The sequence below is a fragment of the Leptodactylus fuscus genome, chromosome 7 (assembly GCF_031893055.1).
Source record: "Leptodactylus fuscus isolate aLepFus1 chromosome 7, aLepFus1.hap2, whole genome shotgun sequence".
NCBI lineage: Eukaryota > Metazoa > Chordata > Amphibia > Anura > Leptodactylidae > Leptodactylus > Leptodactylus fuscus.
The window spans coordinates 137,416,709-137,488,797 of NC_134271.1; the positions used below are offsets into that span (position 1 = coordinate 137,416,709).

General features: G+C 44.8%; 1 protein-coding gene and 1 pseudogene across 1 annotated transcript; one reads left to right on the forward strand and one right to left on the reverse strand.

Annotated features, from left to right (window-relative positions):
* Window positions 1-14,817: 14,817 nt before the first annotated feature.
* LOC142214568 (jeltraxin-like) lies at window positions 14,818-18,252 on the forward strand (annotated as a pseudogene).
* Window positions 18,253-38,095: 19,843 nt separating this feature from the next.
* Window positions 38,096-38,977, reverse strand: LOC142214569 (taste receptor type 2 member 4-like). The gene is made up of 2 exons (XM_075283511.1): window positions 38,330-38,977; window positions 38,096-38,170 (listed from the first exon to the last, which is right to left on the reverse strand). The coding sequence occupies exons 1-2, from the start codon at window positions 38,975-38,977 to the stop codon at window positions 38,096-38,098; spliced, it is 723 nt and encodes a 240-aa protein (XP_075139612.1).
* Between the last annotated feature and the right edge of the window lie 33,112 nt (window positions 38,978-72,089).

The following is a 72,089-nucleotide window of genomic DNA, read 5'->3' on the forward strand; positions in this document are numbered from 1 at the left end:
GAATGGAGGCAGCCGGCGTGCAGGGAGTTAAGGCTGTGTGCCTACTGCAATTGATGCCAGTAGTGATAACCAGATGTCAGTATATTTTACAAAATGTCCTATATCATAATAAAGAACTTAAAAAAAAACCCATCAAAGATTATTTTTCGACACATAAAGGCAACAGAAGACCCTGACCTACGGACATACAGTGATATACCCTCAATCCCATTGCAAATTGTGTGTAGAATTGTATAAAGTATCTACCATAGCTTCCTATAGAATATTGCATAATGCATCAAATGATAGAAGTATAATTAAAATATAAAAGATTATAGAATAGATCGTTACAATATAAGATTGTAAAAGGAACCTAAATAATAAAAATTAAAACTAATATTCAATAAAATGAAAAATATACTACAAACCCACATTGACGGAATCAACTCAAGTGTGACACAGAAGTCCTCGGGGGGTAAGGGAGACCTAGTACATGGGTCCTGGCCGCAGTATCTTCCTTGTACTCCTCTGTTTCTCAGGTGAGACTCTCATGCCTAGCTAGTTACACATGGCTTTTTTCAGCTTGTTCCGAACCTTCGGGTTTCCTTTTATTGAGAACACCACTGAAGCAATATGGCAGATGTTAAATATTATCACAGTCACATAATAGCATTCTAAATAATGTCCTTTGAATATAAGTAATATCAAGGAAAAAAGATATAAAGCATTTATGGTCATCAACGTAGTTATGGTCTTAATGGCATTAATATGGGGCTCCAGGGTAGGACTTGTAGACCCCGCAGTAGAGACTTGTATCCTTCTCATATGTTGGTAAAGAGAGACAACGATAGGGCACAACGAGCTGAAGAACAGCGTAAACCACGGAGAGGTTTGCCCATTTTTATTCTCAGCTAATAATGATGGGCTGTGGATGGAGAGACCATTGATGTCATACACACTATATAAGAGAATACCAAGAGAGGAGCTATAATGTGAAGATCTGAGAGACAAAGCAGGGGCAGACCTTAGGCCCGGTTCACATTTGCATTGGGGTTTCCATTCAGAGAGTCCACTTGGGGACCCCCTGAATGGAAACCTATCCACATAAAAAGCAGTTACCTAATAAAACTAGCAGACCCCATAGACTATAATGGAGTCTGCTCGGTTTCCGCACGAAAAATGTAATGCAATTCAGAATGTAATGCAATTCAGAATAAAAAAAGCTGTAAAATGTCTGGAAAATGATAGAACAAAAGACATGGATGGGGTGTAGGAGGAGAAAAAGGATACAGTCATGCCACTTTCGATAACAATAAGAAGAGGTGTGGCAACAGCAACACTACTCTTGGTCTTGGTAGCACCTCCAGTAGCCACAGGATTGTTCCAATTCCTGAGAATGAAGAAGAAATTGTAGAGTACATCACTAACCCAATAATGTCACTGTATCTGTCTCCTTCTATCATGTCCCAAGTTCAATACTGCTGATTCTACTCATCTACATATCCGGATATCATCTCCCGTGGCCTAGTCTGTCATCTCCCATAACAGGAACGACCTTCATTGGTAATAAGACTAAACACATGTCCTATCAGCAGTATCTTCTTTGTACTCCTCTGTTTGTAAATCTTTAGCCCATAAGGAAGAACCTCATACCTACCTGGTTACACATGGTCACTTTCAACTGGTTCCAAACTTTGTGGTTTCCTTTTATTGATATGACTACTGAAGCAATATGGCAAATGTTGAATACTGTTCCAGTAAAATAAAACCATGTTGTATTCCCTTCATTAAGTATGAGCGATATCACGAAAAAAAAATATAAAACATTTAAGATCATCAACAATGTTATAGTTTTAACAGCATTAATATGGGGCTCCAGGGTAGGACTTGAAGATCCCACAGTAGAGACTTGTATCCTTCTCATATGTTGGTAAAGAGAAACAATGATGGGACACGAAGAGAAGAAAAAAAGCATAAACCACAACAATGATACTACAATATAAAAGATTATGGAGATCCAAAGATCGGGATACACAGAATAATTAATTGCTCCATTTACATATATTTGCAACACAGTTGTGTTTTCAGATACAGATGTAGAAGTGTAGAGAGCCACTGGAAAGCTACAGAGAATAGTTCCGAACATAGAAAAAAGCAGGAGCCATGGGAATATCTTGGGGAATCTTCTCTGTATACTGATGTACCATCTTTTGTTGAGGTTTACAATCTTCAGACAGAAGTAAACGCTAAGCCAAGCGGAGAAGAAGAGGGCACAGGACATGGCAGTGGACCATATCAATAAAATAAAAAAGTTATCAAAAATCCAATAACAATTGTTATCCAGAAATAGAATAACATCCTGCATGACTTGAAAAAGTCCAACAACAAGCCTACAAATACTAAGACCACAGAAAAGTTGATCCTTTATGTCAAGACCTTTCTTCTGCGCTAGGTCATGGACGTAGACCATTAATATACCTAAGTGTCCTGGGGCTACAACGAGAAGAGAAGCCACATCCACCACCACCAGACCAATGTACTTAATATTCTGCATTATGACCACGTTACCCTCCAAAAGACTAGTCGAGTGATCAAACGGCTCAAAAAGCCTGTTTTATAATCCCAGCGTCAGGCAGGTCAACAAGTGAAACATAGCACTAATGTATGGAAATTTCCTGTCCAAGCACTGGTAGTCACATAGGTTGAAATCGATATATGAGAAATTTGCGTATGTTTGCAAGTAACTCAACAGAATGTTTCTAGTCACGAATGACATCTATGGAAAGAAAGAATTGTGGCAAGTGGTCTCCAGACTTTAGTATTGATGTCTTATTTCATAGAACAGGTCTTTAATATTTGATTGGAGAGAGTCTGAAACCCAGTACCTCCACCTTGCTACTCGTATAATGTCCAGAATATACGGAAGGACCTACAAGACTTGTCAAGTGTGCAGCAAATTGTATTTTTGTCAAGCCAGAAGCCCAAAGAGATCAAGCTAGAAGTCCAAATTGGAGGTCCAAGGGATATGTGGCAACATAACAAATAGTTATACTGATTTTGTGTCACCTATCCTGGACATCCTTGTGGTGCCTGGCCGTCCACGGGTTTCCTCTTTCTGCCTTTGGCTGACGTTACATGGCGGAGGGCTAGAGGCCGATGATTGGGACTCATCGGTAATATGGTGCTCACCACTCAAGTCATGTCGTTGGATCAAAGACCAAAGAGGACACCAGTGGAAAGCTGGATGCCGTGAGGAAGCCCAGGCGAGGCGAAGTGAGTATAACGCCTTGTTATGTTGCTGCATCTTCCTTGGGCCACCACTTATTATACTCTGGAGCATGAAGAGTGTTTTGTGATTGACAAATCCCAAAGTTTTTGTGGCTCAGTTCATTCCCAAAACGTTTGAAAAATTAGGGCTGAATCTGGTTTGAACCCTACAGTTCTGTTCTACTATGCTAAAGATATGACAGAAAACACTGGTAAGAAAGAGAGCTTTGGTTCCCTTGCCAATTGTATCATGCCTCCCCCTGAAATAAAGTTGGGTGACTCGGGCCTAAGATTGGAAAGACTCCTCAAACACTAGGAGACCGAAAAAGAGATGGCAAAAGGTGAGACCAATCCCCATTTGTTCATTAAAAAAAAACGGAATTTTCGTTTCGAACCCAGCTCGGAGAAAATTGGTTCCACCATCTCTAGTGCTGATTGTGATCACTAGTGATAGTGAAGATTGTTCTCTGAATCCTCTCAAGCATTACTCCTTTCTCTGATATCTTTTTCATTCCTCTTTAACGAAAAAGATATCAGAGCTTCCGTATCCCGGATCTTAGCATAAGAGTTGACTGACAACTGCCCAACTACATATAAAACGTTTTCTTTGTGTTTTCAATAGCATCATAAAGTTGAAGATACCTCCTCTATAACTTTACATGCCTTCCACCTCCATTTTATTAAACTTGAACACAAAAAAGACTGGTTTAGGCCGTGACTGTGTGGCGTGTACCTTTACGCTGATATGAGCTTGCCAGTATAAACAACTCTTAGTTTCCTCGTTCCTCAGAGCAAACATGAATACACATAGACATTGGGGAAGTTTACTTTGAGCGAGGCAACAGCCCAAGGAACACAAAATAATATTTGTCTTCCTGTTCTCAACAACGTCACTAAATTATTAGAGATGAGCGAACACTAAAATGTCCGAGGTTCGAAATCCGATTCGAACAGCTGCACACTATTCGGCTATTCGAACGGATTTCAAACCCCATTATAGTCTATGGGGGGAAATGCTCGTTTCAGGGGTACGCAAAATTCGATAAAATTATACTTACTAGAGATGAGCGAACACTAAAATGTTCGAGGTTCGAAATTCGATTCGAACAGCCGCTCACTGTTCGAGTGTTCGAATGGGTTTCGAACCCCATTATAGTCTATGGGGAACATAAACTCGTTAAGGGGGAAACCCAAATTCGTGTCTGGAGGGTCACCAAGTCCACTATGACACCCCAGGAAATGATACCAACACCCTGGAATGACACTGGGACAGCAGGGGAAGCATGTCTGGGGGCATAAAAGTCACTTTATTTCATGGAAATCCCTGTCAGTTTGCGATTTTCGCAAGCTAACTTTTCCCCATAGAAATGCATTGGCCAGTGCTGATTGGCCAGAGTACGGAACTCGACCAATCAGCGCTGGCTCTGCTGGAGGAGGCGGAGTCTAAGATAGCTCCACACCAGTCTCCATTCAGGTCCGACCTTAGACTCCGCCTCCTCCGGCAGAGCCAGCGCTGATTGGCCGAAGGCTGGCCAATGCATTCCTATGCGAATGCAGACTTAGCAGTGCTGAGTCAGTTTTGCTCAACTACACATCTGATGCACACTCGGCACTGCTACATCAGATGTAGCAATCTGATGTAGCAGAGCCGAGGGTGCACTAGAACCCCTGTGCAAACTCAGTTCACGCTAATAGAATGCATTGGCCAGCGCTGATTGGCCAATGCATTCTATTAGCCCGATGAAGTAGAGCTGAATGTGTGTGCTAAGCACACACATTCAGCACTGCTTCATCAAGCCAATACAATGCATTAGCCAGTGCTGATTGGCCAGAGTACGGAATTCGGCCAATCAGCTTGGCTCTGCTGGAGGAGGCGGAGTCTAAGGTCGGACCTGAATGGAGACTGGTGTGGAGCGATCTTAGACTCCGCCTCCTCCAGCAGAGCCAGCGCTGATTGGCCGAATTCCGTACTCTGGCCAATCAGCACTGGCTAATGCATTGTATTGGCGTGATGAAGCAGTGCTGAATGTGTGTGCTTAGCACACACATTCAGCTCTACTTCATCGGGCTAATAGAATGCATTGGCCAATCAGCGCTGGCCAATGCATTCTATTAGCGTGAACTGAGTTTGCACAGGGGTTCTAGTGCACCCTCGGCTCTGCTACATCAGATTGCTACATCTGATGTAGCAGTGCCGAGTGTGCATCAGATGTGTAGTTGAGCAAAACTGACTCAGCACTGCTAAGTCTCTGCATTCGCATAGGAATGCATTGGCCAGCCTTCGGCCAATCAGCGCTGGCTCTGCCGGAGGAGGCGGAGTCTAAGGTCGGACCTGAATGGAGACTGGTGTGGAGCGATCTTAGACTCCGCCTCCTCCAGCAGAGCCAGCGCTGATTGGTCGAGTTCCGTACTCTGGCCAATCAGCGCTGGCCAATGCATTCTATTAGCCCGATGAAGTAGAGCTGAATGTGTGTGCTTAGCACACACATTCAGCTCTACTTCATCAGGCTAATAGAATACATTGGCCAATCAGCGCTGGCCAATGCATTCTATTAGCTTGATGAAGCAGAGTGTGCACAAGGGTTCAAGCGCACCCTCGGCTCTGATGTAGCAGAGCTGAGGGTGCACAAGGGTTCAAGTGCACCCTCGGCTCTCCTACATCAGAGCCGAGGGTGCGCTTGAACCCTTGTGCAGCCTCGGCTCTGCTACATCAGAGCCGAGGGTGCGCTTGAACCCTTGTGCACACTCTGCTTCATCAAGCTAATAGAATGCATTGGCCAGCACTGATTGGCCAGAGTACGGAATTCGGCCAATCAGCGCTGGCCAATGCATCCCTATGGGAAAAAGTTTATCTCACAAAAATCACAATTACACACCCGATAGAGCCCCAAAAAGTTATTTTTAATAACATTCCCCCCTAAATAAAGGTTATCCCTAGCTATCCCTGCCTGTACAGCTATCCCTGTCTCATAGTCACAAAGTTCACATTCTCATATGACCCGGATTTGAAATCCACTATTCGTCTAAAATGGAGGTCACCTGATTTCGGCAGCCAATGACTTTTTCCAATTTTTTTCAATGCCCCCAGTGTCGTAGTTCCTGTCCCACCTCCCCTGCGCTGTTATTGGTGCAAAAAAGGCGCCAGGGAAGGTGGGAGGGGAATCGAATTTTGGCGCACTTTACCACGTGGTGTTCGATTCGATTCGAACATGGCGAACACCCTGATATCCGATCGAACATGTGTTCGATAGAACACTGTTCGCTCATCTCTAATACTTACCAAGTCCACAAGTGACGGTCGGGCTGGATTCCCCTTGAACTATTCTCCTGGCGCAGCGCCCCCGCAGCGTCTTCCAGCTGCCTAGGGGCTGCGCATGCGCAGTCGGCTCTGCCTAGGTCGGATGCCTAGGCAGAGTGAATTCCAGCCGGAAGACGCCGCGGGGACGCTGCACGGAGAAGACTTCTAAAGGTAAGAGAAGAACCAGCGTTGATTGGCAGAATGTATAGCATTCTGCCAATCAACGCTGGTTCTGCATCGAACCTTCAACTTCGAACAGCTAGTAGTGTTCGATCGAGTACGAGTATTTTGAATACCGTAGTATTCGATTGAACACCTACTCGATCGAACACTACTCGCTCATCTCTATAAATTATAACTATTTTAATTGCGTGATATGATTAATATCTGCAATGATAGGATGAAGTAAGGAGGTTTCGGAGACTATCATATGACCCACTAAAAAACATTCAGAACTCTGAAATTCACATACCGAATCTTGTTTTAGAGCAAAAAAAAGGTAATTTCCCTACACACATACATTCTTCCATACTTGATTTACATCATTATATTAGTGTACTGTAACCCCTTCAGCCCTGTATTGTATAAGTACAGTGTTGGGAGCCACTAGGTAAATTCCCGCTCTGCACACTTTGTAACTCAAATTTTTATTGAAAATTTTTGTTTTACAATAAGAAAAGAAAAAACAATTACAAGTTACAAGGCGAACACCCGCCCTGCGAACAGAAAAAGCACACAGTGCAACACAAAATACAATCATAGAAGAATAAAAGATAAAAAATTAAAGACAAAGAAAACAACATAGAAAAAAGAAAAAGGAAAGGGGGGGGAGGAGGAGGGAGGGGGTTAGTGGGACAGATGGGTGGGGGAGAGGACTAAACATGGAGGGTGAAAGGGTAGGTAGGGGTGAGTGTGAGCAGTCAGGAAACCAGTGAGAGCGCTCGTCAGGTCATCCATACCACAGCCAGTTGGGAAGGGCTCGGGAGCAACCACTGGTCAAATACCTGAGATGAACAAGAGTATCAATCAGAGGAGGGGTCAGAGCCCAGGAGCGTCCGGTACTCTGCAGACTGTTGAAACCTGAACCAGTAGAACCAGGTTTTGATGTACGCCTCAGTCGTGCCATGCAGGAAAGACGTGAGATTTTCCATGCGCATTATCTTGTTGACCTTCAAAATCCAGAGGGAGAGAGGAGGAGGATCCACTCATTTCCAAAAAAGGGGGATACAAGCCCGGGCAGCGAGGATCAGGAATCTAAGCAGGGAGCGCTTAAAGACCTTTACAGAAGACTCACAATGATTAAGGAGGAACAGGGCAGGGCCCAAATGGTGAGAAGTTTCAGTAAGCTGGAGGGTTATCCGCTTGACCCCCTCCCAGAAGGACGAAAGGGCAGGACAGGACCAAAAAATGTGTAGCAGCGTGCCTTCCTCGCCACCACAGCGCCAACATAATGGGGAGACCTGAGGAAACATAGCATGGAGTCTCGTAGGAACCCTATACCATCGGGACAAGATTTTGTAGCTGGCCTCCTGGTGGCGAGAGCTGATGGAAGCAGTATGAGAAAGGCGAAAAATGCGCCTACGCTGCTCCTGAGAGAGGGAAAGGGACAAATCAGATTCCCAATTCAGCAAGAACGGCGGAACAAAATCCTCCGGAGGTTCAACCAGGATCCGGTAAGTGAGCGAGAGGGAGTGGCGAAGGGGGCCAGCACCAACACAAATCTTCTCCAAGGGGGTAGGTTCGACGCGGAACTCTGCAGGAGCAGGGAGAGAATGTAAAAAGTGACAAAGTTGCATCCCCCGCCAAGCATCCAAAGGGGGCAGCTCAGGAGGGGCCTGGGAATTCAGGAGTGTAGTCCATCCCCCTGCGTCCTGGAAGTGACAGGCACGGAAAATCCCATGACAGCGCCAATTACGAAAAACTCGGTCAAACATTCCAGGTGGAAAGGCAGGATTGCCCAGCACTGGAAAAAGAGCGGAATCCTTAGGGAGGAGAGTGGAGCGAACAAGGCCCCTGGAGCAAATCCGAAGCGTGGGACCAAGGGTAGGGTGAGAAAAGAGAGATGACAATGAGGAGGAGTCCAGCCATGGGGCAACCTGCAAAGGGATCGGAGAGAATGCCTGTTCGATGTAGACCCAAGGTTTAGAGACAGCATGCCTACACCAGTCCACGACATGAGTCAGGTGGGTAGCCAAGTAATAGGACTTCAGGTCCGGAAGCGATAAACCACCACAACTCTTGGGACGAAAGAGAAACCCGCTCTGCACACTTACCTGGGCCTTGACTCTGAATATGATAAACACTACCCTATGTCAACCGAAAAAAATCAGCCCTGAGCATCAAACCCTTGAGATACTGGGATCGATAGTTATTGATGGGCCTCATCTCCCTTCAGGGGCCTCATCTCACTTCAGGGGAGAGTGTTGCCGGTAAATGACCTATTGTTTGAAATCATGTTTTTATATTAAACTTAATTTTTAAGAATTTTTGGTGATGCTGTTCATTTTCCATGTTATTATTTATAAATCTTGCAATTTCAACTCTTGCCACTAAGCCTAAAATAGTTTTCTTCCTGTTTCCCAGAGATGGACCATGTGCCATGGCCACAATGGTCTTGACCACTATGGGAGGGTTTTCTAGGCACGGTCTGTGACCCGTGCAGAGGTCATTGCACAGAAGGGGCAGTAGATAAGGAGTTAAATCACCAATTGTGACTAGTGGATTCTGTGCCTTATCTACACACACTATGTGATCAAAAGTATCCAGACACCCCCAAAAACATACGTTTTTCATATTAGGTGCATTGTGCTGCCGCCTACTACCAGGTACTCCATATCAGCGACCTCAGTAGACATTAGACATCGTGAGAGAGCAGAATGGGGCGCTCCGCGGAACTCATGGACTTCGAACGTGGTCAGGTGATTGGGTGCCACACATCACGCAGGTCAATGTCAAACGACGCCTCGCTTGGTGTAAGGAGGGTAAACATTGGACGATTGAACAGTAGAAAATCGTTGTGTGGAATGACGAATCACAGTACACAATGTGGCGATCCGATGGCAGGGTGTGGGTATGGCGAATGCCCGGTGAATGTCATCTGCCAGCGTGTGTAGTGCCAACAGTAAAATTCGGAGGCGGTGGTGTTATGGTATGGTGGTGTTTTTCATGGAGGGGGCTTGCACCCCTTGTTGATTTGCATGGCACTATCACAGCACAGGCCTACATTGATGCATTAAACACCTTCTTGCTTCCCACTGTTGAAGAGCAATTCAGGGATGGCGATTGCATCTTTCAACACGATGGAGCACCTGTTCATACTGCGCGGCCTGTGGCGTGGTTACACCACAATAACATCTCTGTAATGGACTGGCCTGCACAGAGTCCTGACTTGAGTCCTATATCCTTGTATCCTGGGCCCTTCTGTGCCTGTATCCTGTGATCTGCTGTGCCTGTATCCTGAGCCCTGCTGTGCCTGTATCCTGGGCTATGCTGTGTCTGTGTCCTGGGCTCTGCTGTGCTTGTATCCTAAGAGCATAGATTAAGTCAGAAGCTGGGCCTAACACAGGAATTCACAGGGGCCACAGATATCAGAGGTATTTCAGAGAGTGAAGAGGTCACAGATATCAGAGGTATTTCAGAGAGTGAAGAGGTCACGGATATCAGAGGTATTTCAGAGAGTGAAAAGGTCACAGACATCAGAGGTATTTCAGAGAGTGAAGAGGTCACGGATATCAGAGGCATTTCAGAGAGTGAAGAGGTCACAGATGTCAGAGGTATTTCAGAGAGTTAATAGGTCACAGATATCAGAGGTATTTCAGAGAGTGAAGAGGTCACGGATATCAGAGGCATTTCAGAGAGTGAAGAGTTCACGGATATCAGAGGTATTTCAGAGAGTGAAGAGGTCACAGATGTCAGAGGTATTTCAGAGAGTGAAGAGGTCACAGATATCAGAGGTATTTCAGAGAGTGAAGAGGTCACGGATATCAGAGGCATTTCAGAGAGTGAAGAGGTCACAGATGTCAAAGGTATTTCAGAGAGTTAATAGGTCACAGATATCAGAGGTATTTCAGAGAGTGAAGAGGTCACGGATATCAGAGGTATTTCAGAGAGTAAAGAGGTCACTGATATCAGAGGTTTTTCAGAGAGTAGAGAGGTCACAGGTGTCAGGGGTATTTATCTGAAGTCATGGACCAAACAGGCAACAGAGATAAAATCATACAATACTTGCATAAAAACAGGACAGACAAAGGCTCCGGCAAAACAGCAGAGCAGCATACAAAGAGATCAGGAACTGAACTCAGAATACAAATATTACACAGGACAGACAGACACCAGTACAAACAGGGAAGCTGCAAGCATGGGACAGAGCTCACTGCTTAGCCAGAGAGGAACTAAAGATATAGACTTGAGACATACAGAGACACAGGGAGAGCAATGACAGCTGTAAGAGTGTGTGTGGGGGGTTAATAATGAAACTCTCCCCTTGTGTTTGCCCCAGGAAGTAATTCAGGCACATAGTGGCAGCCCATAGAAAGGTAAAGAGCGGAGTTGTTGATGGTGTTTTTTTCAATTTATGAGTATTCGACCCAAATATAGTTAAGGTTTCGAGTTTTTCCAGAACCAGGAACTTTGGGGGGTTCATCACCCATATATTGCAAGTGAACTTATTATATTCTGGGTTCTTTTCATAAATATGTGACTGCTTAAGGCTCAATCAGAGGCCTCAGCCGTGACCCCGGGATCATGACGTCACTCAGAAGACTGGTAGAGGACCCAGAGAGAGTGTTATGGACGTCATTGTTATTTTTTTACACCTCCCCTGGACCTCCAACTATTAACCCATCTCTACATACCGTATAATAATATCAATTACCGTTCTATCCAAACTTGTTCAAACTGGGCCAAACCATCTGAACTGGAAACTAAACAATATCTATAAAAACCCAATATGTGATTCAATGTTGGTATGGGAAAAAAAAAACATGACAAAAACCAAGTTAAGAAGGTTTTCATATGTCTAATATGATACGTAAAACAGTATCCTATTGTAACTACAATGAACATAACCAGGCTGGACTTCCTTATGTAATTTGGCAAGGGACCTGCAAGATTTGCATTCCAGGCATATAAAACACAGCGTCCTTGTATTGTACATAGAACCGGCTGTGATACACAGGAGAAGGTAAGACATGTTACATGGAATAGTACTTGGGGACTTATATAGAGTATTATAGTGGACTATGATGGGGAGTATTATAGAGCAGTATTACAGTATGTAGGGTATGTAGTATTATAGCTGAGTATTATATAGAAGCTACTATGTGTCACATTGGCAGAGAATTCATTAAGACTGACGACTCTTATGCCACCTTGAATCCAGTCTCCTGTCGGCACAAGCTATGTCTTCATTATCGAGACTAGAGATGAGCGAACAGTAAAATATTCCATGTTCGTTATTCGTTTCGAATAGCCGCTCAATATTCCACTATTCAAACGAATATCGAACCCCATTATAGTCTATGGGAGAAAATGCTTCGTTTCAGGGGAAGCCACACTTTGACTCAGGAGGGTCACCAAGTCCACTATGACACCCCAGGAAATGATGCCAACACCTCTGCAATGCAACTGGGACCGCAGGGGAAGCATGTCTGGGGGCATCTAACACACCAAAGACCCTCTATTACCCCAACATCACAGCCTAACAACTACACACTTTACACACTCAAAAAAACCTCTATCAAAGTGGGAAAATACCTGGAAACCTTCTTTACTCCTCAAATGGATGGACAGAAACCCCAATTTAAGCTCAAAAACCATTAACAAGCACCCCTTTAAATCACATTGCCCATGACAACCACAGATGGAACAGACAATGGGAAATCCAAAAGCCCTCACCCTTAACTGTCATTTTGAGTGTGTGTGTGTGTGTGTGTGTGTGTGTGTGTGTGTGTGTGTGTGTGTGTGTGTGTGTGTGTGTGTGTGTGTGTGTGATGTGGTAAGACCTTCCAAAATTCACTTTTCTAGCCCTTAACATGAGCCCTTCCAAATTAAGTTACAGGACCTTAACCTGAACTCCCAGCAGAGATTGAGGCCCTTTAGGTGACTTCAGCCTTGTACCAGCAGAGATTTGTTGGTTCTTTGGGTGAATTGAGCCTTTAAACAGCAGAGATTTAGATATTGGCCCTTGGCGTGAGTAGAGCCTTTAAAAATCAGTGTTTTTGGCCCTTGGCATGAGTACAGCCTTGCACCAGCAATGTTTTTAGCCCTTGAGGTGACTAGAGCCATGCAGCAGCAGTGTTTCATTTTTTGGCCCTTGGGGTGACCCCTAAAAAATTAATCTGCAGGCCCTTGGAATTGCAAGCCCCTGGGGGGGATAATGGAAATATATATATATATATATATATATATATATATATATATATATATATATATATTCACATTCAGAAGTAGGGGCTGGGGTTGTAGGAGGAGTATGAGGGGGAAGAGTAAATTGGGGGCTGGCAGCTTCTCTCCAGTACCTGGACTCTGAAGTGGATACCTAGCTGAATATGTCCCCTGCTGCTGCTGGCAGCCCCTCTCCAGTACTTGGACTGTGGAGTGGATATACAGCTGGGTATCCACGTCCTTGCCCACATCCCCTGCTCATACTGACGAAGGACACTGCTGGCAGCCCCTCTCCAGTACCTGGACTGTGGACTAGATACCCAGCTTTATATCCACGTCCACGTCCTCGCCCACGTCCCCTGCTGCTACTGACGAGGGGCACTGCTGGCAGTCCCTCTCCAGTACCTGGACTGTGGACTGGATATCCAGCTGGGTATCCACGTCCTCGTGCACGTCCCCTGCTGCTACACTGCTGCATGATTGGCAGATTTATTAAGCTCTGAAAAGAGCTGTTATATCCTGCCTAACTAAAGCTAGAATGCACTGTATCGCCCTGAGAACAAGCTCTCCCTATCACTCCAAAACTGAAATGAAACGAAGATGGCCGACAATATTCTTATGAATCAGAGGTCACATGTTTTCGGCAGCCAATGGTTTTTTTCAATTTTTTTCACTGCCTACGTTGTCGTAGTTCCTGTCCCACCTCCCCTGCACAGTTATTAGTGCAAAAAAAGCGCCAGGAAAGGTGGGAGGGGATACGAATTTTTACTGCGTTTGCGGCCTTGTATTCGATTGGAATCGAATATCCCGAACGGCCTGATATTCGATCAAATACCTATTCGATCAAACAGCGTTCGCTCATCTCTAATCGAGACCTCTTAATTTTGTTAAAAGTCTCTTAAAGTCCCACCTTGATCTCTTAGGGCCCCTTCACATGGCGTAAGCGCGCTGCTCATTTAGACACGTATACACGTGTCCGAGCGCGGCGCTTCAAAACAGAGCCCATTGATTTCAATGGGAAGCGCGCATATATGCCGATATATGTGTGCTTCCCATTGAAATCAATGGGCTCTGTTTTGAAGCGCCGCGCTCGGACACGTGTATATGTGTCTAAATGAGAGACGCGCTTACGTCGTGTAAAGGGACTCTTACACACTCCATCCTCTTTTCTAAAAAGTGACGAGCTGATCAGAAAATTGGGAAACTGCCAAATTTTTGGTTCTTCTTTTTTTATGTGCACCCAAAAAAGGCACCACTTTTGAGCCCAAAAATTGTGTACCTAGTGTAGTCAATTATTTGTATTGTTATAGTGGTGTATTATACTGAATTCATATTATTATGTTTTGCAGTTGTGAAGAGTTTAACCAAATTTAACCCTTTATTACAGTCAATCAAAAGAGTCATTTTTGGACTGAAGACAAGGTAACTTCTCATATTTTCGTGTTTACATCAGTTTAACAATTTTTTATGGATTTTTTTTTTTATGTAGATTGTGAGCCCCACATAGATCTCACAATGTATATTTTTCCCTATCAGTTTGTCTTTGGAATATGGGATGGAAATGCAAACACAGGGAGAACATCCAAACTCCTTGCAGATGTTTTTTTTGCCCTTGGCGGGATTTGAACACCAGGACTCCAGCGTTGCAAGGTTACAGTTCTAACCACTGAGCCACCGTGTGACCCCATTTTTTACAGATTTTGTTAGTATATTGGTATTCTGTTCATACTTGGCAGATTAAACACTTAAGAACGCAACCTACACTATTATGGGCTTTGGCCATCGTTCTTTGGTGATTGAATGGAGTTATACAAAAGTTCTTGAACTAAAAAACATTCATACTGTCCTTTTTTTTTTTTTTTTTTACAGAAAAATGAAAACCTTTGCGATCGTGTTTGTGGTTTTCTCCGAATTTTTTTGCAGCGGAAGGTGAATACGTCATCATTTTAATGTAGCATAATCGAAATACAGTATAATATATATGGCTGGTATTTATACATTGTGTCAATTAACCAATTCAGCCCTTGGAACTATCAAGTCCCATTGACCAGCGAAGTTGTGTTTCAGTACAGCGATCGGCACACTTTATATTGCCACCTATATGACGAAACATGACCAGAAGGGTGTAGGTCCTTATAGCCCACTTTGTGATTCCTGTTTCAATCCCTAGAAAACCACTCCATACTCACCTAATCCCATTACCATAGAATTGCCTGTTGGCTTTGGCTGCAATGTCATCTCTAGCCCAGCTCTCATCGCGCCTTCCTATGGAAGTCAGAATCAGCCACAGTTCCACCATTGTATTTCACTTTATCTGTGTCCTTAGGATGCAGATAGACTTAAGGGTTCATTCACACGGAGTAAGGTGCCGCGTGACCTGGCACGTATACGCCGTGTGAGATTTTGAGCGCCCTATACGCTCTGATTGATTTCAATGGGAGCCTGGATCATGTACACCGCGTTATTTTGCGGCCGCAAAATCACGGCCACAAAATAACGCAGCGTATACGTTTATGAAATCAATGGGAGCGTATATGGTGCTCAAAATATCACACGGCGTATACGTGCCAGGTCACGCGGCATGTTACTCCATGTGAATGCACCCTAATATCTAAACCTGTCGCCGAAAACACTTGAAATGTGAGACTGTTCTGCTCCATCCAGGTCAGCACCCACTACCACTCACTACAGTGAGTGGGCGCTCGCTACCACTGTCTGCACTGCATCAGAGACATATTGCGGTGGTGGTGATGCCATTATTCATTGCTGCCAGTCAACAACTTTCTTAAGGGATCTAAGGTCCCTATAAGGATCTCTATCTGAAATGTAAAAATGGCCATTATGTGAAAAACATTTACAACAGAAAATTCAAGAATTAAAACCTACTTACATAGTAGATGAGGTTGGATGAAGATATCAGTCCATCAAGTCCAACCTATAACCCTACAATCCCGTACAGGGGTGATCTAGAGGCAGGCAGAAAAAAAACAAAACATGAGGCTCATGCCAATTGCCCTATTTCCCGACTCCAATCTGGCAGTCAGTATAAAATCCTGGATCAATGTGTCCTTAAAATCTAGAGTCCATAACCTGTTATATTGTTCTCTTCAAGAAAGACCTCCAGGCCCTCTTTGAACTTGTTCAATGAATCCATCATCACTAGAGATGAGCGAACAGTAAAATGTTCGAGATTCGAGATTCGTTTCGAGTAGCCCCTAAATATTCAACTACTTGAATCGAATATCGAACCCTATTATAGTCTATGGGGGGGGGAAATGCTCGTTTCAGGGGTAGGCAACATTCGAGCAAATTATACTTACCAAGTCCACGAGTGAGGGTCGGGCTGGATCCTTCGAGAAGTCTTCTCCATGCAGCGTCCCCGCGGCATCTTCCGGCTCTGAATTCACTCTGCCAGGCACCGGGACTGGGCAGAGCCGACTGCGCATGTCCGCGCTACAAGCGGGCATGCGCAGTCGGCTCTGTTCAGGCACGATGCCTGGCAGAGTGAATTCAGAGCCGGAAGATGCTGCGGGGAAGGTGCACAGAGAAGACTTCTAAAGGTAGGAGAAGAACCAGCGTTGATTGGCCGACTGTATAGCATTCGGCCAATCAATGCTGGTTCTACATCGAACTTTTCCATTCGAATAGCAAGTGGTACTCGATCGAGCACGAGTATTTCGAATACCGTAGTATTCGATCGAATACCTACTTGATCGAATACTACTCGCTCATCTCTAATCATCACCACTTCCTGGGGCAGAGACTTCCAGAGCCTCGCTGTTCTTACTGTAAAGAATCCCCTTCTATGTTCTGGTGACCAATTACCTTGCACAATCGTATTTATTTCTTCATGATCAATTGCTTCATCTTCTGTCTAGCCATGGTTGACCTCTCAATAGGTTCCATGCCTCTTGTAGCTTCTTGTATCCTGCTACGTGCTGCCCCATGTAGTCTTCGAGTCTTGACTTAATAGTATCAAGACTATTTCCTGGCCACCTAATAGTTAATCGACTAGTAATGTCTTTAAAATGCCAATTGTTAAAAGTGATGATGTAATATATACGATCTTCTTGTTAAATAAAAATCCTTGAGGATTCTGTAGTTTATTATTAGCTTTATCCTTTGAGGGTCACTTTTTAAAAAATATAATCTACAATATTTTATTGTTATGATCTCCCTAGATATTATTTACCGTATATACTCGATTATAAGCCGACCCGAATATAAGCCGAGGCCCCTAATTTTACCACAAAAAAATGGGAAAACTTATTGACTCGAGTATAAGCTGAGGGGGGGAAATGCAGCAGCTACTGGAAAATTTCAAAAATTAAAATGGTCGTAGTTTTTGGGTGCAGTAGTTGCTGGGGAAGGGGAGGGGGTGTTTTGGTTGTCTGTCTGCCCCTTCCCTGAGCTTGAGGACTGGGGTTTTTCCCCCACTTGGAATTCAGTCTGGCTGAATATAGGGGATCTGCAGTGCTCCTATTAACCCCTTCCTGACGGAACAGGAGCACTGCAGATCTCCTATATTCAGTAGACCGGGCACTGTCAGACACAGGGATACCTAATGTGTATGTGTTTCACGGTCATTTTCTACTTTTATATGTATTCTAGGGAAAGGAGTGATTTAGACCCCCCCCAAAAAAAAAAAAAAATTCGGCTTATACTTGAGTATATACAGTATCTCATATTACGTATGATTATTGATCAGTTGTTATTATTATTATTTTTATCTTTTGATGTAGGCAAAAATATCATCTTCCCTATAGAAACAGCCACTGACCATATGATTCTGAAGCCAACTATGGACAAACCTTTACACCAACTTTCCGTATGTCTCTGCTGCTATACTGACCTCAGCCGAGAACATTCTCTTTTTTCCATAGCCATGCCTGGTTCAGGAAAGGACAACACTTTCCTTATTTTTCCAAGACCACCAAACGCATGTTCCGTTTACATAAATCAAGAAGAAATTAAATTTACGGTAGATCCTGAGACTCTCGACTGGAAACGCACTTGTGTCACTTGGGATTCTAAAACCGGACTGGTCAAACTTTGGATAAATGGCAAGCCTTACCCAACAAAAGGTGCAAAGAATAGGACCTGAGATGTGCATCGTCCTTGGGCAGGATCAGGACAATTTAGGTGGTGGTTTTGTGGCTAGTCAATCATTTGTAGGTGAAATGCGTGATGTCCATGTGTGGGATCATGTTCTTTCCCCCAAAGCTATACAAAGCTTTCCTTATACTAAATGTCAAGGAAATATCTTTGACTGGGAAAATGGAACTACTGAGTTGGAGGGGGAGTATGTTGTTTGGGAAAATTAATTCACTTTTACATGATTAAGGGCAATGGGAACCTTGTTATGATATACAATATGCTGATTACTATATCTGAAGTGTTCACATTACTAGGCATGTATACTTCATCTATGACTCCTCTACAAATAAATAAATAATAATCCTTTCTACAGCAGAATCGTTGTCAGTTTTGTCAATTAAAGGGCTGGTCCAGCAATTAATGTGAATAGCTGACACAATATCTGACCATCACTTCAGACAAAATGGTAAAGGCTGCTACCCAGCTTTTCCCTGTACCCCTGGTGGTAGTGAATGCTGGAATAATAATGGGATTATTGTTAGCCTTATAACTAGATAACATTAAGCCCCACTTTAGTAATGGGTAGATGTCAATTATACAGCTGTCCACTGCTAAGCCAATCATCAACAAGTCAGGTTTAGTCCAAATATTCCTAGGAACCTGCTAGAATTCGGTGGGGTCAAAGGAGAATAGATAGGGTTAGGGGCATGGCTTATGATTCATAAACTTGCAGTGGCATGACATGGGTCCTCTGAAAGTTGGAATATAAGCTAGTAGGAACTCTACCAACATGGTTCTGCTCTATGCAGAGACATAGCTAAAGGTTCAGCCCCCGAAGCAGGTATACTAATATTTTTACGATACTATGACCTATAGTGGTGATGGGTGAATCGACTTTTCCTGAGCAGTGGTCAACACAAATATTTCGAATCGTTAGTTTTTTAATGAAACTGAACAATTTGGAATTCATTTTGGACAAAAATGACCACTCATGGTAAAATATTACCGAGAAGAGAAGAGCGGCAGATCCTAACTCCTGATCACAGCCCTCTGCAGAAGGGGAAGCGCCGGCGGCTGTGAGCACAAGTGAGGATTGGTAAGTAAATAGCGCCCATTACCTGCTGGAGTTACTCCAGCAGATAATATGCTATTAAAAAAAAAACTAAAAATAACCCCATGAGGGCCCTTTAGCAGGCGCTACCACTGCTACCCCTGTAGTGACGCTCCTCATAAACCCCGAGAATGAATAATACCCCGTGTGTATCTTTAAATTAATAATGTCCCCCCTTAAATAGTGTCCATTACTAATAATGCCCAGTGATTTCCAGGTCATCAATAAAAAAATCAGATCAACTTCCACTGATCAGCTGTTTAGAGGGACCATGGCACTTGTCGAAGCACCATGACCACTTCTCAGCTTACATTGTATCATTGATCTCCTATTGGCCATGTCATGTAACTACAGCCTCGTCCTATACACATCAGTGTGACAAGGCGGGAATGCCATCACAAGGTCACTATAAAAGACAGCGTGTGATATAAACAGTGATGGTCCTAGGTGACAGACCCCCACTGATTTCTTATTAATGATGTATCCTGGAGAGTTATTACATTTTATAATGTCTGAAAAGTGACCCTCCCCACCCTCATTTTCTCTACATATTATACAGCCCAGTACTCCATACACAGGAACATTCAGTGAGAGGCAGAAACAGCTCTCAATACAAAAACAAGGGAAAGAGGGAAAAAATGGCGGATTTCACAGAAAGGAGCCAAAATTTGTTGATAAAGTATATTACAAAATGTATTAATGACACAAATACTGCCAGGAAATCAAAAGTTTTCTGAAAGTTTACTTATACTTGAATCCTAAGGGGCATGTGGGGCAGTACTTGACAGCAATTGGCAAACATTCATGGCTCTGTGATGTTGGGCAAAGTAACTGTACCTATGTACCTATAATCAGCGATGGTCCCATTATCACGGAAGAACAGCTATCGCAATTGAATAGAATATTGGAAGAGGCCCCTCTATGATAAGGGGGCCACTGTCGCTATAATCTATCCCTGTGCTGGGATCACTATGACATCACAGCACAGGGATAGTTTAAAAATTTAATAGTGGCAGCAGCTCTTCTGTGATAGCGGAACCGCCACTGATAAGAGTGGCGGTGGTCTCGCTAGCATCTACTAAATCCCTAAATTTTCAGTTTTGTCAAAAACCAAACAATTTGGAATATTCGGGTCGAATTTGGTTCGTTCCAAACTGCTTTGCTCATCTCTAATCTTAATAGACCTTGGGGGAGGGAGGGGGAGGTTACATTTTAACATCGTACATTTTTTTTTCAATTTTCCTTGTAATTGGACTGATACATTTGCCCCAATCTATTGGAGATAGCTTGTGAAACATATTTCCAACAATCAGATCACTAAAACAGAGGGGATTTTTTAAACTGTTTTTTATTAAGTAACCCAGAGTATAGGTATAGTGATCACAACAACCAATTACTTAAATTATGGAAAGAAATACAAGATAACAAAACAGAATTTTTGCACACTTACCTGAAATAATTATATGCCAAATAACAATAATAACAATAATTATCTGCCAAATTTTCTACATCAAAAAATACAAAAAATTGCAAACCGAAGTCAGAAAACAAGACATCGAAATCACAGCCACTGACTGGCCACATATAGACACATATAGCATAGATATTTCTTTGCAGAGTATTGAGAAACCATCAATGGATTGTTGTTGTTCTGTGACAGTGCTGATTGGGTGAGGTCAGGACCTCCTAGGGAGTTGTATAGGGAACACCAGGCAGGTTGCGAGCCAAGCTAAGAAATTTCTTCTACGTATTGCAAGGCTGCAAACTACTAGCAATACAAATTGCAAAACGACCTTTCATGATGTCACATTCATATTACCAGTCACATGCAGGGGCAAAACTTGGAACAGTACTAAGTGTGGGGCCAATGGTTGGCAGTAGCAGGGCTAAGTGTGTGGTGAGAAATTCAGATTATAAGGAAAAAGTGGAGTGAAATTTAGATGAATCAGAGCTGAGTGTGTGGGGGAAATATGGATGTAGAGAGTTTGAGTGTGGGGGAATAATGAGGTAGCAGAGTTGTGTGAGGAGAAGTGGGGATGCCAATGGCATAGATGCCAATGGCATGGGGTGGATGTAGCAGAACTGAGTATGTGGGAGGAAATGTGGAGGTAGCAGAGATGAGTGTGGGAAGTAGTTGTAGTAGATCTGCGTATAGGGGAATGGGAATGTAGAAGAGCTGATTGTGTGAGGGAAAATGTAAAGGTAGGAGAGCTATGTGTGTGGAGGAGAACATTGAAGTAGCTTGGATGTGTGTCTAACACGTGTGTGAATGAAGAAGAAAGGAATCTAAACCCCATCAATATTTGGGATGACCTCTGCCCTTTGCCTTCCATCAATTCTTCTCTGTACACTTGAAGGGACTCGGCAGGGAGGTTGTTGTAGGTTTGCCCAGACAGACTGGATGATATTGAGATCAGGGCTCTGTGAAGCGTCGCTTCCAGGCATCCTCCTCCAAAGGGCAAAGGTCACACCAAATATTGATGGGGTTTAGATTTCTGTTTTATTCATCATATTTGTGATAAATTATCCAGAAGTTTCCAAAGAGTCCAGAAGGAACTAGGTGGTCCTCATGCCTGGCTGGTTAAGTATGGCCCCTTTTATCTTATCCCGAACCTTGTTATTTCCTCTTATGGATATCACTACTGAAGCAACATGGCAAATATTAAACATTATAACAGCACCATTATACCCTTCTATCTTATGTCCATTATTTATAACCAACATCAAAGAAAAAAAGTATAAAGCATTTAGGATCATCAACATGGTTATGGTTTTGATGGCATTAATATGGGGCTCCAGGGTAGGACTTGTAGATCCCACAGTAGAGTCTTGTATCCTTCTCATATGTTGGTAAAGAGAGACAATGATAGGACATGAAGAGAGGAAAAACAGCAAAAAACACAATAAGGTCAATGTGATATAAGATAGAATTGAGGCCCATAGGCTGCGAAATATAAAGAAACTTATTGCTCCATTCTCAGACATAAACGACAACGTTGCGTTTTGCGACGCATAGAATTTTGAAGAGTAAAATGCCAATGGAAAGCTACAGAGAATAGAACCCAACACCGAACAAAGTAGGAGCCGTGGGAAGATCTTGGGAAATCCTCTTTGTATACAGAGGTACCATCTTTTGTTGAGATTTACAATCTTCAGACAGAAGTAAACGCTAAGCCAAGTGGAGAAGAAGACAATGCAGGACATTGCAACAAGTTGAACCAACGTAATAACTAGAGATGAGCGAACAGTGTTCTATCGAACTCATGTTCGATCGGATATTAGGCTGTTCGGCATGTTCGAATCGAATCGAACACCGCGTGGTAAAGTGCGCCATTACTCGATTCCCCTCCCACCTTCCCTGGCGCCTTTTTTGCTCCAATAACAGCGCAGGGTAGGTGGGACAGGAACTACGACACCGGTGACGTTGAGAAAAGTAGGCAAAACCCATTGGCTGCCGAAAACATGTGACCTCTAATTTAAAAGAACAGCGCCGCCCAGCTTCGCGTCATTCTGAGCTTGCAATTCACCGAGGACGGAGGTTTCCGTCCAGCTAGCTAGGGCTTAGATTCTGGGTAGGCAGGGACAGGCTAGGATAGGAAGGAGAAGACAACCACAACAGCTCTTATAAGAGCTAAATTCCAGGGAGAAGCTTGTCAGTGTAACGTGGCACTGACGGGCTCAATCGCCGCAACCCAGCTTTCCCAGGATCCTGAATGGAATACACTGTCAGTGTATTCCCGTATACCCGATATATACCCCGATACCCGTTCCAACGGTGTGCCCCCCCACCTTCACCCCAGAAATACCCTGCAAGTCCCCTAGCAATAGAATTGGGGCTATATACACCCACAATTTTTACTACTGGTATACAGTGCCAGTTTCTGACTGGTAATTCAAAGAATATATTGGGGTTACGTGCACCCACAATTTTTACTACTGGTATACAGTGCCATTGTCTGACTGGGAATTCAAAGAATATATTGGGAATACAAATACCCTCATTTCTTGCTACTGCCATATAGTGCCAGTTTCTGACTGGTAATTCAAAGAATATATTGGGGTTACGTGCACCCACAATTTTTACTACTGGTATACAGTGCCAATTTCTAACTAGGAATTCAAAATGCGCAAGGCTCCCGGAAAGGGACGTGGACGAGGCCGTGGGCGAGGTCGGGGGAATGGTTCTGGGGAGCAAGGTAGCAGTGAAGCCACAGGGCGTCCCGTGCCTACTCCTGTGGGGCAGCAAGCATTGCGCCACTCCACAGTGCCAGGGTTGCTTGCCACATTAACTAAACTGCAGGGTACAAACCTTAGTAGGCCCGAGAACCAGGAACAGGTCTTGCAATGGCTGTCAGAGAACGCTTACAGCACATTGTCCAGCAGCCAGTCAGACTCTGCCTCCTCTCCTCCTATTACCCAACAGTCTTGTCTTCCTTCCTCCCAAAATTCCGAAGCTTTACAGAACAATAACCCAAACTGTCCCTGCTCCCCAGAGCTGTTCTCCGCTCCTTTCATTGTCCCTCAACCTGCCTCTCCACGTCACGATTCCACGAACCTAACAGAGGAGCATCTGTGTCCAGATGCTCAAACACTAGAGTCTCCTCCATCTCCGTTCGATTTGGTGGTGGATGACCAGCAACCCACCCTCATCGACGATGATGTGACGCAGTTGCCGTCAGGGCATCCAGTTGACCGGCGCATTGTGCGGGAGGAGGAGATGAGACAGGAGTTGGAAGAGGAAGTGGTGGATGATGAGGACACTGACCCGACCTGGACAGGGGGGATGTCAAGCGGGGAAAGTAGTGTGGATGTTGAGGCAGGTGCAGCACCAAAAAGGGTAGCTAGAGGCAGAGGCAGAGGTCAGCAGCTTAGGCGAAGCCAGGCCACACCCGGAATCTCCCAAGATGTTCCAGTTCGTACCCAGCCCCGAAAAACTCCCACCTCGAGGGCACGTTTCTCGAAGGTGTGGAGTTTTTTCAAGGAATGCGCCGAGGACAGATATAGTGTTGTCTGCACAATTTGCCTCTCGAAATTGATTAGGGGCTCTGAGAAGAGCAACCTGTCCACCACTTCAATGCGCCGTCATTTGGAATCCAAGCACTGGAATCAGTGGCAGGCAGCAACGGCAGGACAAAGGCCGCCTGCCGTTCACGCCACTGCCACTGCCTCTGCCACTGCCTCTGCCTCTGCCACTGCCACTGCTGACCGTGCTGGCGATGCACTCCAGAGGACGAGCCAGGACACCACTTCATCTGCCTCCGCCACTTTGTTGACTTCTACCTCATCCTCCCCTGGTCCTGTCTTATCTCCTTCTCCTGCACCATCAAAGGCACCATCAGGCGTTTCTTTACAACAACCCACCATCTCTCAGACATTGGAGCGGCGGCAGAAATACACTGCTAACCACCCACACGCGCAAGCCTTGAACGCCAACATCGCTAAACTGCTGGCCCAGGAGATGTTGGCGTTCCGGCTTGTTGAAACTCCCGCCTTCCTGGACCTGATGGCAACTGCGGCACCTCGCTATGCCGTCCCTAGCCGTCACTACTTCTCCCGGTGTGCCGTCCCCGCCTTGCACCAGCACGTGTCACTCAACATCAGGCGGGCCCTTAGTTCCGCGCTTTGCACAAAGGTCCACTTGACCACCGACGCGTGGACAAGTGCATGCGGACAGGGACGCTACATTTCACTGACGGCACACTGGGTGAATGTAGTTGAGGCTGGGACTGCTTCCCAAACTGGCCCGGTGTACCTCGTCTCCCCGCCTAACATTCCTGGCAGGGACACGAGAAGAACACCCCCCTCCTCCTCCTCCTCTACCGCCTCCTCCTCCGCCACCGCCTCCTCCTCCGCCACCGCCTCCTCCTCCGCTGTTAGATTGACCCCAGCTACGAGTTGGAAACGTTGCAGCACTGGCGTTGGTAGACGTCAGCAGGCTGTGCTGAAGCTGATCAGCTTGGGGGACAGACAGCACACTGCCTCCGAGGTGAGGGATGCCCTCCTCGATGAGACGGCAATATGGTTTGAGCCGCTGCACCTGGGCCCAGGCATGGTCGTTTGTGATAACGGCCGGAACCTGGTAGCAGCTCTGGAGCTTGCCGGACTCCAACATGTTCCATGCCTGGCCCACGTCTTCAACCTAGTGGTGCAACGTTTCCTAAAGAGCTACCCCAATGTTCCAGAGCTACTGGTGAAAGTGCGGCGCATGTGCGCCCACTTTCGCAAGTCGACAGTAGCCGCTGCTAGCTTAAAATCTCTCCAGCAACGCCTGCATGTGCCACAACACCGGCTTTTGTGCGACGTCCCCACACGCTGGAACTCAACGTTTCAGATGTTGAATAGAGTGGTTGAGCAGCAGAGACCTTTGATGGAATACCAGCTACAAAACCCTAGGGTGCCACAAAGTCAGCTGCCTCAGTTTCACATCCATGAGTGGCCATGGATGAGAGACCTTTGTGACATCCTACGGGTCTTTGAGGAGTCCACAAGGAGGGTGAGCTCTGAGGATGCGATGGTGAGCCTTACAATCCCGCTCTTGTGTGTTCTGAGAGAATCCCTGATTGACATCAGGGATAACTCAGATCACACAGAGGAGTTAGGGATAGCATCCGATCCGTCACAGCTGGAGAGTAGGTCCACACATCTGTCCGCTTCACTGCGTTTAATGGAGGAGGAGGAGGAGGAGGAGGAGGAAGAAGAGTTGTCCGATGATGTGATGGTGATACAGGAGGCTTCCGGGCAACTTCGAATCGTCCCATTGTTGCAGCGCGGATGGGTAGACATGGAGGATGAGGAGGAAATGGAGATTGAACTTTCCGGTGGGGCCAGAGGAGTCATGCCAACTAACACTGTGGCAGACATGGCTGAGTTCATGTTGGGGTGCTTTACAACCGACAAGCGTATTGTCAAAATCATGGAGGACAACCAGTACTGGATCTTTGCTATCCTTGACCCCCGGTATAAAAACAACATCTCGTCTTTTATTCCGGTAGAGGGGAGGGCCAATCGCATCAATGCTTGCCACAGGCAATTGGTGCAGAATATGATGGAGATGTTTCCAGCATGTGACGTTGGCGGCAGGGAGGGCAGTTCCTCCAGTAGGCAACCAAGTTCTCACCGGTCCACACAAACGAGGGGCACACTGTCTAAGGTCTGGGACACCTTGATGGCACCCCCTCGCCAAAGTGCCGCCACGGAGGGTCCTAGTGTCACCAGGCGTGAGAAGTATAGGCGCATGTTGCGGGAATACCTTTCCGACCACAGCCCTGTCCTCTCCGACCCCTCTGCGCCCTACACGTATTGGGTGTCGAAGTTGGACCTGTGGCTTGAACTTGCCCTATATGCCTTGGAGGTGCTGTCCTGTCCTGCCGCCAGCGTCCTATCTGAGAGGGTGTTCAGTGCAGCCGGTGGCATCATCACTGACAAGCGCACCCGTCTGTCAGCTGAGAGTGCCGACCGGCTCACTTTGATAAAAATGAACCACCACTGGATAGAGCCTTCATTTTTGTGCCCACCTGTGTAAAGCACCCCAACATGAAACTCCATGTCTGTACTCAACCTCTCCAATTCCTCCGCATCCTCATACTCATCCACCATAAGCGTTGCACAATTCTGCTAATACTAGGCTCCCTCCAACATGATTTCCCCCAACTCTGCTGGTTAGAGGCTCCCTCCACCCTGATTTCCACCAACTCTGCTGGTTAGAGGCTCCCTCCACCCTGCTTTCCCACAACTCTGCTGGTTAGAGGCTCCCTCCACCATGAATTTGCCCAAACTGGGCTGGTTAGAGGCTCCCTCCACCATGAATTGGTCCAAACTGGGGTTTTTAGAGGCTCCCTCCACCATGAATTTGCCAAAACTGGGCTGTTTAGAGGCTCCCTCCACCATGAATTGGTCCAAATTGGGGTTTTTAGAGGCTCCCTCCACCATGAATTTGCCCAAACTGGGCTGGTTAGAGGCTCCCTCCACCATGAATTGGTCCAAACTGGGCTGGTTAGAGGCTCCCTCCACCATGAATTGGTCCAAATTGGGGTTTTTAGAGGCTCCCTCCACCATGAATTGGTCCAAACTGGGCTGTTTAGAGGCTCCCTCCACCATGAATTGGTCCAAACTGGGGTTTTTAGAGGCTCCCTCCACCATGAATTGGTCCAAACTGGGCTGGTTAGAGGCTCCCTCCACCATGAATTGGTCCAAACTGGGTTTTTTAGAGGCTCCCTCCACCATGAATTGGTCCAAACTGGGGTTTTTAGAGGCTCCCTCCACCATGAATTGGTCCAAACTGGGGTTTTTAGAGGCTCCCTCCACCTTGAATTGGTCCAAACTGGGGTTTTTAGAGGCTCCCTCCACCATGAATTTGCCCAAACTGGGCTGTTTAGAGGCTCCCTCCACCATGAATTGGTCCAAACTGGGTTTTTTAGAGGCTCCCTCCACCATGAATTGGTCCAAACTGGGGTTTTTAGAGGCTCCCTCCACCATGAATTGGTCCAAACTGGGGTTTTTAGAGGCTCCCTCCACCATGAATTTGCCCAAACTGGGGTGTTTAGAGGCTCCCTCCACCATGAATTTGCCCAAACTCTGCTGGTTAGAGGCTCAATCCACCCTGATTTTCAAAACAAATGTTGGTGCCAACCTCAACTTACTACAAGGGCCAAATTCACTGCTGGTGACAAGCTCTCCTCACTGCAAGTGCCAAATACACATGTTTCAAGGTGTTTTCCTACTGTCAGAGATGTGGTATTGAGTGTGTAAAGTGTGTAGTTGTTAGGCTGTGATGTTGGGGTAATAGAGGGTCTTTGGTGTGTTAGATGCCCCCAGACATGCTTCCCCTGATGTCCCAGTGTCATTCCAGAGGTGTTGGCATCATTTCCTGGGGTGTCATAGTGGACTTGGTGACCCTCCAGACACGGATTTGGGTTTCCCCCTTAACGAGTATCTGTTCCCCATAGACTATAATGGGGTTCGAAACCCGTTCGAACACACGAACATTGAGCGGCTGTTCGAATCGAATTTCGAACCTCGAACATTTTAGTGTTCGCTCATCTCTAGTAATAACCAATAAATCATAGAACTTCCCAAAAAGAGTCAAATCCAGAAATAATAGAACAGCATGCACAACTTGAAAGAATCCATGTAATGGGTTAAAAATACTAAGTCCACAAAAAAGTTGATCCTTTATGTCAAGATATTTTTTCCTCATCACATCATGACTATACATCATTAATATACCTAAGTGTCCTGAGACTACGACAAGAAGGGAAGCCGACTCTGCCGCCATCACACCAATGTACTCAAGGCTCAGCATGATGAACAGGTTACTCTCCGAACGTCGGGCAAACTGATCAAACTGACCAGGACACCCATTTTATAAACTCAAGATCATCTGTATCATCATCTTACTCAAGTGACATATAGTACAAAAATATGGAAATGTTCTTAGTAGGATGTAAGTTATACCAAGGTGGAAAGAGAAACAGACCATGAGAAATGTGCTTATGTTTCCAAATAACTGAACAGAATGGAAAAAATGATTTGTGGAATAAATGAGAATCTTGACAAATATTCTGCTGAACTTTGACAATGATGTCCAACAGGCTGAACCAAACATTCTCATTCGGTGTTTGCGGGGTTCATGGTCCCATGGCCTTACTTACAATCCTGGCTCCTGATCACAGCTACCTCAACAGAAGGGGACGTGCAAGTGGCCGTAAGCTGGAGTGAGGATCAGTAAGTAAATAGGGCCCATTACCTGCTGGATTTACTATTAAAAATATCTGCAGTGGTAGCAGCTTTTGTCGGGTCCTGTGGCAGCTGCTACCACTGCTACCGCGGTAGTTACACCCTTGCATCAGAGTCTTAAGAGTATTCTGCACTATGTTTTATAGATAGGTCCCTAGGAACCCTAAGAGTGTTCTATACTATGTTTTATAGATAGGTTCCTAGGAGCCCTGACAGTGTTCTACACTATGTTTTATAGATAGGTCTGTAGGAGCCCTGACAGTGTTCTACACTATGTTTTATAGATAGGTTCCTAGGAGCCCTGACAGTGTTCTACACTATGTTTTATAGATAGGTTCCTAGTAGCCCTGACAGTGTCATACGCTATGTTTTATAGATAGGTTCCTAGGAGCCCTGACAGTGTTCTACACTATATTTTATAGATAGGTTCCTAGGAGTCCTGACAGTGTTCTACACTATGTTTTATAGATAGGTTCCTAGGAGCCCTGACAGTATTCTACACTATATTTTATAGATAGGTCTGTAGGAGCGCTGAGAGTGTTCTACACTATGTTTTATAGATAGGATCCTAGGAGCACTGACAGTATTCTACACTATGTTTTATAGATAGGTTCCTAGGAGCCCTGACAGTGTTCTACACTATGTTTTATAGATAGGTTCCTAGGAGCCCTGACAGTGTTCTACACTATGTTTTATAGATAGGTTCCTAGTAGCCCTGACAGTGTCATACGCTATGTTTTATAGATAGGTTCCTAGGAGTCCTGACAGTGTTCTACACTATGTTTTATAGATAGGTTCCTAGGAGCCCTGACAGTATTCTACACTATATTTTATAGATAGGTCTGTAGGAGCGCTGAGAGTGTTCTACACTATGTTTTATAGATAGGATCCTAGGAGCACTGACAGTATTCTACACTATGTTTTATAGATAGGTTCCTAGGAGCCCTGACAGTGTTCTACACTATGTTTTATAGATAGGTTCCTAGGAGCCCTGACAGTGTTCTACACTATGTTTTATAGATAGGTTCCTAGTAGCCCTGACAGTGTCATACGCTATGTTTTATAGATAGGTTCCTAGGAGTCCTGACAGTGTTCTACACTATGTTTTATAGATAGGTTCCTAGGAGCCCTGACAGTATTCTACACTATATTTTATAGATAGGTCTGTAGGAGCGCTGAGAGTGTTCTACACTATGTTTTATAGATAGGATCCTAGGAGCACTGACAGTATTCTACACTATGTTTTATAGATAGGTTCCTAGGAGCCCTGACAGTGTTCTACACTATGTTTTATAGATAGGTTCCTAGGAGCCCTGACAGTGTTCTACACTATGTTTTATAGATAGGTTCCTAGTAGCCCTGACAGTGTCATACGCTATGTTTTATAGATAGGTTCCTAGGAGTCCTGACAGTGTTCTACACTATGTTTTATAGATAGGTTCCTAGGAGCCCTGACAGTATTCTACACTATATTTTATAGATAGGTCTGTAGGAGCGCTGAGAGTGTTCTACACTATGTTTTATAGATAGGATCCTAGGAGCACTGACAGTATTCTACACTATGTTTTATAGATAGGTTCCTAGGAGCCCTGACAGTGTTCTACACTATGTTTTATAGATAGGTTCCTAGGAGCCCTGACAGTGTTCTACACTATGTTTTATAGATAGGTTCCTAGTAGCCCTGACAGTGTCATACACTATGTTTTATAGATAGGTTCCTAGGAGCCCTGACAGTGTCATACACTATGTTTTATAGATAGGTTCCTAGGAGCCCTGACAGTGTCATACACTATGTTTTATAGATAGGTTCCTAGGAGCCCTGACAGTGTCATACACTATGTTTTATAGATAGGTTCCTAGGAGCCCTGACAGTATTCTACACTATGTTTTATAGATAGGTTCCTAGGAGCCCTGACAGTATTCTACACTATGTTTTATAGATAGGTTCCTAGGCGCCCTAAGAGTATTCTACACTATGTTTTAAGCAAATTTAAATTGTGGCTTGTACGGAACTTGTTTGTACCAAAACTAATCGGGGACCAGAGTCAATGAACCTGAAACAAATCTTGAGAGGTTCACCCATCTGTGATAACAATTTGTTGCATGGCAGAAGAAATATATAACACTTGTGTAGGGCTATCTAATATAGTAGATGAATTCCTGCCACTGAATTATACATAATTACATTGAGGGGTTATCAGTAGCTGAGAAGGACATTGCATTACATTTTGTATGCACAAGGAATCAGTAGGTCCCAGCAGGAAAGATTGAACTTCTCCTAATGGGCTATTGTCAGCTTTCCTATATCTCCATCATTGGAGTACCAGTGACTATAAGGGGAACTGCTAGTGTGTCAGGAGGGCATCAAACATCTCTTCTGTTGAGATTTGGGGCTGAACTGTACATGGAGCAACAATCGCTATCACTATAGACAGAGATGTAAGGGGCAGATGGCCTGGATATTTGCTATACTAACTCTAAAACACAGGAATAGCAATTACAGTAAAAAGAGTGTATAAAGCAGGTATCAGACCCCAGAGTATAATAAGTAGAAGCCCAGGAGAAGTGAATAAAAATAACAAAACTTTACACTCACCATGCATTACTTCTTCGGGGCATCCTCACTCAGTCCTGCTGTCTGCAAAATCCTCTTCAGTCTGGTGACTGAGGTCTCACGCTCCAGTAGTGACATGGGGCATGTGATGTCATTATGACGCTGCGCCCCATGTGACTGCTGGTGTGACCTCAGTTACCAGCAAGAAGAGCCTCGGAGCCAATGCTGAGCCCAGGATAGGTGAGTATAAGTTTTTTTTATACCTCCACTGGCTTGGTAGCTAATGGAAAGAGACCAGACTGGGGAAAACTTTATAGCAGTTGGGGAACAAGGCTTTCCCTGACCACTATCAAAGGACCACCGTTACACCATCGGATATGACTAAAGACCAGTAGGTCTGAAATGCATAAACCAGGGCTCCCCAGGGGTGCACTGCATTGATGTTATACGTTGTGCTGGCCTGCTTCTACATATGGCTTTCAATGGCCCACTAATAAAATGATGGACTTTTAATGAAGCGCTGGATCACTGCCGTATTCCCTTATAGGTGACTGACATTGGCGTGTCTCATGCCTAAAAGGTTAAGTATGTAAGTTAACCCGGTGGTTTCCTCTAATTGATATCACTAATGAAAAAATATGGCAAATGTGAAAAATTATAATAGCGCCATAATACCATGCTAGCCTATGTCCACTCATTATGTATACAATCAAGGAAAACAAATATAAAGCATTCAGGATCATCAACATGGTTATGGTTTTAATGGCATTAATATGGGGCTCCAGGGTAGGACTTGTAGATCCCGCAGTGGAGACTTGTATCCTTCTCATATGTTGGTAAAGGGAAACAACGATGGGACACGAAGAACCAAAAAACACCATAAACCATAATAATGACACTATAGCATAACACAGAACTGAGAAGAACAGACCGGGATGTATTAAAGAACTTGTCCCATTTTTAGACAATGAGAACACAGTTGCATTTTGAGATGCAAAAAATCTTGAAAAGTAAAATGCCATCGGAAAGCTACAGAGAATAGAGCCCAACACCGAAAAAATCAGAAGCCATGGGAAGATCTTGGGAAATCTTCTCTGTATACAGATGTACCATCTTTTGTTGAGGTTCGCAATCTTCAGACAGAAGTAAACGCTAAGCCAAGTGGAGAAGAAGAGGGCGCAGGACATTGAGGTGAACTGAACCAACGTAATAGCCATTGAGTCATAGAATTTCCCAAAAATAGTCGCATCCAGGAATAGAAGAAAATCTTTCACAGCTTGAAAAAATCCTTGTTGTGGGTTAAAAAAGCTCAGACCAAAGTAAAGTTGATCCTTTATGTCAAGATGTTTTTTCTTTGTCACATCATGAATGTATATCATTAAAATGCCTAAGTGTCCGGGGTCTACGACAAGAAGAAAAGCCACGTCTACCACCATCAGACCAATGAACCCTAGACGCAGCATGATGGACAGGTTACCCTCGAAAGGTCTAGCAGTGTAATAGATATGACAGAACATTTCTCCCAAACTCAACATCACCAGTATGAACATCCTACTAAATATCATACAGTACAACTATATGGAAATCTTCTCAGTATAATGTATCTCGGGCCAGTGTGGAAACAGAGACACTATATTAGAGGTTTGCATATCAGCAGAAAGGTTCTTCTCACATCTGATGCATCTGAATACCAGGTCCTGTCTTGTCAAATCTTCTGCACAACTTAATACTGATGGCCAACGGACAGGGGCATAACGATCGTGGTCACAGGGAGGGCGACTGCAATCAGGCCTGGCAAGTTACAGGGCCCACAGCCAGCTGAAGATGGCCACGGCCCGGGACCACTATGACAGCAGTCAGGGAAAGCCTGGTTCCCCGACCGCTATACATATTGTAAATGAAAAGGGCCCAGGCATGTCACTGGGCCCCTTTTCAATAGGTACTAACTCAGGGAGGTGACAAAATAATAGACAGGTATACTCACCTCTCCGACATCTTCCATTATGGGTTTGAGGTCTGTGATCAGGCCCCAGCGGTCACATGGGGCGCAGTGGCATAATGACGTCAATGTGCCCCCACGTTAGCACTGAGGACCAACAGACTGGTGGGGGCCCGGACAAAAGTTTTCACCCAGGCCCACAAGACACTTGTTACACCACTACCACAGGAGGAACCATTCTAGTAGGATTTTTTTTTTTTTAATATAAATTCTTTATTTTTAAACACAAAATACAAACAGAGAAAAAAGAAAACAGTGTAACAACACTCAACAGAAACACATAAACCACAAAAGCCTGACATAAAAACAAGAGGCCAATGACACAAAGGAAAACTAGCAATACGAAACCAGGGCCTCCACCGACTAGGCAAGCCAGGAGAGGCGACATAGCCCCCCAAACCGAATAAGGGAGAAAAGAGGGAGGGGGGTGAGGATAGTGGGTGAGTGAAGGCAGGGGAGGGATAAAGAAGAAAGAGGAAAAAGCGAGGGGGAAGGGGAGGTAGGGGGGATCCCCGGACCCAAATCCCGAACAAACCACGAGCCAAGGAGACATCCCTAGCCCATAATGTCCCGGTATGCACTGACCCCTGGAAAAGAATCCAGGGGGTCCAGGCCCTAACAAAAGCCTCATGGTTATCCTGAAGGGACACCGTGAGGTCCTCCATGGACTGGATATCCTCCACCTTACGGAGCCAATGACGAAGAGAGGGAGGATCGGGGGACTTCCAAAGGGCAGGAATGCAGGCCCTAGCCGCATTGACCACGTGCCTTATTGCCGATTTACAGTAGGCACGGAGGGAGACATCTGAGAGATGTAGCAGAAAAAAGGCCGGGGTACTAGGTATGGTAGTCTGGAAAATTTGGGAGATCAAACGGTGAACTCTGGCCCAAAAATCGCTCAAAACCAGACAACTCCAGAACACATGTAGGAGTGTCCCCTCCTCCGAGCCACAACGCCAACAGAGCAGAGAAGAGGAAGGGAAAAACTTGTGCAGCTGGGATGGAACATGATACCATCTAGTGAGGATCTTGTAACCCGCCTCTTGGTACTTACACGCCACCGAGCTCTTATGGGCAAGATCCGAGCACAATCAGTGTCCGACAAGGACAGATTAAGATCTACTTCCCACTTACTCAAGAAAGAGGGCCTGTGGTCCGGAGGGGGGGAGACCAGTAACCGTTAGATATCAGACAGAGAGTGGCGGAGGAGACCGGAGCCAGTACAAGCCTTCTCGAAGCCCGTAAGGGGACTATCAAAAGCACCAGAGCCAGGTAGGGAGGCAAGAAAATGGGAAAGCTGCAGCACTCGCCATGGGCCTAGGGAGGGAAGATTCGGGGCAGCAAGAAGGTGACCATGTGAAAGCCAAGCACCCTTAGACCGAAAGTGCATAGCTCTCCGCATTCCTGCTTCCCTCCAGCGTTTGAACGGACCAAATATACAAATTTGGATTGTTCCAGCAGCTCGCTAGGACGCCATATAATGAGCGTGTTGTTACTGTTGATGATCCGCATGCTCCGAAGTTTTGGCAGCTCTCAAGCAAGGCTGAATTCGTTCCCCGCTCTTGATTGTTTCGGCATCTCAACAGCTCACTGGGACGCCATATAATGAGCATGTTGTTGGCGTTGATTATCTGCATGCTCCGGCGTTTCGGCAACTCTCAAGATGGCCTGCTGCTGAACTCGTTCCTCGTGCTGTGTCCATGATTGCTGTGGCATCTCAGCAGCTCGCTGGGATGCCATATAATGAGCATGTTGTTGGAGTTGATGATCCGCCTGCTCCAGGGTTTTGGCAGCTCTCAAGTTGGCCTGGTACTGAAGTTGTTCTTCGCACTGTGCCTGTAATTGTTCCAGCATCTCAGCACCTCGCTGCATCGCCATATAATGCATGTGTTGTTGGCGTCGATGATCCCCCCTCAGCCCCACTTGAGGAGAACTCTGTGACTTCTGGCTACCTTCATAGATTTCCATCAGTATGCAAATGAGTTCTCTCGCAGCACTAGGGGCGGGCCCCTGCGCTCAAACAGCACTGGGGTGTCCCCAATGCTGCGAGAGAACTCTCCAGCACGGCCTCCACCTTTTTCAGGAACGGCTTCTCTGTGCATCTTCTTCCGGAGTTGGGTTCAAACTTTTAGGCCTCGGGCAGAGCCGACTGCGCATGCCCACAGGCCACAAGAAAATGGCCGCTTACTTACTGTGTAAGCAGCTGTTTTGGTATGTTCTCCCCGTGTTTGCAAGGATTCCCTCCCATTCTACAAAAAAAATCCATACTGATAGGAAAAAAAAAGTACATTGTGATCCCTATAGGGGCTCACAATCTACTTAAAAAAAAAAAAAAAAGACTGCAATAATGGTGAGCCAAGGAGGTGGACATAGAGCACTGAAAGCCACAAGGAGGGCTAAAAGAGGTAAGGGAAGGTAAGTATAATTTTTTTTATTATTGTCACCTCCCCTGGGCTTCCAGCTATTATATCGCGGCTGTCATTTTATTTTGGCCAAGACAAATCCCAAATTGTTCAGTTTCACTAGAAGCCAAACAGTTTGGCATATTCGGGGTGAATTTTATTCATTATGAGATGACTCTCCCATCTCTAGATACAACCATAAGAGATTTTGCAAAAATCTACACCCTTCATCGGGTCTACTTTCTAATTTCTTGTATAAAACTGGAAGCCAATCTTCATAGGTCCCCGATATCGGCCATTGTAGCTGCAGCTCCTAGTTTGGGAGTACATAGAGATTTATACAAGTCTTGCTGAACTTGGTCATATATTCTTAAGATCACCTATTGGCAGCAGAGAGAATTATAGTTATTGGGTATATTCACAAAGTAGAAATGGAAGTGGACTTCCACCTCAAATTTCTTTTCGAATTCAGTTTCTCCAGCTTTCCATGGTGGAAAGTGAGGAGACCTCCTTTAAGTGTCCCTCTGTAAAGATTAGTGAGAAAAATAAAGTGTGATTATTATGGACTTATTATGTTATTTTTGCTTTACCTATAGTATATTATATAAAGTATAATAATTAGAGATGAGCGAACAGTAAAATGTTCGAGGTTCAATATTTGTTTCGAGTAGCCCCTCAATATTCGACTACTCGAATCGAATATCGAACCCTATTATAGTCTATGGGGGGAAAATGCTCGTTTCAGGGGTATGCAACATTCGATCATATTATACTTACCAAGTCCACGAGTGAGGGCTGGGCTGGATCCTCCGAGAAGTCTTCTCCTTGCAGCGTCCCCGCGGTGTCTTCCGGCTCTTCATTCACTCTGTCAGGTATCGGGCCTGGACAGAGCCGACTGTGCATGCCCACACTACAAGTCGATGCCTGGCAGAGTGAATGAAGAGCCGGTAGACGCCGCGGGGAAGCTGCACAGAGAAGACTTCTAAAGGTAGGAGAAGAACCAGCGCTGATTGGCCGACTGTATAGCATTCGGCCAATCAACGCTGGTTCTGCATCGAACTTTTACATTCGAACAGCGAGTGGTACTCAATCGAGTACGAGTATTTCAAATACCGTAGTATTCGATCGAATACCTACTCGATCGAGTACTACTCGCTCATCTCTAATAATAATAAACACACAGACACCATATACTGAACACCAAGCTTTATTCTTACGTCTCTCCATGACAGATGAATATTGTAAACCTACAATATAACTATTCTAAATACAATAGTAATCAAAAAGCATGAACAAACGGGATACAGACTGGAGATGCAAAATTGATATGATCACGTGACATTAAACATTTTGTTGATGCCATTTAGCAAAAGACAGTGAACCCTAAGCTGAATCCTCCCCTGTCCCTGCCTACTTGCCCTAGGTGACAGAGGACAACTGGGCAACAGTCCCTTCTCATGGTATAGTACAGGGGTGCCCAATACGTCGATCGTGATCTACCAGTCGATCGCAATGGATGTATGGGTCGATCGCGGGATGCAGCCAGGGATCCCCGGTGTCTGCTTGTTCAGAGTGCAGGCTGAGAGTCGACTCTCAGCCTGCGCTGTGAACAAGCACTCCGGACACTTGCAGGCCGGGCAGCAGCAACTCCAGGGGATGACGCGCTCTTAGGGATGGAGGGAGTCGGGGTGCTACTTGTTCACAGCGCAGGCTGAGAGTCATCTACGGACACTGGCAGGCAGGGCTGCCGCAGCCCCAGCCTGCCAGTGTCCAGATATAACTCTCAGCCTGCGCTGTGAACAAGCAGACATCGGGGATCCCTGGGCGGCCACAGAACGCCGCTGTCTCCTTCTCACACACTCCGCCCCGCCCACAGGCCCGCCCTGGCCCCGCCCACAAGAAGTGGGTAGTAGATCTTTGGACTTGGTCATGTTATGAAGTAGCTCACATGCTGAAAAAGTGTGAGCACCCCTGGTATAGTTAATAGTTGGATAGTCGGTAACAGTCAAGCACCGCAGTACAGAATCAAAATCCAAGAGAATAGTCCCAAGAATAGCCAGAGGTCAGATATATGTATAGAGATAACAAACAGCAAAGAGTAAACAACCATTTCATTTAGTCTCAGGTCCAGCTGGGTTGGTTCCCTATTTTGAAAACGGATTATACACCTTCCAACGTTTTGCATTCCAACAACATCTTATGTCCATACTCCTTGCATGTACACGATGGGATCTGCTCCATGGATAGAAAATATGGCCATGTATTACGGTTACTTATTCTTACTGGTGAAGATTGAACGCTGGCTGAGTATCCATTTTAGCACGTTATCTAACTTCTTTGTTCCCTTGATGAAAAAGTAGGAGCTAAAAATATTACATACGGAAATCAGAAATGCAGTTACATAAATCCATTCTGTTTTTTTCAAAACAAATAACATATAACTAAAGGGGAGAAAAACAAATATAAAAATATTGGCAGCGAGTAAAGTGGTGACTGTTTTTACTGCGCTAATATGAGCCTCCATGTTCGGAGGTCTGGATCCGGCCGCGTTCTCTCGTATTCGTTTCATGTGTCTAAACAGAGAGATGAGAATGGTCAATGCGGCTACCGAGCAGAGAATTGTGGACAAGCCACAATGTATTATAACAATCAGAGTTGTCCAAGAACATGTTAGCAACGCGCTCACAGAAAAATCGATGGACGTTGCATTTAGTTGACAGTTCTGATTTGGATCAAGAGTAGAATAAAGACTCAAGATGAAGTATCCAAGGACAAAAAGAATCAAAGGCCAAGGAAACAACTTAGGAAATGCTCTCTGAAGACCAACGTAGAACCAGTGGTTAATGTTGACTATCTTCAAGCAGAAGTGTATGCTGAGGAGGGTAGAAAATAAGATAATGCACATGTTTAAGAACATGTAAACGTTTGGAATGTCCGCATTAATCTCTGCAATTGCCGATTGAAAAAAATCTAGAAGTCCTTGTAGAAGGTTGAAGACACTGAAGCCGAAGATGAGCTGATCGCTTCGTGGAAGTCTTCTGTTCCGGCAAAAATCTAGAATATTCACAACAATAATGAAGATGTTTCCAGGAAATGAGATGACCACAGTCACAATGATGATATAGTTGAAGGGATTCTTCTCAGTATCCATCTTTTGCTCTCTGTACACTTGGTGGATTAAGTGTAGCCAGATTTATAGTATGATAGCTGGAATAGACCAGATGCAAATACAATATGACTGCAATATGAGACACTGGTACTTGTGCGTGTTTTGCAAGTATCATCTTTTCCAAGAGATCAAAGTATAATGGAAATATACAAATGGGCTAGGGAAAGCTTCAAAAATCACCGGCTGTTTTCCATATAGATGTTTATTGACAGGGATTTATATTTCTATTTGGGCTGCTCTAGAAGTTTTTAGAAGAACATTCTCTGTATCCATCACCACACAACACAATGCTTTTTCGTAAAGGGTCCAGCTTGGAGTTTGCCCAAAAGAACTTGAAAGTGGTTACCAGAGATGGGAAAACTTTGTAGGTTTGTTTTGCCAAAATTTACCCCCACCAGTTTTGTTTCAGCCCAAATGAAAGTTCTTGGATCACTTTTTGATTTTACTGTCTCGGGATCAACACAAAGCTCTCAACAGCAGCATATGTCTGCACTAGAGATGAGCGAGTAGTTAAACACTCGATATTCGATATTCGTTTCGAGTAACCCCTCAATATTCGACTACTCGAATCGAATATCCTATTATACTCTATAGGGGAAAAATGCTCGTTTCAGGGGTAGGCAACATTCGATCAAACTGAACTTACCAAGTCCACGAGTGAGGGTCGGGCTGGATTCTCCGAGAAGTCTTCTCCGCACAGCGTCCTCGCTTCGTCATTCGGCAATGAATTCACTCTGCTAGGCATTGGGCCTGGGCAGAGACAACTGTGCATGCCCGCACTACAAGAAAACGGCCGCTTACAGTCAAAGCGGCCATTTTCTTGTAGCGCGGGCATGCACAGTCGGCTCTGCCCAGGCCCGATGCCTTAGTAGAGTAAATTCAGAGCCGGAAGACGCCGTGGGAACGCAGCGAGGAGAAGACTTCTAAAGGTAGGAGAAGAACCAGCGTTGATTGGTTGACTGTATAGCATTCGGCCAATCAATGCTGGTTCTGCATCGAATTTTTCCATTCGAATAGCGAGTGGTACTCAATCGAGTACGAGTATTTTGAATACCGTAGTATTCGATCGAATACCTACTCAATCGAATACTACTCGCTCATCTCTAGTCTACACGCTTGCCTCAATGTTGTGCCCCAATGAGAAGATTCACTGCATAGTTTTCACCCTTTTTATAGATTTAGTTGCCAAGGAACCCAACAGGTTTGATAATAAGCACAGCTGTAATATATATGAGACATTTTGAAGACACAACTCGGTGGAGTTCCTTGAGAATGGGATTAAGAATCTTAGAAACCCAGATGGTTTCAAAAAATGGTTTTAACTATTTTGAAATTTGATTTTTCACATTCTAATTTTACAAATTCCCTATTTCTAATGTGGGTTTGATTGGATCTTCTCCCACTTTTTGGATCGAATTTGATAAGCAATACGGCCACATATGACCACTATTGACCACTACTGGTAAAGAATGAACATTGGTTCAGTATCCATTTTAGAATCTTATCTAACTTTTTTGTTCACTTAATGGAAAAAATAGGAGCTACAAATATAACCCATAGGAATCAGAAAACTAAATAGACAAGCCCATGTTGGTTCCATTCGAAGCAAATGATGCAAAACTAAATGGCCGAGAACAAAAGATAAGAACATTTGCGGTGAATAAGGTGGTGACTTCTTACTGCGCAAATATGAGCATCCGTGTTAGGAGATCTGGATCCTGCAGTATTGTCTAGTATTCGCTTCAGGTGTCGAAATAGAGAAGACGATGGTCATCGCCAATACTGAGCAGAAAATTGTGGACAAAGCTCAATATACACTAATAGATCAAAAGTATCCGGACACCTGGCTGAAAATGACATACAAGTGTGTGGCGCCCTCCATCGGTAATGCTGGATACAATATGGTGTTGGCCCACCCTTAGCCTTGATGACGGCTTCCACTCTCGCAGGCATACGTTCAATCAGGTGCTGGAAGGTTTCTTGGGGAATGGCAGCCCATTCTTCAGTGTGCTGCAGAGTGCTGCACTGAGGAGAGGTATCGATGGAGGTCGGTGAGGCCTGGCACCAAGTCGGTGTTCCAAAACATCCCAAATGTGTTCTATAGGATTCAAGTCAGGACTGTGTGCAGGCCAGTCCATTACAGAGATGTTATTGTGGTGTAACCACTCCGCCACAGGCCGTGCAGTATGAACAGGTGCTCCATAGTGTTGAAAGATGCAATCGCCATCTCTGTATTGCTCTTCAACAGTGGGAAGCAAGAAGGAGTTTAATGCATCACTGTAGGCCTGTGCTATGATAGTGCCACGCAAAACAACAAGGGGTGCAAGCCCCCTCCATGAAAAACACCACCACACCATAATACCACCGCCTCCGAATTATACTGTTGGCACTACACACACTGGCAGATGACGTCACCAGGCATTCGCCGTATCCACACCCTGCCATCGGATCGCCACATTGTGTACCATGATTCGTCACTCCACACAACGTTTTTCCACTGTTCAATCGTCCAATGTTTACGCTCCTTACACCAAGCGAGGCGTCGTTTGGCATTGACCTGCGTGATGTGTGGCACCCAATCACCTGACCACGTTCCAAGTCCATGAGTTCCGCGGAGCGCCCCATTCTGCTCTCTCACGATGCCTAATGTCTACTGAGGTCGCTGATATGGAGTACCTGGCAGTAGGGGGCAGCACAATGCACCTAATAGGAAAAACAGATGTTTTGGGGGTGTCTGGATACTTTTTATCACATAGTGTATCATAACAATCGATATTATCTAAGAACATCTTAGAAACACATTCATGGACCAACTCAGACGTTGTGTTCAGTGGGCACTCCTTTTTTTCGAGTATGGAATAAAACCTCAAGATGAAGCTTCCTAGGACAAAAGTATTTAACCGGTTAAGGACCAGGCCCAAAAGTATGTTAAAGACCAGGCCTCTTTTTTCAAAACTGACATGTGTCACTTTAAATGGCAATAACTTTGAGACGCTTTAACTTACACAAATGAATTTGAGATTGTTTTCTTGTAACACATTATACTTCATGTTAGTGGTAAACACTAATCAATATTTTTGCATTTATTTATAAAAAAAACTAGGAAATTTGATGGAAATTTTAAAAAAATTGCAATTTTCAAAATGTGAAATTATCTGCTTTTCAGGCAGATAGTCATACCATCCAAATACATGAATAAATATTATCTCCCATATCTCTGCTTTATATTGGCATCATATTTTGATTGTCTTTTAATTTATTTTGGACGTCACAAGGCTTACAAGTGTAACAGCAATTTTCCAGATTTACAAGAAAATTCTCCAAACCAATTTTTTAGGGACCACTTCATTTCTGAAAGTAATTATAAAGGCCTGTATAATAGAAACCCCCATAAATTACCCCATTTTCAAAACTGCAACCCTCAAATTATTCAAAACAGCATTTGGGATGTTTGTTAACCCTTTAAGCATTTCATAAGAATAAAAATAATATGGCAGTGAAATTTAGACATTTCATTTTTTTTCACTAATACATTCATTTAGACCCAAAATTAACACATTCACAAAGGGTTAAAGGAGAAAATGCATCTGACAGTTTATTGTGCAATTTCTCCCGTGCACAGAAATACCCCACATGTGGGTGTAAACTGATTTTTGGGTACACGGCAGTGCATGGAAGGGAAGGAGTGACACTGGGTGTTTGAACAGCAGATTTTGCTGGAATAATTTTCAGGCACCATGCCTCATTTGCAGAGACCCTAGAGTACCAAAACAATGGAAACCCCCCAAAAGTGACCCCATTTTAGAATCCACACCCCTCACAGAATTCATCAAGGGGTATAGTCAGCATTTAGACCCTACAGTTGTTTCACAGATTTTACTAACATTGGGATGTGTAAATGAAAAATTACTAGAATGTCACTTTATCTCCAAAGTTTTCATTTTCACAAGGGGTTAAAGGAGTAAAAGCCCCCCACAGTTTGTTAAACAATTTCTCCTGAACACGGCAATACCCCATATGTGGCTATAATCTGCTGTATGGGAACATGGCGGGGCTCAGAATGGAAGGAGCGCTATTTGGCTTTTGGATGGCAGATTTTGCTGGAATAATTTTCGGTGCCATGTCGCATTTGCAGAGCCCCTAGAGAACCAATACAGTGGAAACCCCCTAAAAGTGACCCCATTTGGGAAACTATACCCCCCACAGAACATATTAAAGGGTAGAGTGAGCATTTTGACCCTACAGCTGTTTCACAGATTTTATTAACATTGGGCCATGAAAATGAAAAATTACTTTTTTTCCAACAAACTGTCAATTTAGCCCCAAATTTTTAATTTTCACAAGAGGATAAAGGAGAAAAAGCTCCCTAAAGTTCGTTACACAAATTCTCCTGAACACAGAAATGCCCCATATGTGGTCATAATCTACTGTATGGGAACATGGCGGGGCTCAGAATGGAAAGAGGGCTATTTGGCTTTTGGAGGGCAGATTTTGCTGGAATATTTTTCAGGTCCCATGTTGCATTTGCAGAGCCCCTAAAGTACCAATACAGTGGAAACCCCCTATAAGTGACCCCATTTTGGAAACTACACCCCTCATAGAATTTGTCTAGGGGTAGAGTGAGTATTTTGGCCTCACAGGTGTTTCACAGATTTTATTAACATTGGGACGTGAAAATGAAAAATTACTTTTTTTCCCAATAAATCGTCCATTTAGCGCCATAGTTTTAATTTTGCAAATAGTTTAAGAATTAAAAGCCCCACACAGTTTGTTACACAATTTCTTCTGAACACGGCAATACCCCATATGTGGCCATAATCTGCTGTATGGGTACATGGTGGGGCTCAGAATGGAAAGAGCGCTATTTGGATTTTGGAGGGCAGATGTTGCTGGAATAGTTTTCAGGGGCCATGTCGCATTTGCAGAGCCCCTAAAGTATCAATACAATGGAAACCCCTCAAAAGTGACCCCATTTTAGAAACTACACCTGTCAAGGAATGTATCAAGAGGTATTATCATTTTGAGCCTAAAATGCTTCCCAAAAATTAATGTACAAAATGAAAATTGAAATTTTTAAAAATATGCCATTTCGGTGCCCAATACGTTGCACCCACTTTGTGTTGTCAGAGACCTGCACTCCTAAAACTATTAAGGGGCCATCCCGGGGTCAAAAAATTATATATGTGGGTGTAAACTGCTGCTTGGGCACACAGCAGGGCTCAGAAGGGAAGGACCACTGTGCGTTTTAGCTTTTGGGGTACAGATTTAGAGGGACTTTCTGGGTGCCATGTTGTTTTTGCAGAGCCCTGGAGGTGCCAGTAAACTGGAATTCACCAAGAAGTGACCCCATTTTGTAGGGGCAATTTTAGGGTCTCTGCAAATGTGACATGGTGTCCAAAAACGAAGAATCTAAATCTGCACTCCAAAAGCACATATTGCTCCTTCACATCTGCACCCTGCTGGGTACCCAAATAGCAGTGTATGCCCACATGTATGACACTGGTGTACCCCGGATAACGGACTTAATACCATATGTGGGTAGAATCGGCTGTTTGGGCACAGCCGGGGACAGAAGGGAAGGAGCGCTATTTTGGTTAAACGGGTATCCCAGGCACAACAGCTTTTAGAGCGTTCATCTCTGATACAAGATGGGCACAACATATTACGCACTGAAAGGACGTATTCCTGGAAAAATGGTCATTTTCACCTCTCACAATCCGCTTCGTATTCATTTATGGATAATAAGTTATAGCAACACTTGGGGGTTAAAAATGCTCTCTGTACCCCTGGAGAAATCCTTCAGGGGTGTAGTTTCCAAAATAACGTCTCATATCAGGGGATTCCACTTTACTAGCGTTTCAGCTCTACAAAAGTGTCATGGCATCCAAAAACCAAACCGTCTGTGCTCCAAAAACCAAATGACCCTTCTTCCCTTCTGTGTCCGGCTGTGCCCTAGTATCAGTTTATACCCACATATGACATTATGTCCGTTATCCGGGGGTACACCAGTGTCATACATGTGTCATACATGTGTCATAAACTGCAGTTTGGGCGCACAGCAGGGCGCAGAAGGGAAGGAGCGCTATGCGGCTTTTGGAGCACAGATTCAGATGTTTGGTATCTGGACGCCATGTCATGTTTGTAGAGCCTGTAAGGTACCAGAAAAGTGGATTCCATGGGGTACCAGGAGTGACCCCATTTTGAAAACTGCACCCCTCAAAGAATTTATCAGGGGGTGTAGTGAGTATTAGTATCCCGGACGTGACTGCACAGCGGATGGCGAAGAGGGAATATATAAGCTGTGCGGAGGACATTGCAGACACCAAATTCCCTACTATGTCCCCGTAGCTCCTATGATTGGGGGAGTCACTCTGGGGGTCACTTTAGGGGTCACTTCTGGTGCTGTTCCCTCATAAGCTGTAAATCTGGGGAGTCCCCTGATATCCGCTCACACAGCTTATATATTCCCTTCCTGACGCAGCCAGTTGTGTTCTAATAATTTGGCGATTTTTGCGGACTTTTGTCTTCACATTGTTAGATGCTATATTTTCTTTATTTTTCTGGTGACATGGCCATATAAGGGCTTATTCTTTGCGGGATGAGATGCATTTCGTAATGACACCATTTTTGGGTGTCTACATCTTATTGAATACATTTTATTAACCCTTTTTTGCTGGATTTAAAAAAAAAAAATCAATCCTGGCATTGATTTTTACTTTTTTAATTTTGCGCCATGCAGCGTACAGTATAAGTAACATGTTCCCTTTATTCTGCGGGTCGGTACGGTTACAGCGATACCTCATTTATATTATTTTTTTATGCAATACTAATTCTGCAGAATAAAAACACATTTGGGGACATAAATCAATGTTTTTTGCATCGCATCTTCTAAGAGGCGTAACATTTTTATTTTTCGGTTGACAGTGTTGGTTGAGGGCTTATTTTTTGCGGGACAATGTGCGCTTTTTATTGGTACTGTTGTCGGATGCATATGACTTTTTGATCACTTTTTATAGCATATTTTGTATGGTGAGATGGTGAAAAATCATTACTTCCGGCGAGTTTTTTCCGTTTTTTTTTCCCGACGTTCACCGTGTACATTAAATATTATTTCAGTTTTATTGTACAGGTTGTTACGGATGCGGCGATACCAAATATGCATTGCTTTTTTTAATTTTTAGTGCTTTTTTTTATATAATTCATTTTGTATAGAAAAAAGGGATTTTTGGACTTTAGAACTTTATTACTTTTTTCATACACTTTTTTTTTTTTTTTAAACTTTTTTTTTTACTTTTTCATGTGTCCCTTTAGGACACTTGAATCAGTTGATGCTTTGATGAAAGCATCAGCTGATTCAGCACAGTAGCAGACAGGACACGAGCAGGATATGAACCTGCTCGTGTCCTGTAAGCTGCAGAGGAAGTGAGCTGCATCGCTCACTTCCTCCATCGCCGGGCAGAAGCAGCAGGTATGTGGGGGCTCCGGTAGTCTGGGGTCACTGGCCAGACCCCAGACTACCTTTTACTGACATTGGCACCCCCCGATCTCGCCGCGGGGGGTGCCGATCACTTTCAATTATCGGCGGATCCCTTTCGATCGCGCCGTGATGTTTGACGGCGCGATCGAAAGGGTTAACACGTCCAGTCGGACTCAGTTCCGACTGGACGTTATGGAGGAAGGGGTTAGGTGTTAGTAACACCTAACCCCTGTCCCCCCCGCACCCCTCCCCCCGCCAGAATGGTACCTAAAGGCCGGACGTATTTTGGCAATAGTCCGGTCTTTAGGTACCAGCACATGAGGCCGTAAATTTACGTACGGCGGTCCTCATGTGGTTAAAGACCATTCCCTGGCCTCTTCTTCTCTCTTTTGTGATGTCACAGATTCCTGATATCTGACTGCCACAAAAAATGTAAAATTGCAGCAAATGCTAAAAAATGCTACCTAATTTACAAAATTAATCCACTGCTATGCCCCATAGATAAATGTATGCTACAACCTTCATGTTGCTGTCTGCATCACAGAGAACTTGTCAGTGGTGCAAGGTGCCTTGTATATGACGTGTTTTCTGGAGTGCAAGGCGTAAGGGGGAGTTCACACGGAGTATTGTGGCTCATCATTTGGTACGTACACGCCGCGGGATCTTTTGCGGGCCGTATACGCTCCCATTGTTTTCAATGGGAGCCGGTACCGTACAGGCGGCGCTATTTTGCGGCCGTGATTTTGCGGCGGCCACAAAATAGCACCGCGTGTACGGTACAGGCTCCCATTGAAAACAATGGGAACGTATACGGCCCGAAAAAGATCCCGCGGCGTGTACTTACCAAATGATGAGCCACAATACTCCGTGTGAACTCCCCCTAAAAAGTCACAAATCTATTGCACAGAAAATTTGTGACTTTTTTTCAATTTTTTTGTGCATCTTTCCCGAAAAGGAGGCATGCTGAGGGTGTGCAGAGCCATCATCCCCGCCACATGTGTGATCATTTACACCAGAAATGATGCGTTAATTATCTCGTTTATGTTCAATACACTTTTTGGTCATTTTAGGGCTCATTCACACGGAGTAAACGCTAGCTTATTCTGAACATACTGTAAAAGACGTTCAGAATAAGCGGCGTATAAAGCAGTTCCATTCATGTCTATGGGAGCGGGGATACGAGCGCTCCCCATAGAAATGAATGGGATGCTTTTTTCACTACGAGCAGTCCCATTGAAGTGATTGGGAAGTGCCGGCGTATACGGCAAGCTCTGCTCATGCCGAGCACAGCACCATGGAATTAATATAATAATGTACAGCACCATGGAATTAATATAATAATGTACAGCACCATGGAATTAATATAATAATGTACAGCACCATGGAATTAATATAATAATGTACAACACCATGGAATTAATATAATAATGTACATCAACATGGGATTAATATAATAATGTATAGCACCATGGAATTAATATAATAATGTACAGCACCATGGAATTAATATAATAATGTACAGCACCATGGAATTAATATAATAATGTCAAGCACCATGGAATTAATATAATAATGTCCAGCACCATATGATTGATATAATAATGTACAGCACCATGGGATTAATATAATCTACAGCACCATGGGATTAATATAATAATGTACAGCACCATGGAATTAATATAATAATGTACAGCACCATGGAATTAATATAATAATGTACAGCACCATGGAATTAATATAATAATGTACAGCACCATGGAATTAATATAATAATGTACAGCACCATGGAATTAATATAATAATGTACAGCACCATGGAATTAATATAATAATGTACAGCACCATGGAATTAATATAATAATGTACAGCACCATGGGATTAATATAATCTACAGCACCATGGGATTAATATAATAATGTACAGCACCATATGATTGATATAATAATGTCCAGCACCATGGAATTAATATAATAATGTACAGCGCCATGGAATTAATATAATAATGTCCAGCACCATGGAATTAATATAATAATGTAAATCACCATGGGATTAATATAATAATGTACAGCAACATGGAATTAATATAATAATGTACAGCACCATGGAATTAATATAATAATGTACAGCACCATGGGATTAATATAATAATGTCCAGCACCATGGAATTAATATAATAATGTACAGCACCATGAAATATAATAATGTACAGCACCATGGAATTAATATAATAATGTACAGCACCATGGAATTAATATAATAATGTACAGCACCATGGAAATAATATAATAATGTAAAGCACCATGGTATTAATATAATAATGTACAGCACCATGGAATTAATATAATAATGTACAGCAACATGGAATTAATATAATAATGTACAGCACCATGGAATTAATATAATAATGTACAGCACCATGGAATATAATAATGTACAGCACCATGGAATTAATATAATAATGTACAGCACCATGGAATTAATATAATAATGTACAGCACCATGGAAATAATATAATAATGTAAAGCACCATGGTATTAATATAATAATGTACAGCACCATGGAATTAATATAATAATGTACAGCACCATGGAATTAATATAATAATGTACAGCACCATGGAATTAATATAATAATGTACAGCACCATGGAATATAATAATGTCCAGCACCATGGAATTAATATAATAATGTCCAGCACCATAGGATTAATATAATAATGTCCAGCACCATGGGATTAATGGTGCTTAACCTTCTCCTTATCTGAGAATAATTTACTCTTCAAGGGTGGAGGTTTCCAGAAAAATGTCATTTTAGCCTTAATAAATGGTCAGTCTTCTATCTCCTGTATTATTATTTCCATAGAGCGAATATGATGCGCAGGCAAATCGCTAGGAGATAAATTACTCTGCCAGGCAAAATCTGCTAAGGACATGGAGGGAGAATGGTTTGCATAAGCCCAAATTGTTATTGATATGTATGCTGCCAAATAGGATCACAATATCAGAATGGAAAAATCCATGTAAGCCAAGAAGCGTGATTTGACTCCTAGTGCCATGTCTGCCATGGCAAGACAAGAGCAATGAAGTGACTGTATACAGTACAGACAAGTAATAATTTAGTGAATGAAGAACATAGGTAACTCTAACTTTTTATATTTTATATAATTTTGAGACAAAAATCAAAGATTCTAAAAAAAAAATAACAGAGATATATTTGTGTTGTGTTTTGTATGTACCACTATAGTGTTCTACAATGTCTCATATACATGGCATTAAATTCTGTCCACGCTTCATTTATGACCTCCATTGGTGTGTTCCCTGACCTATACCACCAACAGAAGGTTTTGTGACATACCATAGGCCATCAAATAGGTGCCCGTTGGTATACGTTGCCCATTGACTACCATTATACAAAATGCTATGTGTTTTCTGTACTGTGGGAGCCACCAGGATCATATAATTTTTAGTGCTTTAGTTCACATAATAATATAATAAATAATAATAAATTTTATTTCTATAGCGCCAACATATTCCGCAGCGCTGTACAATTTGTAGGGTTCAAATACAGACAGAAAGATACATTACAAAGAAAGTCATTTCACACAATGGGACTGAGGGCCCTGCTCGCAAGAGCTTACAATCTATGAGGTAGAGGGGGTGACACAAGAGGTAGCAGGGGCGGCATTGCTTATACAGAGGTCAGACACTTTTGTAATAGAGGTGACTGTCATTACACAAACATAAAACTTTATGAGCCGTCACCAGTCGTGTCCTTTAACATGTGGATGGAGCTTGGACAGATAAAGTTATCCTGAGATGGCATCATATCATGTGGGGAAATGTGGGAGCGGGGACAGAGGAAGGTTAAGGGTTTACGTTAGACATTGTGATAGGCTTGTCTGAAAAGATAAGTCTTTAGTTTGCGTTTGAAACTGTAGAAATTGGGAGTTAATCTGATTGTCCGGGGTAGAACATTCCAGAGAAGTGGTGCAGCTCGGGAGAAGTCTTGTATACGAGCGGGGGAGGTTCTGATAATAGAGGATGTAAGTGTTAGGTCATTGAGTGAGCGGAGAGCACGGGTTGGGCGGTAGACAGAGATGAGGGAGGAAATGTAGGGAGGTGCGGCATTATGGAGAGCCTTGTGGATGAGGGGGATAAGTTTATATTTTATTCTATAATGAATAGACAGCCAATGTAGTGACTAGGAACAGACCAGAGGCATTGCTGTAGCGTCTAGCCTGATAGATGAGCCTGGCCGCTGCATTCAGAATAGATTGTAGAGGGGAGAGTTTAGTGAGGGGAAGACCGATTAGTAAGGAGTTACAGTAGTCAAGGCGAGAATGAATCAGAGAGACAATAAGTGTCTTTAGTGTGTCTCTGGTAAGGAAAGGGTGTATTATAGAGATGTTTTTGAGGTGGAGGTAACATGAACGTGCGAGTGATTCAACATGAGGGGTGAAGGAAAGGTCTGCGTCAAACATGACCCCGAGGCAACGGGCCTGCTGCCTAGGAGTTATAGTAAGGCCTGAGACTGCAATGGATATATCAGGGACAGATCTATTAGATGGGAATATCTCAGAAATTCTTCTCTGTCAGAAGATGTACGACCTTTATTGAGGTTTGTAATCTTCAGACAGAAGTAAATGCCAAACCAAGTTGAGAAGTAGAAGATTTAGGACGTTGTGATGAGCCGGATCCATAAAAGAAAGGGATTCAATTCCAGAAATAGAAGGAAATCCTCCACAACACACTAAGTCCATGTACAAGGTTGAAAATATTAAATTCGATCATTGGAGGTCTGAACCCAACCTCTGCTGATCAGCTTAACAAAGAAGGCATCTAACCACCTACATGTCTCCCAACTGTTATGAGTTCCTTATGAACCATTGGTATCTGAGGTGGAGGCCATTTGGGCATCGGAATAACATGTTGAGAACGAGCCAATATTTCCATTTTTAATTGAAATGTTTGTTGCAGACCTCATGGACCTGTTCTCACTGTTTTCTCAGCACTGTGCTAGACTCCATCTCTGTACTTTCAGCTGCCAACATGGCAAAGCCACATTAGCCAAGGATCAACCTTTCTGTTCTTCTGGACTACACAATGTACTACAGGACATGAGGCAAACCACTTGGGACTGTGGGACTGAAATTCTCACCCATGTACCCTGCTGTCCAGACAGCTCTGCCCAGATTCCCTACTCTCTAGGGAATATCTTGGATAATGAGACTAGGTCTCTGGCACACATAGTGAGACTTTCAGCAAATCTCCTGGTAGAGCACCTGAACTTCTGGACTGTCCTGCTAGATCCAGGACCAGTGGGAGACATCGCCATTCCCTCTGATCTCATTTATCTGTTTTTATCCTAGATATGACCACTCTGTTTGACCTATCCTTGTCTACTGACATTTACCACACACATAAATACAGTCACCACAATAATAGCCTTCGTAGTCTCATCGCTGAACATTGGTCTGTCAATGAATTTGTCCACTTCCAATTGGCTCTGCAAGTTAATGCAAAAGTCACTGTGTTTCGATTTGTCGTCTGGTTTCTTCTCCTAAAGAAGATACAATCTGTATTGCTAACAACTCAGATGTTTTTGTAAGATACACCACGCCATAGTTTGTGGCACTCGTATTACCATACTAGAGAGACTTTCTAGGACTATGCTTACACATGGCTCAAATCCTGTTTCTTAACCCTTTAGCCCACTGTCACTACTCCCCTTGTCCTCTAAATCCGCTCTGAACGTACCCATTCCTTATTTATACATTCACCAACCATGTAGTGGAGGTGAGGGGACATTTTACTTTTGGACAAAGTATTTCTCAGGAATACTTGTCCAAGCTTTATTTTACTTCATTTCATCTCTGGTCAACCTGATCTACCAGGTGAAGTTTCAGAGACACAGAGGCTGATTTGCGTATCCATAAAATATTATATTTTTCTGCATTTTGCTTTAATAGTTTATGACCACAAGGATATTTTTCTGCTCCTATTAAAGGTCTTTACATGGCACTATTGGTATTGGCATAGAGCTCATAGATTCCCTTTCAAGGCCATAAACCAAGAACCCAGCGCCTGGATGTGGGGCAATGAAGAGCAGGTCCAGGAGATACTCAAGGAGGTAGTAACTACAATGGCAGAAAAGGAAGATCTCAGTAGAATTCCAGAATCCAGAACAGCTCTTATGATGTGTGTTGACCTACCTTTATACAGAAGACATCCATTATGGGGGAATAACATGACATGTAGAGTAATGATGTAATCTACAGCAATATAACACAGCGTGTAGTATAATACCAGCAGTATGTTCTATTTGCCAGTAGCAAACATTACATTGTGTGTATAGGGCACGTGCCAAACCCACAGGGACTTCACCTGTGGTATTCAAATTTTAGCTAGCAACTAGGAACTAGGAAGTCACCGGCCGGGGAGAGACATGACACCAAGCAATACGGCTTCTCCCTCCAGATTGTGAAATTCCATGTAATTGTTTTCCCATTTTCTTCCCCTTGAACATAATTTCATGAATTTTTAGGAGGAACCCCTCTTCCACTATATTCTGATCAGTTCCCCTGAATGAGGGTCTCCTCAATAATCTTCAACTAAGGTAAGTTGTCCTGGATTCAAGAACTACAGTCCTATGAAAAAGTTTGGGCACCCCTATTAATCTTAATCATTTTTAGTTCTAAATATTTTGGTGTTTGCAGCAGCCATTTCAGTTTGATATATCTAATAACTGATGGACACAGTAATATTTCAGGATTGAAATGAGGTTTATTGTACTAACAGAAAATGTGCAATATGCATTAAACCAAAATTTGACCGGTGCAAAAGTATGGGCACCTCAACAGAAAAGTGACATTAATATTTAGTAGATCCTCCTTTTGCAAAGATAACAGCCTCTAGTCGCTTCCTGTAGCTTTTAATCAGTTCCTGGATCCTGGATAAAGGTATTTTGGACAAACAATTCAAGTTCAGTTAAGTTAGATGGTCGCCGAGCATGGACAGCCCGCTTCAAATCATCCCACAGATGGTCAATGATATTCAGGTCTGGGGACTGGGATGGCCATTCCAGAACATTGTAATTGTTCCTCTGCATGAATGCCTGAGGATTTGGAGCGGTGTTTTGGATCATTGTCTTGCTGAAATATCCATCCCCGGCGTAACTTCAACTTCGTCACTGATTCTTGAACATTATTCTCAAGAATCTGCTGATACTGAGTGGAATCCATGCGACTCTCAACTTTAACAAGATTCCTGATGCCGGCATTGGCCACACAGCCCCAAAGCATGATGGAACCTCCACCAAATTTTACAGTGGGTAGCATGTGTTTTTCTTGGAATGCTGTTTCTTTTTGGACGCCATGCATAACGCCTTTTTTTATAACCAAACAACTCAATTTTTGTTTCCAAAATGAAGCTGCCTTGTCCAAATGTGCTTTTTCATACCTCAGGCAACTCTATTTGTGGCGTACGTGCAGAAACGGCTTCTTTCTCATCACTCTCCCATACAGCTTCTATTTGTGCAAAGTGCGCTGTATAGCTGACCGATGCACAGTGACACCATCTGCAGCAAGATGATGCTGCAGCTCTTTGGAGGTGGTCTGTGGATTGTCCTTGACTGTTCTCACCATTCTTCTTCTCTGTCTTTCTGATATTTTTCTTGGCCTGCCACTTCTGGGCTTAACAAGAACTGTCCCTGTGCTCTTCCATTTCCTTACTATGTTCCTCACAGTGGAAACTGACAGGTTAAATCTCTGAGACAACTTTTTGTATCCTTCCCCTGAACAACTATGTTGAACAATCTTTGTTTTCAGATCATTTGAGAGTTGTTTTGAGTAGCCCATGATGCCACTCTTCAGAGGAGATTCAAATAGGAGATCAACTTGCAATTGGCCACCTTAAATACCTTTTCTTATGATTGGATACATCTGGCTATGAAGTTCAAAGCTCACTGAGGTTACAAAACCAATTTTGTGCTTCAGTAAGTCAGTAAAAAGTAGTTAGGGGAATTCAAATCAATAAAATGATAAGGGTGCCCATACTTTTGCACCGGTCAAATTTTGGTTTAATGCATATTGCGCATTTTCTGTTAGTACAATAAACCTCATTTCAATCCTGAAATATTACTGTGTCCATCAGTTATTAGATATATCAAACTGAAATGGCTGTTGCAAACACCAAAATATTTAGAACAAAAAATGATTAAGATTAATAGGGGTGCCCAAACTTTTTCATAGGACTGTATACCGATACCGATACCAGCAATGGCCATTTTAATTCACCACCGCCCCCATACTGTATAATATATTACACTTTCCAGAGATCAGACAAACCCATCTCTCGCGATAGTTTTTTGGTGGGAAAGGTGTCAGTGAGCAAGAGTTGGAGGCCTCATTATTTAATGTAGTCCTATCTAGAGCAACCTATTCCCCTTCTAACTTAGTTCCTGTAGGTTTAGGCAGGTCTGCTTTACCCTTGGGTACAATTTCTAATTGTTGATGTTACTCTCTTGCATTGTCTTGCAGGCTTTAGCCAATTGCCTAAATCCACCGTAAAAGTATGGCATATGTCAGCACTCTGAATGTGACAACCATTCCAAAACAGAGCAGGCATCATAGTTTTACACAGAGGAGACCCACAATGATATATATAAAATCAATTCACTTCCCTTTCAAAAATGCCCAACCTTTAAAAGTGGTTAAAGACTTTCTTTTTAGGTTCCTTTTTTTGAGGTTCCTCTGCCAAGTTCATCTCAAACCTTCTTGAAAGGACTGACATGTATCCAGGTAGCTTTTTCCCTCCACCACGTGATCTCAGCTCCACCTCTTTTATCAATATGGATGAAGGAAGTGGTTCTTTCTTTATGATCTTAGTTGGTGTAGTGACAGTGTCTTGTCTTACATGTTCCATCCCGGTGCTATCTTGAACCATCTATAAAAAAAGTAAAAAAATCTTCATTAGTAATGGGATCTTCATATATATGATCAAGAGTTCTCGCCTCCATTTTTGTAATCATGTTGTTCTCCTGGATATTGTGGGAATAAATATTCTCGAATGCCTATTCTTTATCTGTGCTTTACTTAGCCTTTTCCCAGGTTAAGAGGCCTCAGAGGTCAGGGGCGGCATGGAACTTCAGCCGAAAAAGCCCTAGGGCACTACAGAACCGGGCAGTGGCCTGGGAGACCAGAGCGCTTTGGACAGGACAGGCAAGTATGTTTTTTTGGGGGGGAGGGATATACCCTCTGATCTGATAGAAGAGCCTAGTAGAGATGAGCGAGTACTGTTCGGATTAGCCGATCCGAACAGCACGCACGCATTGAAATCAATGCACGCAGCCGGCACGCGGCGGGTTAAACGGCCGGCTGCCGTCAAACCGGAAGCACCAGGTGCTTCCATTCATTTCAATGCGTGCGTGCTGTTCGGATCGGCTGATGCGAACAGTACTCGCTCATCTCTAGAGCCTAGCGTTTGGACGTGCTGCTGACCTACTCACTTTGCCCTGCTGTCATCATGGTCAGATCAGGTTCTTTTAAAGGGAGTCTGTCAAGACCAAAATGCCTCCCAAACTAATAATGGGGCAGTGTAGAGATATATAATAGGAGCTGGAGCAACTCATATCCCGGGCGGGAAGTGTAAAATCAAAAACAAATAAATAAAAAAGCATACTCAACTGTCCCCATCGCTCCATTGTGCGCTGCCAGTGTCCATTTGGTCTCCTTGCTGGGAGTCCTGCACCTCATGTGATCGCTGAGACTAGTTAGGTAAAGAATTTCCAGAAATGAGACCATGAGACCGAACAGACACAGGTGGGGACAATGCATACCTCCCAACCGTCCCGATTTCCGCGGGACATTCACGATTTGGGTGACATGTCCCGCGGTCCCGGTTGGAGGGAGGTATGTCCCGATTTCAACTCAGATCGGAGTCCAGAGGTGGGGGGACATGAATCTGGGGGCAGAGATGGGGGGACATGAATCTGGGAGCAGAGATGGGGGACATGAATCTGGGGGCAGAGATGGGGGACATGAACCTGGGGGCAGAGATGGAGGGGGGACATGACTCTGGGGGCAGAGATGGAGGGGGGACATGAATCTAGGGGCAGAGATGGAGGGACATGAATCTGGGGGCAGAGATGGAGGGACATGAATCTGGGGGCAGAGATGGAGGGGACATGAATCTGGGGGCAGAGATGGAAGGGGGACATGAATCTGGGGGCAGAGATGGAGGGACATGAATCTGGGGGCAGAGATGGAGGGGGGACATAAATCTGGGGGCAGAGATGGAGGGACATGAATCTGGGGGCAGAGATGGGGGACATGAAACTGAGGGCAGAGATGGAAGGGGGACATGAATCTGGGGGCAGAGATGGAGGGACATGAATCTGGGGGCAGAGATGGAGGGGGGACATAAATCTGGGGGCAGAGATGGAGGGACATGAATCTGGGGGCAGAGATGGGGGACATGAAACTGAGGGCAGAGATGGAAGGGGGACATGAATCGGGGGGCAGAGATGGAGGGACATGAATCTGGGGGCAGAGATGGAGGGGACATGAAACTGAGGGCAGAGATGGAAGGGGGACATGAATCTGGGGGCAGAGATGGAGGGACATGAATCTGGGGGCAGAGATGGAAGGGGGACATAAAACTGGGGGAAGATGAAGGGTGTATATGAAACTGGGGGAGAGATAAAGGGGGACATATAATTTACGGGTGACTGTAGGAGGATTATACTGTGTGCGGGCACATGGAAAATTAACGAGTGGGCGGAGTCAACACAAAAGTGGGCGGGGCTAAATTTACCGCGACGCGCTACGCGCACCGCACATTTTATCCCTCTTTCAGTTCTTCAAAAGTTGGGAGGTATGCAATGGGGTGCTGGGGACAGGTGAGTGTACTTTTTTTTTTATTTGTTTTTTTATTTTTATACCTCCCTGGCGGCCCAGTGATCACTCCAGTTTATAGACAACCTGTTTTAAGGGGATGTCATGACAAATATTTTATGGCCACTTCACTGGTCTCCCCCCATACAGTGACCTCTTCACTGGTGCCCCATAATGTATGGGGTACAGTCATGGGGCCATTATACTGTGTGGGAGCAGTGATGGGGTAACATCCAGTGCCGAAGGGGGACGTTAAAATGTGTGGGGCATATTAAAGGGGTTGTCCAGGGTTAATGGCCTATACTCAGGATAGGCCATAAATACCTCAAACCTCACATTGCAGAGACACAACGACTGCGGCTAATACAGAAAAAAAATGTGTTTTACAGAGCCAGCAAAGTGAATGAAATTTAATCAGATTTCCCTCATCTGCAGACTGCAGGGAAAAAAGATGTGGAACAGCCGCAAACACTAAAATGCCCGCGCTTCTAAAAACATGGCCGGTTACTTTCAGCTGCGCAATCGGGAGAAAGTATCGGGAAAATGCATCAAAAGCGTGATAAAAAACGCTGTGGAAAAAATACATGGAGATTCGCCGCTATTTATTCCACAGGGTTTTTGAGCTGCGTCTCGTTGTTCATCCTGATCATCTCAATATACTGTGTACTAGGGGAAACACGTTGGCTCAGTGGTTAGCACTGCAGCCTTGCAGCACTGGAGTCCTGGGTTCGAATCCTGCCAGGAACAACATCTGCAATGAGTTTGTATGATTTCCCCGTGTGGATTTCCTCCCATATTCCATAAAGACATACTGATAGGGGGAAAAGATGTACATTGTGAGCTCTATGTGGGGCTCACCATCTACATTAAAAAAAGAAAAACTCTATATATGTGTACTACACTATAAGGCTAAGGCCCCATGTAGCATCCCGCAGAAAAAAATGCTGTGGAAAAACCCCGGCGACAACACATCAGTTTTTCCCACAGCACTTATTGCAGAAACTCCACTGAGGTTTCCTCTGAGGACTTTCTGCTTCCATTATACCTATAGGGAAACCACCAATGTTTCTGTAGATATAAGTGACATGCTGCGAGTTCCAAAACCACAACAGTTTTGGAAATTGCAGTGTGCCTACTGTGTGTATTTTTCTGCAATGTGTGGATGGGATTGCACTCACTATATACCTACACACTCAGGCCTGGTTCACATCTGCGTTCAGTAGTCCATTTGGGGAGTCCGCATGGTGACCCCCCAAACAAACTACCGAACGCATTAGCAACCAGTGTGCAGTGAAAGCACATGGACCCCATACATTATAATGGAGTCCGTGTGCTTTCCGTGCGGTGTCCACATGGAACATGTGGACAGAAAATTACTTCATGATCTACTTTCCTGTCCGCATATTTCATACAGAGACCGCGCAGAAAGCACACGGACTCCATTATAATCTATGGGGTCCATGTGCTTTCACTGCACACCGCTTGCTAATGCTTTTGTAGTTCATTCAGCGGGCCCCCATGCGGACTCCCCAAACGGATTACCAAATGCAGATGTGAAGCAGGCCTTATACATATACCATATATACATTATTATAGCATATATACACACATATACATTTATATACATTCATATACCATATATGTCATATATATACTTATATGAATATATGAATACTATATATACTCACATATATACATACACTCACTCCTACACATTATTATAGTATACTGTATATACATACCTGTATACAAACATACAGTACTCACACAATATACAAGACACATACAGTAAACAAATGTACATATATATATATATATATATATATATATATATATATATATATATTTATATTAAATAGACAGATTTGACCAAAATAATATACTTACATTTTCCAGAAGAGTGAACCATCACAGCAGACGGCTTCCAGTCTTCCCCACATGCTCCGATGTGAGAGACGACTCACTGTGAGGAGGAGGGGGAGGGAGGAAGTCCGGGCAGCACAGCAGGTCCTCAGAGGAAAGCAGTCATAGCTGCAGCAGGTCAGTGAGAGGATTGCAAGCAGCCATTATAGCTGCTGCTGAAGCTACACATGCATACCTCCCAACTTTTGAAGAACAGAAAGAGGGACAAAATGTGTGGTGCGCATAGCGCGCCGCTACAAATTTAGCTCCGCCCACTTTTACGTTGACTACACCCATTCTCATTCATTTTTCGTGTGCCCCCCACACAGTATAATCCTCCTACAGTCACCTGTACATTATATGCCCCCACATTATAATGTTCCCTTGCCCCACAGTATTGTCCCTCTTCTGGTGCCCCAGTTTAAATATGAAACTGAAGCAGCTGGAGGGGGACTTTAGCAATGGGGGTAGTTGGGGGGGGCAATAAATGAATGGCAACTGATGTGGGACATTAAGCGGGGGCAACTAGAGGGGGGCATTAAACTCGGGCAGCTGGAAGCAGACATTAAACCGTAGGTGTAGCTGGAGGGAGACATTAAACTGGGGGCAACTAGAGGCAGACAGGTCCCCCTACAGCTACTCCCATGGTTTAATGCTCCCCTCCAGTTGTTCCCAGTTTAATGTCACCCCAATTTAAGTGCCCCCTTCATCTGCCCCATTTCATGTCCCCTCCTCCATCTCTGCCCCCAGTTTCATCTCCCCCCCTCCATTTCTCCCCTAGTTTCATATCCCCTTTCATCTGCCCCCAGTTTCATGTCCTCCTCTCCATCTCTGCCCCCAGTATAATGATACACACACACGCACTCACTCTCTCCATCCTGCATCTCACCCCCCCTCCCCCCTGTCAGTACCTTACACACGTCTCTTTATCTCTTCACTGCACGGGACACTGACACGCCCACCTAGTCTCATGACCGTGTGATGTCACACAGATACTTTTATCTGTTGATCAAAGCAACGATTGTTTAGTAAAACATTAAAGAGACAGAGCGGGACATGCAGGGGGCTGGGCGGGACCTCGGGACAGGGGCGGGAAAGTGTGAGTGTCCCGCCAAATGCGGGACACTTGGGAGGTATGCACACGTGTTCTCCGGTATGTACTTTCCCTATATATCGGGAGGACATTATGTGCAGCTTCAGCATCAGCTAATGGGGGCCCATGTGTGTTGAGGCAAATGCAGATGCATTGGTCAGGTGCTCGATTGGGGGCCCCTGACCAATGTATCTGCATTATTACAATGAGGACTTCACAGTCGGGGCTTGGGGCCCACCGGGGGTGTAAGGGGGGAGGAGGAAGGGAAAGACACGGCAGCCGACTGGCTACCGGGGCTCTTGCAGGAACTTTTAGGATACAGCGGTTCCACGGACAGGCACAACCACACCAGACACGAAGTAAGAAATATAAATTTTACTCTATACCCTTTTGGGGTGAACTCCAGGCTAACAGGCCTGATGAAATCAATAATTACAAGACACTCAGCCGAGGGCTGAGACCCCTGAGTGACACTGCACCGTGACCTAATATGTCAGAACTAGTGAACTATGCCTTTAACTAGCGGCTACATATATATAGCAGCTGCAATTTACCTATTAATACCAAGCTAACAAAACAATGTAAGTATGCAGAGGAAGATCACCTGCGGTGTCACACTGGGGTTAACAATATCACAGTTTACTATTTAACTTACCCACTCCCCAATATCCACATTTCAACACACTACCCCAACCCTGCAGGGAAGACTTCAGCAACCGGTTTTGTTTTATCAGAAGTTGGTGCTTAGCTGCACAAGTCTTAGTGAAACAAATAACTCCTCTTATGACATACTTCTGGTACTATAATCCAGGATATAGTGTCTCTTTTGAATAGCAGGACAACACGTGCTGTATCTCCGTTTGGATAGAACTCGCTTTAAAGCAAAATGGCCGGAACCAGTCTATGCTAGGTTTTTGGCGCCAAAAAAAAAAAAAAACTATTTACTGCATGTATACACTATTCACCCTTATGAAAGGTGAATCGGAGCTCCGCTTACCCGGGTTAGCAAGGGGGCGAACAGTCAGATGGACTTTCCGAAGGAAACAGGAATTTCTTTGCCTCCAGGCAACTGGAACACGGTGTCACAAGGGCTGGTCCTTCTTGTCATCCGCTCCGCGGCGTCTGCACAGCAATCGTCTCCAACTCTCCTGACATGGGAACCAGCAACAGGTTCGGGCTTCTCCAGAGCTGGCCCTGGCCTGAAACAAGCGTTGCAGGGCAGCGGATGGCAATGGATTGTCCCTCAGATCTCTCACTGCTCACAGCCAGCTTCTTCTCCCCCACTACAGCAGTCCACTTCCAGAACTCGTCACTTCCTGGTTTTTCCTTTACCTAACACAGCGGCATCTTGTGGTCAAAAAGAATTACTACAATAGAATTTTTCATTACAGAAACATCTCCTTTTACCACTGCTATTATCAAAACACACTTGTCAGTGAGAAGTGTTCTGAGACTGTATAGCATTAGTCACCCCGTGACACACCACCCCACTAGAGGTCGGCGTCCTCGACAGACCTCCCCAGACAAACTCATCCTGGGCGTATCGCTGTGGGGGAACCCCAGCATTAGACCTTGGCGTTCTGCGTAAAGTCGGGGCATCAGTCACTTCATTCCCACAGGTCGGCTCAGGTTCCTGTACAGGAGCAGCCATTAGTGTCGTCCCCTCCCGTGGAGGTAAGATCACCACGGCTGGAACCGTTTCAGACATGGGAACTGGTACATCCCACCACTCATCGGGATCAATCTGTGCAGCAGGTGTGAAGGTTGGGGCTGTCGGATTCAACCGATGCACCTCAGTCTCCGTTGTGGGAGTCTCTGAATTACAAGGTCTGAGCATATTACGGTGAAGAGTCCGGGTAACTCCTTCACCCCTTTCAGGCTCTATCTCATACACTGGTCCGTCAGGGATGACCCTTCGTTTTACTCGATATGGCATTGCCTCCCACCGATCATCCAACTTTCCCGAGGGTCTCTTGGCCCTTACTAACACCCTGTCCCCAGGTTGGAAGGGTTCATGTTGAACCGGGGTCTTGTCTGGGTGACTGGACAGTCGGGTTTTGTCAATCACCAATCGGTGTATGGTCTGCAGTTTTCGACGGTGTAGTTCTACCCAGTCATCGGGCGAGCGAGCGCCCTCTCTCTCAGGATTTGTCAAGTTCAATTCTTCAATCTCCCGTCCGGGATGCCCAAACAGCATCAGGTATGGCGTGTAGCCGGTGGTACTATGGACCCGATTATTATAGGCCCAGAGCAACTCAGCTAAGCTCTCTGGCCACCGAGCTTTTTGATCTTTCTCCAACGTTCGCAACATCTGAAGGAGGGTGCGATTGAATCGCTCACAGGCCCCATTCCCCTCTGGGTGATAAGGAGTCGTCCGGGATCTGTGGATACCATACACCCGATACAACTCCGACATGAGCCGCCCCTGAAAACATGCCCCCTGATCTGAGTGAATACGAGTGGGGCACCCATACACTTGGATGAAGTGCTTACACACAGCCCTGGCGGCAGATTCGGCAGTCTGATCTTTCGTAGCTACTGCTACTGCAAACTTGGTAAAGTGATCGGTCATTACCAAACAGTACTGATGTCCGCTGTTGGAGTGTCCTATCAGGACATAATCAATCATCAGCACCTCCAACGGCGCAGTGGTCCTAATCGTCTGAGTGGGGGCCCTTTGTTCTGGGGGTTTAGCGAGCTCACAGGCCCTGCAGGCTTGGCACACGTCCTGCACTGTCTGCTCAAGACCAGGACAATAGACAAATCGCTGGAGCCACTTGAACGTTTTATCAGGACCAAAGTGGGCCCCTCTCACATGAGCCTCACGGGCAACTTCCCTGGCACTGGTACTTGGTATTACTAGTTGCCATCTCACCTCCAACTCAGTCTCTAAATATACTTTACGGTACAGTAACCCATTCTCACACTTCAGTCTATCCCACTGTTGCATTACTCTTGCCCCCATAGGTGGCAAGCGTTTGCGCTCCATCGGGGTAGGCCACTCCTTTGCCATCACCCACTGCTTGATCTTTCTTAGGGTCACGTCATCATTCTGAGCATATACCCAATCTCCATGGGTTTTCCCAAGCAACACTGGTCGGTCTGTCACCACCCCACTTGTCCGTGCCAGTATCACAAACAAGGGTATTCTACCCAAGTGGGGAACCTCTGAGTCTTCCAACTCTCCATCCTTATCTCGTCCGGAGTCATCCGGCGTCACTCGAGACAGGGCATCCGCATTTGCATTTTCTCTACCGGATCGGTACTTGATCTTGTACTTGTACCTGGACAACCTGGCCATCCATCGCTGCTCCAAAGCACCCAACTTTGCATTGTCTAGGTGCGCCAAGGGATTGTTGTCGGTCATAACAGTCACTTCCGCTCCTGTCAAGTATTCTGAGAATTTCTCCGTCATGGCCCACACTAGGGCCACTAGTTCCAGCTTGAATGAACTATAGTTGTCAAAGTTCCTCTCTGTCTCCCTCAGGGACCGGCTTCCATAGGCTATGACCCTCTCACGGCCATCTTGTTCTTGGGCGAGCACCGCACCTAGGCCATGGAGACTCCCATCTGTGTATAACATGAAGGGCTTGTCAAACTGCGCATAGGCGAGTATTGGTGCACTCGTCAGGGCTTCCTTCAACTCCTCGAACGCCTGTTGTTGTTTCTCTCCCCATGGAATGGGCTGGTTCTTTGGCCCCCGGGAGGTCCCCCTCAGCAATTCGTTCAGCGGTCCTGCCTTCTTTGAAAAATTTCTTATGAAGCGCCGGTAATATCCAGCTAGGCCCAAGAATGCGCGAAGTTCCCTGAGGGTTCTTGGGACAGGCCAGCGTTGTACCGCTTCCACCTTGCTGCTTGCCGGTTGCACCCCCTCAGCAGAGACAATATGCCCCAGGTACTCAATCTGTGTCTGGAACAGCTGGCACTTCTTGGGCTTGACCTTGAGCCCATGCTCCATCAGGCGCTTCAGGACTTGTCTCAGCCTCTGAAGATGTTGTTCGAAGGACGATCCGAAGACCACAATATCGTCCAGATAGATGAGCACTGACTCAAAGTTTAGGTCACCAAGACAATACTCCATGAGTCTTTGGAACGTGCCGGGGGCATTGGACAATCCAAAGGGCATCCTTCTGAACTCATACAAGCCCATCGGCAAGATGAACGCTGTTTTCTGTCTGTCTTCTGCTGCCATTGGCACTTGCCAGTATCCGCTCGCCAGGTCTAGGGATGAGAAGTATTTCGCCTTTCCCAATGCGGATAAGGATTCCTCGATCCGCGGCAAGGGATAAGAGTCTCTCACTGTCTTTGCGTTCAGCTTCCGGTAGTCGACACAGAAGCGTAAGGTGCCGTCTTTTTTTCGGACCAGCACCACCGGGGCAGCCCACGGACTCTGACTTGGTTGTACCACGCCATTATCCAACATTTGATGTAACATCTCCTTCACTTCTTGGTACATGTTTGGTGGGATCTGTCGATACCTTTCACGGATTGGGGCCGTGTTCCCGGTCGGTATTCGGTGCTCGATAGCAGACGTACAGCCAAAGTCTTCGTCATGCCTAGAAAATGCAGCTTGGAACTCCCATAGGGTCTCTTCCACTAGCCGTACTTGGTCTGGACTCAAAGAGGGACGGTTTATTCCCATCATTTCCAGGATCTTCCTCCCATTCCACTCGGGCGTGGGTTTTTCAGGTTGATCCATCTGTACCGCCAAGGTCCAAACGTCCCCTCTCTCTTCCCTAAGAGTAAAGGGTCTTCTCCGGGCTGTCTCACCCTGGTGTAGGAAGACTCTGGCGACCTTGACTCTCCTTGGTAGGGTCACTTCATGATCCTGTAGATTCACGCACCGCACCGGCACTCGCCCGTTTCGGACTGTGGCCACCACTCGCCCAAACATCACACCAGTTATCTCTTCACACCGCTCTACCGGTTCCAGCTCGACATCCAATCCGTCCACATTCAGATTGGTCCCCACAGGCAACATCAATGTCCGTTCCTGCCGGGGAGGTATTTTTACGGGCGCACCATTCGGGGTATACACCGCCCCCAGCCGGTGGTTTTCAGGGAGTCCCTTCTGGATTCGGCAAGTCTGGACAATTTGCCGGAAAACTTGCTGTGTTGGCCTATGTGCCGTAGTCCGCTTCCAGTACTCCGGTCCTTTCTTGGTGAAAAGCACGTGGTTCAGGTCTCGCAACACATTCATGCCTAGAATCACCGGGACCTCCGGCAAGTAGGTAGACTTGACAAGGATAACTCCCTTGACTCCTAATTCTTGGCCACAGGCCCGAAGCCGCATCCAGACTACCCCATGTACAGGCATAGTTCCATTATCTGCCGCTCTCAGTCGGATAACCATTCCGGTGTTTGGTCGCATAAGGTGGCCATGATGCCGTTCAAAATAGTCTAAGGGCATTGTTGTCACTTCAGAACCCGTATCCACTAGGCAGGGGACCTTCTTTCCCTCAAAACTCACTTCCAGCACGGGGCTTTTTGCGATCAAATCATGTGGGCTTTTTGGAGCACTTGGGCCCCCTGATACCCCCGCGGTGCGCCCTCTTATCGCGGAGGTCTCCCGTTTAACGGCGGTGAGTTGCTGGGCCTGGCCCTTCTCGGTCCTGGGCAGTTCCTTGAGATATGCCCGAACTCTTGACATTGCCAACATTGAACATTGCTATAGTCCCACTCCCGAGGTGGTGGCCTTTGTCGCAGTTGGGGGTCAGGAGGAGAGCGATACCACGGCCGTGATGGAGATGGCCTTCCCTGTGGTTCCTCTGTTTGCCACATGGGGGGTCTTGCTGAGCATTGACATGGGGGCCCGTCTGAGGGAGTTGGTAACGGGTTCCCAGCAGCAGGAGTCTGTACCCTACTCTGCACCTGGCTCAATTGTTGGGTTAGCGCATCTATAGTACGCTGCATTTCTCTCATCTGGGCCTCTGTCTCACCCCCTACAGCATTGGTCATCACCCTTCCAGCTCTCTGCATGGCGACCTGACCCACCTCTGGCTCCTCCATTTGAGTCCTGGCGATGGTCTCCTCCAGAATCTGGACAAAGGTCAGGGTCTTGTCCGCCAGCACGCGGTTCTGTAGTTCCCGCCTCACCGTACTCAAACATAATCCCCGAATAAAATAGTCCCTCAACAGCTCGTCATCTTCCTCAGGGGCACGCTGGGCGTGGGATTCGGCCCTCCGGACATCAGCTAACAACCCCTGTAGTTCATTAGCATACTCAGGGACGGTCTCCCCCTCCCCCTGTCTCCGATTAACAAACCGGGCAAGTAAATCAACTGACGGGGCACGGTTCCCGTAAACCTTCTCCAACCTGTTTACTATGTCTGTCACCGTACTCCTCTGGGACTCTGGCAGTAATGTGATTGTCTGTCGGGCATTCCCTTCCAGAGCATTTATCGCTACCTCCGGTTGGAGTTCGGGGGCTAGATTACACAGTTTAATCGCACTCCTCAGTCGTTCAGTCCAATCGGTCAGCAACATGTTATGTCCGTCAAATTTAGTCAGTTGGTTTAAGATGGCACCTGCTGGTAAACACCTGACTGGGGCTGTCGGTGCAAGAGTAGGTGCAACAGGCGGGAGGACAACACCTACAGCCACCCCGCCATTAGGCACACGGTCCGCGTCCACCAAGGGCGCGTCCCCAGATGCGTTGTCCATGTCCATGGTGGCACCGTATCCTGCCGACTACGCCAAAAATGTAAGGGGGGAGGAGGAAGGGAAAGACACGGCAGCCGACTGGCTACCGGGGCTCTTGCAGGAACTTTTAGGATACAGCGGTTCCACGGACAGGCACAACCACACCAGACACGAAGTAAGAAATATAAATTTTACTCTATACCCTTTTGGGGTGAACTCCAGGCTAACAGGCCTGATGAAATCAATAATTACAAGACACTCAGCCGAGGGCTGAGACCCCTGAGTGACACTGCACCGTGACCTAATATGTCAGAACTAGTGAACTATGCCTTTAACTAGCGGCTACATATATATAGCAGCTGCAATTTACCTATTAATACCAAGCTAACAAAACAATGTAAGTATGCAGAGGAAGATCACCTGCGGTGTCACACTGGGGTTAACAATATCACAGTTTACTATTTAACTTACCCACTCCCCAATATCCACATTTCAACACACTACCCCAACCCTGCAGGGAAGACTTCAGCAACCGGTTTTGTTTTATCAGAAGTTGGTGCTTAGCTGCACAAGTCTTAGTGAAACAAATAACTCCTCTTATGACATACTTCTGGTACTATAATCCAGGATATAGTGTCTCTTTTGAATAGCAGGACAACACGTGCTGTATCTCCGTTTGGATAGAACTCGCTTTAAAGCAAAATGGCCGGAACCAGTCTATGCTAGGTTTTTGGCGCCAAAAAAAAAAAAAAACTATTTACTGCATGTATACACTATTCACCCTTATGAAAGGTGAATCGGAGCTCCGCTTACCCGGGTTAGCAAGGGGGCGAACAGTCAGATGGACTTTCCGAAGGAAACAGGAATTTCTTTGCCTCCAGGCAACTGGAACACGGTGTCACAAGGGCTGGTCCTTCTTGTCATCCGCTCCGCGGCGTCTGCACAGCAATCGTCTCCAACTCTCCTGACATGGGAACCAGCAACAGGTTCGGGCTTCTCCAGAGCTGGCCCTGGCCTGAAACAAGCGTTGCAGGGCAGCGGATGGCAATGGATTGTCCCTCAGATCTCTCACTGCTCACAGCCAGCTTCTTCTCCCCCACTACAGCAGTCCACTTCCAGAACTCGTCACTTCCTGGTTTTTCCTTTACCTAACACAGCGGCATCTTGTGGTCAAAAAGAATTACTACAATAGAATTTTTCATTACAGAAACATCTCCTTTTACCACTGCTATTATCAAAACACACTTGTCAGTGAGAAGTGTTCTGAGACTGTATAGCATTAGTCACCCCGTGACAGGGGATTCACCGTTTCCCCGGCGGGCCAGTCCAGACCCTGATTATCTCTATTACTTTATCTTCAATTTTTTTTATTTTTTTTTTTGCCCCATAAATCACATAGAACTTTATAATTGTTCTAACAAACACACGGACACCAAGTAGTGAACACCAAACTTTATTCTTATTTCTATATATGACATGGGTAAAACAATGAACAATAACATACAATACATCTATACTAAATACAGTATAATAGAACAGACTGGGAAGGTAAAATATGAATAAACTGATGTCGATACAAAAGTACAATTTCACAAAAGGTAAAAAAGTAAAAGGAAAGTAAAAGTAAACTAAAGCTCTAATAACTATGCACAAGGGTTCAAGCGCACCCTCGACTCTGATGTAGCAGAGCCGAGGGTGCACAAGGCTTCAAGCGCACCCTCGGCTCTTATGTAGCAGAGCCGAGGGTGCACAAGGGTTCAAGCGCACCCTCGGCTCTGATGTAGCAGAGCCGAGGGTGCACAAGGGTTCAAGCACACCCTCAGCTCTGATTTAGCAGAGCCGAGGGTGCACAAGGGTTCAAGCGCACCCTCGGCTCTGATGTAGCAGAGCCGACGGTGCACAAGGGTTCAAGCGCACCCTTGGCTCTGATGTAGCAGAACCGAGGGTGCACTTGAACCCTTGTGCACCCTCGGCTCTGCTACATCAGAGCCAAGGGTGCACTTGAACCCTTGTGCACACTCAGCTCTGCTACATCAGAGCCGAGTGTGTGCTTGAACCCTTGTGCACACTCTGCTTCATCACGCTAATAGAATGCATTGGCCAGCGCTGATTGAAGCAGAGCTGAATGTGTGTGCTTAGCTCAACTACTCCACCGGCGTAGATGAGCTAAGCACACACATTCAGCACTGCTTCATCACGGCAATAGAATGCATTGGCCAGCGCTGATTGGCCAGAGTACGGAATTCGGCCAATCAGCGCTGGCTCGGTTGGAGGAGGTGGAGTCTAAGGTCGGACCAGAATGGAGATAGGTGTGGAGCGATCTTAGACTCCGCCTCCTCCAGCAGAGCCAGCGCTTATTGGCCAAAGTACGGAATTCGGCCAATCAGCGCTGGCCAATGCATTCCTATGGGAAAAAGTTTATCTCACAAAAATCACAATTACACACCCGATAGAGCCCCAAAAAGTTATTTTTAATAACATTCCCCCCTAAATAAAGGTTATCCCTAGCTATCCCTGCCTGTACAGCTATCCCTGTCTCATAGTCACAAAGTTCACATTCTCATATGACCCGGATTTGAAATCCACTATTCGTCTAAAATGGGGGTCACCTGATTTCGGCAGCCAATGACTTTTTCCGATTTTTTTCAATGCCCCCGTTGTCGTAGTTCCTGTCCCACCTCCCCTGCGCTGTTATTGGTGCAAAAAAGGCGCCAGGGAAGGTGGGAGGGGAATAGAGTTTTGGCGCACTTTACTACGCGGTGTTCGATTCGATTCGAACATGGCGAACAGCGTGATATCCGATCGAACATGTGTTCGATAGAACACTGTTCGCTCATCTCTAGTTGGGACTAAATTGAACTTTTGGGTTAAACTGGACTGGAATAAATTTTTTAAAAGTTTACTCATCTCAACTTAACTTTACTATGATCATTTAACCCCATAGCCCAGGTAAGAGCGGAGGGAGGGGTGTAGTGATTCCTGGGTTCAGGGTTTAGTTCTAATCATGTGATCCAGGGTTGGAACCAGGATGGAAATTCTGGATCCAGCATGAAGAAACCACTAGAGCAAGTCTGGTACGTCTAATTCCCATATTAGGCAATTTGGTGCAATTTTTTATTTGATTTTTCTCTAGATAAAGTCAGGAGTAGATTTTAAGAAGAAAGAAACTTTGGTTATGTTCTGAATGCACCATGTTAGTACACTACCCTGAGGTCTGTTCAAGTTCTGATTTTGACCTCTAGTGAAGGTATGTCAGGAGTATTTTCTGCCATATACTACCAACAGAAGGCTCTGGAATGTCGTACGCCATTGTCTAGGCACTGAGTGGTCTACATTGTCCATTAACTACCCTAATAAAAATGTTTTTTTCTACAGAGGGGTAACCCGGATAATTTATAGAACTTTAGCACATGGGTAAGACTCTACCTAAGCAGATTCGGACATCATAGTTTCCTCTTATTGATATCACTAATGAAATAATTTGGCAAATGCCAAATATTACAACAATAACAAAAAGTCCTTTTAGATTTTTTCCAATGAGTATGAGTAATACCAAAGAAAGAACATATAGAGCATTTAGGATCACCAACATAGCTATAGTTTTGATGGCATTAATATGGGGCTCCAGGGTAGGACTTGTAGATCCCGCAGTAGACACTTGTATCCTTCTCATATGTTGGTAAAGGGAAACAATGATTGGACATGAAGAGGCACAAAGCAGCAAATACCACAACAGAGACATTGTAATATAGGAATACATTGAGACCTTTAGTTTAGGGTTCTTTGCACCATTAACATACATTGACAACACAGTTGTGTTTTTAGGTACATATGTAGGTGTATAAAATGCCATTGGAAAGCTACAGAGAAGAGATCCGAACACAGAGAAAAGCAGCAACCATGGGAATATCTTGGGGAATCTTCTCTGTATACTGATGTACCAGCTTTTGTTGAGATTTACAATCTTCAGAGAGAAGTAAACGCTAAGCCAAGTGGAGAAGAGGAGAGTGCAGGACATTGCGGTGAGCCGAATGAATCCAATAAAAAAGTTATTGAACTGTAGGTTAAGATCTTCGCTCTGAAATAAAAGAATATCCTGCACAAGACGGCTGAGCCCATGTACAAAGTTACAAATAGTAAGGCCGCAGAATATTTGATCCTTTATGTCAAGACCTTTTTTTCTCATGAAGTCATGACTATACACCATTAATATGCCTAAGTGTCCGGGGGCTGCAACAAGAAGAAAAGCCACATCAGTCACTAAAATGACAAGTGGCAGAAGACTCAGCATCATGAACACGTTCTCTTCTGAAGCTTTAGCCAAGTGATCAGACTGGCTGGAACACTGGTTATATAACCTGAACATCATCATCTACTGACATCACATTCAAGAGACACATAGCACTGATACATGGAAATGTTCTGTCCTACTGGGGTGGAAATTATACCTAGCATGAAATAGATACACAAGAAATTTGCATGTGCTTGAAAATAACTCAAGACCAATTATGAAATAAGTGAGAATCTTGGCAGACGTTGTTCAGGATTTCAGTATTGATGGGCTATGATCATGTCAGGATTCTCTATCTCTCAATCTGTGAAGCATTTGCAGTTTCGGAGGCTTCCTGGCTAGGTCCAGTTAACAGCTGAGGAGGCCTTATAGGACTCTGCCCTTCTGACCCAATTGGCGACTAATTAGTTTTCTATTCCTAGTTTGGCTCTCCATTTTTCTGTTTGCTTTGTGACCTCTGGTTTGCTCCTGGATACACTATTTGCCTCCTGATTCTGCTTTGACATGCCCAGTTTGATTTTTGACCCTTGGCTTGTTTCCAAGATATTGCTTTCATTTCCTGATTCTGCCTAATACATCCTCTCCTGGTTTTGACCCTTCTTTTACGACTTCTCTTGTCTCCATGCCACTGTGTAAGTTTTGGTGGACTTTTTTTTGTTTCTATATCAGTGAATTATTATTGGTACATCTATTTCTTGGTTGACAATTCAGATTCCCAGATTCAGCACAAGTCCAACTCGCCTCGTGGTGAGCTCTGGTGAAAGTGTCTGGGGGTCGGTCTTTGCTCGTAGTGTTCTAAT

Bases quoted from the DNA above. Each gene is read 5' to 3' on its own strand.
- LOC142214569 (XM_075283511.1), bottom strand. From the start codon at position 38,977: ATGGATACTGAGAAGAATCCCTTCAACTATATCATCATTGTGACTGTG. The intron at 38,171-38,329 runs GTAAAAACAGTC...TTTTTCATCAAG, and splicing joins TGGAGGCTCATATTAGCGCA to GGAACAAAGAAGTTAGATAA.